The 60,948-nt window shown below is 33.6% G+C and overlaps 1 protein-coding gene and 1 pseudogene across 1 annotated transcript; both read left to right on the top strand.

Annotated features, from left to right (window-relative positions):
- The first annotated feature begins 223 nt into the window (after positions 1–223).
- Positions 224–9,375, top strand: LOC149561004 (uncharacterized). The gene is made up of 4 exons (XM_089827729.1): positions 224–371; positions 613–850; positions 1,096–1,462; positions 8,848–9,375. Exons 1-4 carry the CDS (start codon positions 224–226, stop codon positions 9,373–9,375), a joined length of 1,281 nt encoding a protein of 426 aa, XP_089683855.1.
- A 14,619-nt stretch (positions 9,376–23,994) lies between these two features.
- LOC149561003 (putative UPF0481 protein At3g02645) lies at positions 23,995–25,300 on the top strand (annotated as a pseudogene).
- Positions 25,301–60,948: the final 35,648 nt, after the last annotated feature.

The following is a 60,948-nucleotide window of genomic DNA, read 5'->3' as shown; positions in this document are numbered from 1 at the left end:
TACAAGTGAAGACTCAAGTGATTGATCTTCCCATTTTTGCACAAGCACGGAAGCTATTGGCAAAGTTGTGTAAGTCCAAATCTACACTAGCTCAATACGTCGGCTTGAATATATAGGAAGCTTTTTCAAAAATAAACTATTTTTGTCCATTCCATTTGACATTTCCAATGGCTTTTCAAACTTCCAAATCTATTGTGGTAGTAATGATGATTTGAATGTGTTAATGAGAGGGAATCGAATTTCTGAGGATGACTGTTACGGTTACCAGTTTAACGGAACTGTTGAGTATGAATTTTGTCTATTCCTAACATTTCACTTTGAGGATTTTACTGTGTCATCCAACTCTCATGAGGGCTTATTAGAGAAAATTGGTTGGCCCTAAAATTCTATGGAGGTAGATGTTCAAAATAAGGTAGGTTCACCATAGAATAGAAGGGCTAGCCCCTGCCGAGTGGTGTACTCTACTCAAATATTGTATAAGCTGTATGACATTAACGCAGGTTACTTTGTCATGTCATATATGCATATGCCTTAGGGGGATATTGTTAACAAGAAATTTGGTCTAGTGTTGAGGAGTTAATATTATAAAATAGAAATGTTGGTTGGTCCAAGATTTGCGAAGGGATGATAAGCATGTGGAAAAGAGAGAGGAAACGGTAACTATTAGAAGCCTGAAAGTGCACAAGGCTCTGCTTAAAGCCAAGTCAGAGGCATATGTTCCTCAAATGGTGTCTCTTGGACCATACCACCATAGCTCTCTAAAAGAAGATGTCATGGATTCTTACAAGCTCAACTCCGCAAGAGATACGACAAAAGACAAACCCACTCTCTTCACTACTTCCTCGATCATGTAAAGGAGATGGCCTCGGATTTTGACTTGGATTCTTACAAGCTCAACTCCGCAAGAGATACGACAAAAGACAAACCCACTCTCTTTGACTACTTCCTCGATCATGTAAAGGAGATGGCCTCGGATTTTGACCAGTTCTACAAGATTGAAATCGATGACCAAACAAAATTCGCTAGGACCATGATGATGGATGGATTCTTTCTCTACCAAGTTCTCATAAATGGGCACCGTGATCCTCATTAAAGTGAGGTAAGTCAAAGAAACAATGAAACTCATCCTATAGAAGTTTCAAGTATCAAATGTGATATTGTGAAGTTGGAAAATCAAATCCCCGTTTTCCTTCTCTTTGAAATGGATAGTACTCTACACAACAAGACACTTGGGTTTTGTCTCAACTCTCATATTCCTCATCTCTCATGCTTTCACTTGTATAATGACTTGAACATTGATTATGTAGATGAGCCCCATCTGTTAGCTTGCCTGCACAAATATGTCTCATCCTTCTTGCAGACCAATAACCAAAAAGAAGAAGAAGAGGAAGAAGATAAGCCTAATGATTGTACTGGATTTGGAAGAGCTCTTGACAATAAGATTGCAGCCGCCTTTGGTTTTGTCATGTCCCCAATTTTTGGTGACAGTTCGATTTAATTAATTTAATTAATGGTTGTCCAAGGACGACTAATTAGTTATTTTAATTAAATAAATAAATATTAAAAGATGACCTTGTATTTAATAAAGTGACTTGGAAAATATTTAATAAAGTCACTTGAGGGATAAGATCAAAAATGTTCTAGAAGTCTCTGGAGAAGATGGAGGGAAAAGAATAAATAGGCACCCCGAGGCTCCATTCGAATGAGGGCAGTTGATTATCTCTCTTTGATTTTCAGGTTGTGATTCAATCACAGGTGCATTGTGAAACCTAGGGTTTCTACAATTGTCACAGTTGGCCATTGAGAACGATAACTCTCAATTGGTACGCAATTTTGAGGGTGTGAAATATCATCTGAATTATTGCAGATTGGAGGTGACATTCAGTCATTTCATCAGGGGGCAGAATCTGTGGCTTAAGGCCAAAATTCTGGAGGATCATTTTAGTCATTTCATCGAGACGGTCATCTGTGGTTTATAGCCAAAAATTGTGAAGGATCATTCTCGAAATTGATATTCGAAGACTCAAGATATTGCAAGGGTTGAAGTTCATCATTCTTTCCAGGATCTGTTGGCAAGAGGAGCAAGGTGACTTCTTCAGCATTCTATATAGAAGGCTGCAGTGTGAACAGATCTGGGAACAAGTTACAGAGCCATCCTTCCAATAGCACTTTCATATATTGTTAGGACCGAAAACTGGGCCGAAGGCAAATTGCAAAGATCACTTAACTCGGTGGATCGAAACTTAACCGTCGGGCTCCAATCGCAAGTTTAACTCGCTCATAATAACCAGAGTTTCATGAGTATCAGCGAAGCTTTTGTCAATAACGTCGCAGGCGGGAGACTAGAGGTTTCCTTAACAAAAATTGTGAGTTGCGGGTCATTGAGCGGCTACAGTAGAGGGTCGGTACTGAGGTTTTGACATCACAGCAGGAGCATTTTCAAAAACTCGGCTACCACAGAGATTTTTGGAGCAATTGTCATAATCAGCGGATCAAAATTGCGACCCCCGTTGGAGATTACAAGCAAACCTCGAAACGCGTCTAGTTGGCATCGTGCGAGTTGTTTATTCTTTGCGGAAGGTCAAAGACGAGTTTAGGGCCTGGACGGAAGTATTAGAGACTTGTGCGAGTTCAAGCCATCACGCCAGCATTCGTCAGTAAGTAACCGCCGTCTCAGCAATACAAGCCCACTGCCTGCGACTGCGAGTTTCACGCAGGTTTCATATTTTGTTGGCGGCTTTCACATTACCTAGAGCAGTGTTCGGAGTATTTCTTAAATATTTCATGAAAGTGTGTGGAGATTAAGCTTTGGTGGGCAGAGGTAGTTGTGCTTTCTAATTCATTGTCTTCCTGTAGTGCAGTTATATTTTCTTTTGATTTCAGTTCGTACTGGGGAAAATGCACTCGGGGTAGATCTATTTGAAGGGGGGGCCGATTCATGAAATTCTTTTCATGTCTAATACGGCAGCGATTTTCCAAGTTTTTGATATATGATTCGGAAGTTAAGAAGTGCCATGATTATATTTACCTTGTCAATACAATTCAGTACATGTTTTAATCAATCACTGCTATCTATTAATTAGATTGTCTGGTAAGGGATTAATTATAAGGGTTTCACCATTCGATAGACTTAAAAAGGGGATACAAACTGTAGGACTGCGGTATCAATTAGGCAAATTTGGTATAAAATCAACAACTTTCATAATGATTTGCGGAGCCGGCAATCTCAGGTTTTATTCCTATATAGTCTGGTTCATTGTTGATTATTGGATTATGAAACATTGATTTGTTTTCTGGACACCATTGGCATTATTATCTACTGCTTGTACATCCATTATTTGAGATACTCTCCTGTGCATACTGTTTGACGAAATGTCAAACCTTTGAAGTGTTAAGTTTTGGGTGTAAAAAGTAAGCAATAACCTGTTAGGGTTATCTCAGTGGTATCAGAGCGGTTTTCTTACCATCCTGTGGGGAGAGAACCGACTTACATGAGTAATCAGCACTCGACTTCAACCAAGATGTACAGGTACAGCACAAAGTCTCCGAGGACACAATCTTAGACAAGTAATAGATGCAGTATTCAGAGTCAGAATTGTGGAAAGGAGGACTATTCAGGCATTCAGGATGAGCTCAGAAAAATCAAACATAACATGTCTGAACTGTTGGTTAAACACCACCGTATGCTTGACAGGCTGTCCGCCCCAGCTAAGGTGAATAAATCAACTGGATTTCGTTTTGACAAATCTTCTCACAAAGCGTTGACTGATACAATGAGAGATGCTACTAGGAACCTTAATGAGGAATTCGAGGAACAAGTGTGCAACCAGTCAGAGGCTTCAGTTCGGTCACAGGAAGAAGTGGTGAAGGATATTACGCTGATGGATAGCAACTGTCAACTTGACACTCAAGTTGAGACAGTTGAATACGAGTCTCCCAAGGGTGATGTCTCAGGTACTCAGGGTAGTTTGGTTCCGACAAGCAATGATTACAGTGAAGTGAGTTCAGATGATGATGAAGATGTCATTGTGCATGATGATGAGATACCTGGTGAAAATGAGCAGACATCGAGCTTTTATGATTTTGCTGACAGAGAGTACCAGGCTCAGTTAGATGCTTTGTCACATGAGGATGAAATTGATGGTACTTCACATGATTTGTCCAGCCAGCTGAGGGTAAGCAAAGATAGTATTGTGGCTTCTTTATCTCTTCATGACAGGATGCGGGAGATGTTAGAAGAGCACATCCAGATGATTCAGTTACAAGGAAGACATAAGGGAGTTCAGACAAAATCTTCTTGTTGTGACTTACATGCAATTGGTGAAGGAATGGGAATGACGAAGTTGAGCTATTTACATCTTCTATCAGACCGTGACCATCTTCTTAGCCTTACCAAAGATTATTCAGATACCTTGAGGAGGAAGGAGGAGGAAATTGTCAAGCTTTCTTGTGAGCTTGAGGACACTCGAGCAACTTTGGCATTACAGGACTGGGAGAGGCATGGAAATGAGCATGGCATGGAGCTGGGCTTAGTTTCATGTTACATACCTGACATTCAGCTCCCTGCAGCAGAAGGATCATATATGGTAGCTGATAATGTTACGAGTTCATCTTGCATTCACATCCAGGATACAAGGACAATGGCAGACAGGTATGTGAAGTTAATTGGTATTGGTCACATTACTCAGGTAAGGAGTTTGCTTGAGTTACCAGCTGCTCCTTGTTTACGAATATGGACTCAAGAATGTTTCAGCAGCGTTTGGGATTCAATTGACTGGAGAACATTTAATAGTAGCAATGTTTGTTTGAGTACTATCATGGATTTGATTAGCAGAATACACGGTGTTGTCTTTCCTTGTACCAGCAGTTTGTCCAATGTTGGTATTAGTCTTTATGCACCGTTGTTGGGTTTGGTTCATATTTCCAGTCGACCATCCTTGCTGAAAGGTGTTGAAGGTTTTTCATATTTGGAAGTATGTACGTATGAGTCCCAGGATCATTTTGGCCTTGATGACATCCGGGAGGATGAAATGGACAGTTTTGAAGACACAGCTTCTTTGACAGTTTCTTTAGGTACAGAAGAGCTTGACAGTAGTACTACAATTTTTGACAAATTGGATATTGATATGGACCTTGGAGATGATTCACGAGATATGGATGTTAATATTGAGGATACTCCTTTAAGAGCTCCAAAAGAAGATTGTTGGAGACAGTTCAGCCAGAGCCATCGTGTGGTTAGCCAGTTGAAAGTTAGTGAGCGAGACATTGCTATCGCTTGTGAGCATTTTGATATTGCTCGTCAATTGTTGGCTGTTACTGGTTGGGGTTCTTCTATGACAGATGAGTCTAGCGGTGGTTACTTTTCTTTGGCAGAGATTCATGCCTTGCGTGAAGCTGTTCGGATTTTGAAGCAAGATTATTTACGATTGGTAGCCGACCGTGATCACTTGGTTGAGTGGGGAAGTACAGCATATGAGGCACTCTTGGATCGTGAAGAGGAGGTGAGTGAGCTTTCCCAAGAGCTCATAGCGACTACTGAGGCTTTAGAGGACACACGACGGGATCTACAGAAGTCGCAGTTTCAGTTGAAGGAGGTGACCGTGGAGTTGGAGAATTTGCGGTCAAAACCAGCCCCAGACCCAGTTCATTTGACTATTGAGGTGGACGATGTTAAGTACACTTCCGCAGTTGCTACTAAGGAGCATATTGTTGAGACTGACACACATGTTTAGGGTTTGGAAGAAGTTGGTCTTAATGAGTTTGGGATACCGGTAGAGTCAAGTCTCCAGGTTGATTCTTCTCAAATAGTTGATAGTGTGGTACAGTTGAGTATGCCACCCTTACAGGAGGACCAGTTGTGGTGTAAAGGGGAGTATGTTAATGTTTCCTCTTATAATTTTTACTGCACTGAACCGTTCATGGAGTATTTGTTGGATAGTGCATGTGTTCATTTGGACCCGTATAAAGTGACAGAAGGTGTTCTCATCCATGATACTAGTGTTATTTGCAGATTGGTTGAGAAGATTATAGGGGTCCTTTCTACTATGCTACCTCACAGGGATCTTGCGGAGGGGTTTGTTGAGCAGAATGCACGGGATCCTAGCCAGCCTACAGTCACTTGGAGTCAGAAAATGGAGCCATCTGTTGATTCCCAGTTCAGTGATGATGAGCCAGCAACAAAGTTTGGAGGTTCTTACCGGCATTATACGGTAGGATACGCTCATCGTTTTCCTTTTGACATAGAGATAGAAGATTTTATTTCACGCAGATGTAGATTGGCTCCAGTTTCTTACCATCCATTAGGGGATAGATTGGCACCATCTTTTGAAAATAAAATTGGTAGTAGCAAGTTACTCAGCCTGCAGCATCGACACGCCCGGAGCAGTTTTTCAGAGATTGGATTTGATGGCAGTGTTTTAGGCACCTATGGCTGTTGTCATATCTACAGTGCAGTTGGGTGCAGGTGTCATTCTGATAGGGGCTTGAATTCCGATAGAGTTAATGTTTCAGTTGGCTTGGGTTCCGCAAAATGGTTTCTTCTACTGACATCTACAGTTGGTTTATAGATAATTTCATCAGAGTTGTCAGTTGTTTGGATGTTGAGTGCAGTTTCTCAGATACTGGTACTGATGATTTCTCCATAGGAGTATGATGAGGATTGGGATGATACACAGATTTACATTTGGGATCCAGGCAGACTGATTGGTTCATGGTTCAGCCATTGCTTGGGGACAAGCAATTTCAGGAAGGGCGGACTGTCATGTCCCCAATTTTTGGTGACAATTCGATTTAATTAATTTAATTAATGGTTGTCCAAGGACGACTAATTAGTTATTTTAATTAAATAAATAAATATTAAAAGATGACCTTGTATTTGATAAAGTGACTTGGAAAATATTTAATAAAGTCACTTGAGGGATAAGATCAAAAATGTTCTAGAAGTCTCTGGAGAAGATGGAGGGAAGAGAATAAATAGGCACCCCGGGGCTCCATTCGAATGAGGGCAGTTGATTATCTCTCTTTGATTTTCAGGTTGTGATTCAATCACAGGTGCATTGTGAAACCTAGGGTTTCTACAATTGTCACAGTTGGCCATTGAGAACGATAACTCTCAATTGGTACGCAATTTTGAGGGTGTGAAATATCATCTGAATTATTGCAGATTGGAGGTGACATTCAGTCATTTCATCAGGGGGCAGAATCTGTGGCTTAAGGCCAAAATTCTGGAGGATCATTTTAGTCATTTCATCGAGACGGTCATCTATGGTTTATAGCCAAAAATTGTGAAGGATCATTCTCGAAATTGATATTCGAAGACTCAAGATATTGCAAGGGTTGAAGTTCATCATTCTTTCCAGGATCTGTTGACAAGAGGAGCAAGGTGACTTCTTCAGCATTCTATATAGAAGGCTGCAGTGTGAACAGATCTGGGAACAAGTTACAGAGCCATCCTTCCAATAGCACTTTCATATATTATTAGGACCGAAAACTGGGCCGAAGGCAAATTGCAAAGATCACTTAACTCGGTGGATCGAAACTTAACCGTCGGGCTCCAATCGCAAGTTTAACTCGCTCATAATAACCAGAGTTTCATGAGTATCAGCGAAGCTTTTGTCAATAACGTCGCAGGCGGGAGACTAGAGGTTTCCTTAACAAAAATTGTGAGTTGCGGGTCATTGAGCGGCTACAGTAGAGGGTCGGTACTGAGGTTTTGACATCACAGCAGGAGCATTTTCAAAAACCCGGCTACCACAGAGATTTTTGGAGCAATTGTCATAATCAGCGGATCAAAATTGCGACCCCCGTTGGAGATTACAAGAAAACCCCGAAACGCGTCCAGTTGGCATCGTGCGAGTTGTTTATTCTTTGCGAAAGGTCAAAGACGAGTTTAGGGCCTGGACGGAAGTATTAGAGACTTGTGCGAGTTCAAGCCATCACGCCAGCATTCGTCAGTAAGTAACCGCCGTCTTAGCAATACAAGCCCACTGCCTACGACTGCGAGTTTCACGCGGGTTTCATATTCTGTTGGCGGCTTTCGCATTACCTAGAGCAGTGTTCGGAGTATTTCTTAAATATTTCATGAAAGTGTGTGGAGATTAAGCTTTGGTGGGCAGCGGTAGTTGTGCTTTCTAATTCATTGTCTTCCTGTAGTGCAGTTATATTTTCTTTTGATTTCAGTTCGTACTGGGGAAAATGCACTCGGGGTAGATCTATTTGAAGGGGGGGCCGATTCATGAAATTCTTTTCATGTCTGATACGGCAGCGATTTTCCAAGTTTTTGATATATGATTCGGAAGTTAAGAAGTGTCATGATTATATTTACCTTGTCAATACAATTCAGTACATGTTTTAATCAATCACTGCTATCTATTAATTAGATTGTCTGGTAAGGGATTAATTATAAGGGTTTCACCATTCGATAGACTTAAAAAGGGGATACGAACTGTAGGACTGCGGTATCAATTAGGCAGATTTGGTATAAAATCAACAACTTTCATAATGATTTGCGGAGCTGGCAATCTCAGGTTTTATTCCTATATAATCTGGTTCATTGTTGATTATTGGATTATGAAACATTGATTTGTTTTCTGGACACCATTGGCATTATTATCTACTGCTTGTACATCCATTATTTGAGATACTCTCCTGTGCATACTGTTTGACGAAATGTCAAACCTTTGAAGTGTTAAGTTTTGGGTGTAAAAAGTAAGCAATAACCTGTCAGGGTTATCTCAGGTTTCATCTTTCCTCACCCAGTTAAACAAGGCCTTGGAGACTTCGTTGATAGATATAATGCAAAAGAGCTCGCCAAGGTAGGAGTAAAGTTCAAATCATTGGCCAAGGAAGTTCAAATCATTGGCCAAGGTGTCCTGTAAATTAAAATTTGATAAGCTTTCAAATACTCTTTTCCTTCCCAAGATTGTAATATCAGAAACCTATACAGAAGTATTGATGAGGAATTTGCTGGCACTGGAATTCAACGACACCAGTCGGCCAAAGAATGTAACGCAGTACGTCGAATTGATGAGCTGCCTGATTAACACAGCAGAGGATGTTATTCTGCTGCGAAAATGCAACATCATTGATCGGCACAGCATGAGCTCAACGGATGAGTATGTGTTGAAGATGTGGGACGGGCTTGCGAAGACTCCGTTAGTTTGTGAGTTTTCGGAACAACCTCATGTCGCTAAAGCTGCAATCAGTGAAACGTTATCAAGAATTATTACAAAAGGAAAATCAGAAATTGGTGGGACATGCATGTCTGTAAACCGTTCAGATTTTAAATTAGGATGGCAGATTGGAGTTGTATTATTATTCTACACTAGTGTACGTATAGACAAATGGACTTTTTTTATTCCTATTTATGATGAATGATCAATGTATTAGAGAAAAGGAACATTAAATTGATTGAGTTTATAATGCTTATTTCTTTTCATTTAGTCAAGAGGTAACATAGTATATAGTTGTCTTTGAGTATAATTTGTTGTTGTTGCGAGGAGGTTGTTTATAATACCTTGTTTTTTCATATATAACTAGGGTTACTAAATTAATTATTCTAGTCATAATTAAAATGATGGTCAAAATGTTATATGATGGAACATCCCAACCACTCTAAAGAAAACATGTGATAATATAATAGAAACCCATGCCTAAATCCTCATTAGAGTATTAAATAGTATTTAGTTTATACAACTACAAAAAAATTTAAGAGGTTGAAGATCCCTTAGAAAGAGCTAGAGAATTAGTATACAAAAAGTAAACAAAAATGTGATAAAATGGAGAAAAAAACTAAACTTGGTTTTTCATCTCACATAGTAATATAGATGACCATCAACAAGGGGTATAAAATTATTATCTAATTAGTGTGTGCTAGTCTTGGTATCACGAGATGCAAAGAGAAATGTAGATACCAACATTGAAGGTTCTTGTACTTGTTTTTGTAGCATGTGGAGTCTATATATTTAATGGAATCATCATATTGTAGTTTATATTACTAAGATAGTCCCATGCTCTAGGATCTCTTGTATTATTGACATTATCATTTCACATGGTAATCACATACCAATCCAAGATGGTAGACCATAAAAACTCAAAACAAGGCCCCAACAACAAGAACATTAGTGGATTTATATAACAACCCCGATTTTTGCTTCATAGCTTGGGTGTCATTGTTGCTCTTGTCTATGTCTTTAGTCTTAAAAAAATATTCTTAGAGATCTTAATGGATTTTTTTCTTCTTCCCAACCTTAGGGGTTTTTGGGTATTATTCAATAGTGCTACTGTGATTGGGGTGGGGGTTGTTATGCATCATCTCCTCCTCTAGCATTGTTAAGTATTTTTAGATGTCCTTTTCTATAGTCCCATTATTTTCTTCTAGGATAATTATCACTCTTTTAAAGAGGACAATTCTTTTTAGGATGCTGACTTGGATATGATTTATACAGAAGATGTGTGGTTTGGATAGAGATTCTAGGCCCTTGTCGTCCTACATATTCCTCTGTTTTATCTTTTGTTTGACTATGCACTCTTAGTGAATAATGATAGTTGGTTGGCTCCTCTTCTTACCTTGAAAAGGGTTTAGAAGCATCTAGTTGTGTTGTATCTTTTATATAGGAGGGAGACACACTCCTTCATGCACTTCTCTCACCAATTTCAATATTTGGTTAGCGACTATTGTTGAAGGGGTGAATGCTAGTCTTAAAATAATTATTTTTTAGGATAGGAAAATTTGGCTTCTTATTGGCCAAGTGATTCTCATTTCTATGGTTAATGGTGGTGGATATAATTGAATCTTTGTTTCCTTTCCTAATCTAGTGCCTTTACATATGAATGATTTTCATTCAAATCTCAATTGAAGTTGATCAAGACAAGATAATTATGTAGTCCTATGGGTGCACCCACTATTCATATTGAGTAGAGTCTTGATATTGAGGAAGTATATGACTAGTGGGTGTTTCATTTCACGTGTAGAAGAGAGGTCATTGATTCTAGTTTGAAACATATTTAGATGATTTCGCGAACCTTGAAAATTATCTTCTCATTGTAGTTGGTTATTTAAGAAGTTATGAGTATAGGTATTTTTGCTAAAGGTTTAGGGTCCTTTCAAAATCCCTTAAAATTTCTAGGTTCCTTTCAAAAACCCTTTATATATATGCTTGGATTTGGTGACTTTGTATTCTTCTCTTTTCTAGTGTTTTTTTTGGTTTGTCTTTCACTATAACAAAGTTTAGGATCCTTTCAAAATCCTTTGTAACGTAATAATAAATAACTACCAAGTGAGGAATTTTGTTTATTTATATAGTAGATATAGATAGATACATATTTTTCATAAATAGAAAAAGAGTACATTTTTCAAAATATATTAGAGTTAAAATTTCCACCTTTATAATATTATGGAAACATAAGATTAGAAACTAGGACACAATTTCACATGGGAGTTCCATTAGGTTTCATTTTACCATAACTCTGTCAAGTATTACAATAATTGTATTGTTTATTTTCAAACAAAGGATATCAAATATTTTTATCAATTTCTCAATACATAGAAAGAAAGACCTCGATGTTCCTAGTGGTTCCTAGGAAATAAAAACCCTATATTTTGTATCACTTATTCCTCTAGAGAAGAAGAGATATATCTGAAAGCTAAGAAGAAATAATATTTAGAATTTTTCTATGGAAAATCCATCCTCTCCTAGTTCATTTTTCTTTGTATAGAAAAATGTTCATATGTCTATTGTTAACAGTGAAGCAGAGAAACCTAGTATCCAAGAGGACATTGTTGGTGAAGAGAAGGTGGCTATGGATTATGATGAATCACTTAACTATGATATCTAGATATCTCCCACTACCTCAATTGACAAATTGATGTAGAATAGTAGTCAGTTTTAGAAGCATAATGAGAAAAGGGGTTAAGGACAACTAGAATAAAAAATTATGCATTCATATGCTTAAGCTATTAATCCTGAGGAAATCAATTCCAAAATTTTAGATGAGGACCATAGGGATGTTAGTGTTGATCCATCATTTGTGGCGCTTCAAACTAAAAAAGTTATCTCCTTGTACAATTTTAGGCTTGAAAAAAGATCCTTCAATTATTTCAAGATCCCCAATTCAAGAAATACAAATCCCTATATAAACTTGAAGAGCTATAGACAAGGGAAGCTAATATATTTTTGAAGAAGAAGGATGAAGTATAGAGTAATGAAAATCTTATTGAGTTGTTGTAGTGGAAAATTGAAAGAATGGATGATGTTATTAAATGTGTCCTCTCTAGTTGCTAAATCTTAATATAAGCTACCATAGAAAGCCTAAATAGACTAATAGGGAATATTGATGTTTTGATGCTTGTATTGGACCTTGAGGATACAAATTCAATAGGAAAATCTATTGGGCCTAGAAAATGTATGCATAACAATATCTACAAGAAGCAAAAGGAAAGCCTTCTAACTCATGAGAATGAGAACCAATAAGTGGTAGATAGAATTAAAGAGATTCAACAAGAGCTGAAGAAGAATGTTATGTCTCTTATTTAGGCTCTAGTTTAGGTTCCCTTATTCCTCTAATTTTTTTCTTTGTTCTATTTATGCTTTACTTGTTGGTTGTAGTTTTGTTCTTTCTTGTTTTGTCTCTGAGCATGCAGGTCTTTGAGGAACTATTGTTTGTTGGGACCTTAATGTTTTAATATGCTTGTAAAAATTTTGAGGTTTAGGGCCCCCTATAAAAAAACATGTTTTAGCCCTTAATCGAAAACAACATTTTCCATAAGAGATAAACTTATAGAAAATTAATCTCATAATACCCAACAATTAAGATGTGGCTTTTATGTCATCAATAGAATGGAGAAATAAATGGAACATTTGTAAATATTATTTAAAAGATGGGTGTCTAATCACATATAAAATTTATGTTTATAATCAAAGATGATTCTTACAAACCAAAATATCTATTTGACACGTCATAAGAAATATACCTTTTTCTAAGAAAGAGATTGTGAGAATAAATAATGAAATAGAAAGGATATATATTACTAAATCTCAAAGTAGTTGTTCATCTGTGCCCACATGCAATATTCTACTCTATGAATATCTCACAATTAACTTGAAAGTTAAATTATTTTAGAGGAGTTCTTTTCTTGCTAGTATTGGACTCAAGTAGAGTTTACAAATTTACTTTTAAAACATAGACAATAGTACCAAATTTAGACATACTAGTGAAAACCTGGCAAACCACTTAAATTAATGCTCAAATCTAGTCCAAGATATATTCAAGAAGTTATTTACAATAGACTTTCCCCGAAAAATGATGCGTGGACTTTTGATAATCATAAAATTTGATTTATTTTTTCATTTTGGATGAAATTTTTATAGGTAGACGTGATGTAAGGGAAATGGAAAACCCATACAAACTCAAATGATCTTGATGATCGAATCTTTTTTTCATAATGAATTCAATATGTTAGAGGCATAATTAATTTTAAATCATTAATTCAATCTTATATTTCTAAGCATGACCAAGTTCCCAAACAGAGTCAACCAATGTTAAGGAGTTCTATTAGATAATTTAAATCTTTAAAAGAATACATGTAACCCATTTTCATCACACAGAAGTAAGACAACCATTCTAAAAATATAGCCATAATAGAAACATATACACACTTCAGAATGAACTACAAGAGAAACTTCTTATCTCCATCGAAATATGATATAAATGGATTATGAAATTTTTTATCACTTCTTTGCTTAACCAAAACATCAATAGAGTCTTTACCTCTCCATTTACCTCAACTCAAACCTATTATAGTAGAGTAACTAGAGTGGTTTAGACAAAATCATTATAGTTTAACCCTCTGATCTACCTCCCTCCTTAAACTCAACCATAAAAAATATTTAATAATATTCTTGGACCCTCACAAACCTTTTAGCTTCTTATGATAGTTACAAGGTATCGGTGAAATAGAAACATTTTAGAGCTATTTGCTAGTTCACAACTTGCCATTCTTGGTATTGGTGAAATAGAAACATTTCATAGTTTTGTAGGTTGTAGTTTTTTATACATGAAAAATAGTGAAATTTTATAGTTTTATAGGTTATAGGCTCACATGTTTCCACACATCTTGCAATGAAAAACCATGGTTCAATTTCAACATGGTTATTTTCAAGCCTCTACTTCTCAAGCTAATTTACCTTAAACAAAAGCTTGCATTGCTAAAGCCTCTATAGAAGTTCCCTTATATATTTTTTCTCCTCCAAAGAAGCTTCTAAGAATTATTTGTGGGTCTAGGTTGTCATACCCCCTTATCATCTCAAGCATCAACTTCCTTATTGCTTGGAAAGTCAAGAATACTTAGTCGAATCTCCTATCAAGAATGGTGACAAAGAGGCATCCTTATCTTGTGATAGTGAAGATACTTGAATAGTACATCTGAAGGATAATAGTACTCTTATCAACAGAGATAGGAGTCTCAACATCCCAAAAGAAGGTGGCAATATAAGATTAATGTGAAAAAATGAACTTATGAATTAGTTTTATGACCGAAATAGCTTTTTATACTTTAATGATAGTCCTATTATGATTATGAATAGATTATAATGTATATCAATTTTAAAAATATAATTATTTATTTCAGATTTGTCATTCATTACTCTCAAGTTTAAAAATATTATTTATAGTTTCTTTTCATTGAACGATTTAATGAAAAAAAAAAAATGATCTAAATATATTAAAAATCAAATAGCCCTAAACTATTTTTATCATTGTAAAAAGTGCATTTATTTTTAATTTATTACTTTAGAATAGTTTTCATTTCTTTTCAATCATCTACAATATTTGATTAGAGAAAAGATGAATGATAATATGAATAGTTTAAAACTGTTCTTGGTGAAAGGCTTTGCAATAAAAGAATAATATTTAATCATGACTATAGGATGGTGTTCTTTTCTTGATACTCATTCTTTGAATGTCATCCTTTGCCATTTTCTGAATAAATCTAATTGAAATCATCTCACTTTAAAACATTCCTCTCAAATCAAATATTTCATTCTATCAACTTACAAACTTATTCGCATGTCTGTGGAAGAATGAAACACTTTTAAAAACAACTTTATTCTCTCGGAGTTCAATTTCGACGATGCTTATCTAGTAGAAAATATGCACCAGATGTGACTATTTTTGCAATTTATTAATTAATTTATAAATCACATAACAGTAGTTCTATGATTTATAAATTAATTAATAAATTGCAGAAATAGTCACATCTGGTGCATATTATTTCTACTGTTTAGTCTATTAGAATCTGAAAAGATTAATAACCCAGAAAACTAGTGCAATGAGTAAATATCTAAACTATGAATGCAAATGATACAAAATCAAAATAGCATCATAGAGTTAGTCTCCAAGAGAGTAATGCAAATGCTGGAAGCAAAATAGCATTAAGAGGATGCAAAACAAGAGATGCAAATACAAGCCAGGTAGCATGCTTATATAGGCTAGGAAGAGGGAGGAGGTGTCAACACCAACCAATGAGGAGCAACCATCTATCGGACTAAAGATAGCAAAGTATCTTCCCAAGATAGCTAATGGATGCTCACATGTAGGAAGGTGACACCTCACAACCATTCACCTAATAAGACATGCTTTATTAACCTAAGCAAGATTATTAAAAAGTGTAGGAAAAACCTAGCAAAAAAGGAAAAATAAAAAACTACACTAACACCCCCCCATAAGCGAAGCTTAGGTGGATGTAGAAATGGGTCTCGGCAAGTCAAGCCTGATGAGGTACCCATGTACATAAGATTTCTCAAAAGAGAGAGAGAAAAGAAACCCCCCCCCACAAAAAAGTCAGGACTCCGAGTGAGAGGAAGAGGCCCTCCCAAAAGATGAAGCATCCCGCACCCCCAGTAAAGCTCGCAAATGAAGGAACTTGCTCTCAGTGAAGGGTTTGGTGAAGATATCAGCAACTTTCTCAGAAGTCGGACAATAGCGAAGGTCAATGACATGACCATGGATGAGCTCCCGGATGTAGTGCATGTGGACCTCTATGTGTTTGGTCCGTTGATGATGAACTGGATTCCGTGAGATCTGAATGGCACTCTGGTTGTCACAAAATATGACTGATGGCCGTCTGATCTGGATACCAAACTCAGTGAGAAGATGTTGAATCCAAATGGCCTCAGTGGTGGCATTTACAGCCCCCCGATACTCAGCCTCAGTAGAAGACAAAGCAATAGTAGACTGCTTTTTGCTCGACCAACAAACAAGACCTGACCCAAGTGAGAAGCTATACCCTAAAGTAGACTTTTGATCCTCAGAATCACTTGCCCAATCTGAATCTGTGTAGCCCACCAAATCAAGCTCAATACCTGCTGCGTAGTGAATCCCACAATTATGAGAACCCTGAATGTAGTGAAGGATCCGCTTGGCTGCTTTCCAGTGTAACTCATGGGGTTCTTGCATGAATCGAGAGACCATGCCTATAGCATAGGAGATGTCAGGTCTCGTATGAGTCAGATAAATGAGACTCCCAACAAGTTGGCGGTACAAAGTGCCATCAACAAGTGGAGAAGAACATTGAGCCTCAAGTTTGACTCCAGAAAGGAAGGGAGTTGGAGCAGGCTTACAGTTAGCCATATGAAACCTCGAGAGTAAATCTAGAGCATACTTGGATTGTGTGATGGTGATCCCAGAAGGAGACTGAAGGATCTCAATCCCGAGAAAGTAATGCAACAAGCCCAAGTCAGTCATCAAAAAACTATCTTGAAGGGCCACTTTGACAGCCTTAATGGTGGGTGAAGAACTTCCTGTGATCAGCAAGTCATCAACATACAAAACCAAAAATAGAAGTGAATCACCCTATTGCAAAATGTACACATTAGGATCAGAATGGCACCGAGTGAACCCAACTGATAGAAGGAAGGAGTCCATCTTGGCATACTAGGCCCGAGGAGCCTGTTTGAGGCCATAGAGAGACTTTCGAAGATGACACACAAGTGAAGAATCCTGAAGGAAGCCCTGTGGCTGCTCCATGTAGATCTCCTCATGAAGGTCACCATGAAGAAAAGCACTCTTCAAATCCATCTGATGTACTTCCCAATGATTAGCTGCAGCAATGGCAAGAACAATTCGAATGGAATTCATTTAGGCAAATGGCGCAAAAGTCTCAGAGTAGTCAATCCCAGGAACCTGGGAGAATCCTTTGGTGACCAAGTGAGCCTTGTGTTTGTCAACTGACCCATCTGCTGCAAATTTTGTCCGATAGATCCACTTACATCGAACAAGTTTTCTTCCTTTAGGAAGAGGGACAAGATCCCAAGTGTGGTTCCTCATCAAGGAACTATACTCTTCCTGCATAGCTGTATCCCACTCAGAAATACCAGAAGCCTCATGAAAGGACTATGGATCTGAGGCAGTAGCAATGAAGACATGTGGAGCATCTTGGAATTGTGAACGAGTTCGCCTGGTGTCTGATGGATCCCCAACCCAATCACCTACAGACTGCAAGGTTTGTCTAGCCCAAAGTGGGCAAGAAGATGGAGAATCTGGAGGGGAATCATTAACCTCTGAATGATGACTAGGAGAGGAAGGAGGTGAGTTCTCTGAATCACTTTCTGCATCAGAAGTAGAGGTAGAAGACTGTTCAGGTGAATCTGACTCATCAGAAGATCTGTCATGTATTCCAAGTGACTCTAATGTCAAGGTAGAAGTTGGAGAAGTGATAGAAAGTGAGCTTGAAGATCCCTCCTCAAACTGAACACTCCTCTCAATGAATAACTCATGTGTAGTAGGGTGAAGCAACCGATAACCCTTCACACCATCAGGATAACCTACAAATATGAAAGGTCTGCTTTGTGGATCCAAGGCCTTACGTTTCTCTGTAGGAATGTGGGCCCATGCAGGGGAGCCAAAAACTTGAAAGTGCTTAACTGATGGTTTTTGACCGCTCCAAGCTTCAAAAGGAGTAACTCCCTTCAAGGCTCGGTGAGGAACACGGTTCTGGATATAACAAGCACAATTAATGGCTTCTGCCCAATACTGTGGTGCAAGAGATCTAGAGTGAATCATACAGTTTGCCATTTCCTTCAAGGATCTATTCTTCCGTTCTGCAACACCATTTGCTGAGGATTGTATGGAACTGAATGCTGTAAATCAATCCCCTCTGAAGTGCAAAATCTTTCAAACCGATGGTTGACATACTCACCACCATTGTCTGTGCGCAAAATCTTGATGGCTTTCCCAGATTGCTTTTCTACAAAATTTTTGAAGTCTTGAAAATGATCAAATACCTTTGACTTCTGTTTGAGAAAGTACACCCATGTATATCGAGAAAGGTCATCAATGAATGTGAGGACATATCGGGCCCTGCTGAAAGAAGGATGTTGAAATGGACCAGCCAAATCACTGTGAACTAACTCTAGTATCTGTGAAGCTCTCCATGCCTTACTTTTGTCAAAATTTTCCTTAGGATGCTTACCAAGAATGCAACCTTGGCAAACACCTCCTGAGAATTGAACCGAAGGCAACCCTGTGACCATGCTCTGTTGGTTGAGCTGATGCAAATAGCGAAAGTTAAGATGGCCAAACCGCTCATGCCATAATTTATTCACATCATTAGAGTGAGTGAGCAAAATAGATGAAGGTGGATCGGGAACAAAGTGAGAAAACAGATAGAGCCGTGACTGATGATCTGCTCTCCCAACTGCAACTATAGAATCACTATGCAACTCACGTATCTCCACTGAATCAGGAGTGAACTCAACCCGCTTGCCTAAACCTGTGTGAGTGATTTGGTATATTGATAGGAGATTAGTTGATAATGAGGGTACACAAAGAACATCATGGAATGTGCCATCCCCCACATCAACAGACCTTCTCCCACACACCTCAATAGGAGTGTCATCACCCATCAAAATAGAAGGCATAGTACATGGCTCCAAGGATGCAAGTTCTTCCTTAGATGAAGCCATGTGGTGTGAAGCACCCGAATCAAGAACCCAAGTGGATGGTGAGGAAGCAACTGCAACAAGAGCTTTGCCCTTTCCTTTCCCCTTGTTGTTTTCTTTTTCCTTGTTAGTCTCTTCATTAGAACTTTTTTTGATAGACTCAGGAACACTAATATTATTCTTCTCAAGAATGTATGTCAAGTGATCAATTTGTTTCTTCAAACATTTATGTTCATCATGACTGGGTCTTTTACAATAGGCACATTTAACCTTTTCTTTCTAGGCTTATCGCCCTTGGAGGATGAGGTATCAATAGTTGCTTTTGAAGCAATTGGTATCTGATCCTTCTTTTCCTCACTATTATTTTGTTTCTCATCCTTACTATTGTTGTTACTACTTTGTCCTTTTTGTTCTTTTGTGCCTTGGTTGGTTTCTAAGGCATGTGACTTAGAGGACTTAAGAGTGCCCATCTGGATTAGCTTGTCCTGTTCTCGAGTAAGATTGACAGCAAAATCATCTAGAGATGGCATGGTGAATTGAGTACCAAGTGCACCCTTAGTAGCATAGAAGGTAGAGACAAACACAGAATATTCTGAACTTAGCTTAGAGAGAATACTGAGAATCAGTTGTTCATCTTTCTTTTCAGTTCCACATTGTTTTAACTGCAGCCTTAGTGATTTCAATTTGGTGAAGAAATCTTGGATTGTGTTGAAATTGCCTGGACTCAAACTAATTAATTCATTTTCCAACATATGACCCCTCATTGAATCTTGTGTGCCAAATAATGTTTCTAGCTTTGTCCATACTTCATTTGGTGTATCCAAAGACTCAATGTGAAATAGCAAGTTAGGAGAAACAGACAAACACAATGTTCCATATGCCTCATCACATTTGTTAAACCACTTAGGCTTGTCTTCATCTTTAGCAGGTTCAGTTTCAAGTCCCATAGTTATCCTATTTAATCCAGCTTTCCTTAAGTGAATTATCATGCGTGATTTCCACTCAAAGTAATTGTATGGAGTTAGGATGGGCATATTTGTTTGATCCATGATGAAGGAATGCAAAGAAATGCTAAAAGGAAGAGAATCCAGCCACGACAATGCCCCCCCCCCCCCCTCTTTACTCAATCAAAGAACCCGCCCGCCCCCCCCCCCCCCCCCCCCAAATAAATATTATTTGGTACTTTATTTTAGTGCATTTACAACTACCACTAGAAAGAGATACTTAGTGGTCTGATTTCAATGCATTACAAACCCTCATGAAGAGCATATGCTAAAAGTGAAACTTGGGCACAATAATCAAGAAAAAAAATAGCACCACTGGGATCTACTCAAAAAATTATGCACTTTCAAAAAAAGAATCGCCTCAATACGAGGTCGTATGAGAAAGTTATGATCCTCTGAAGTTTCCAAAACGAGAATTGTGCACAGTCACGGCTGAGAATCTACAATTTATGAAGAATTCATGCATAAAAATCAAAAACCAACTCCACTAGTGGATAGAGCACAAAAAAATAGCCAAGTTCATAACAAGAATCATCAAAATCGTAGTCCATATGAGCAAGAACGAGACATTTGAAAACTGCATTCAAATCTGCGGTTGCCAACGGAGAGGGGTATGGCTATAGCTTTGCATGCTCGATTCTGAAAAATATACAGCTTTCATGCAAAATCTAAAAGATACCCAGATCATTTTTCAAGGCTGCGAACAAAATCCAGAAAGCGTTTTTCTTGCTGATGAACAGAAGATGTTGCTATAGTGTAAATCAGACGCCTTTAACAGTAAAAAACGGCTCCAAAAATTAGAAAACGACCCCAGCAACCAAAATATGAAATGCAAATGCTGGATCAGCTTCTTAAGTCCATCAATGGTATGTTGGAACCTGCAAAACTGATTGAAAACTCCAAAGAAAAACTGTTTTTGTCAAAACTTTTCTGATTCTCAGGATCATCCAAAGATGCAAGAGAAGAGCATACTTTGTTTTACAAAAAACTACAATAAAGTTTATTTGCCCCCCCCAAATCTCTTAAATAAGGAAACTAAAATCTACTCTTGCACATAGAAAAGCTCTGATACCATGTTAGAATCTGAAAAGATTAATAACCCAGAAAACTAGTGCAATGAGTAAATATCTAAACTATGAATGGAAATGATACAAAATTAAAATAGCATCATAGAGTTAGTCTCCAAGAGAGTAATGCAAATGCTGGAAGCAAAATAGCATTAAGAGGATGCAAAACAAGAGATGCAAATACAAGCCAGGTAGCATGCTTATATAGGCTAGGAAGAGGGAAGAGGTGTCAACACCAACCAATGAGGAGCAACCATCTATCGGACTAAAGATAGCAAAGTATCTTTCCAAGATAGCTAATGGATGCTCACATGTAGGAAGGTGACACCTCACAACCATTCACCTAATAAGACATGCTTTATTAACCTAAGCGAGATTATTAAAAAGTGTAGGAAAAACCTAGCAAAAAAGGAAAAATAAAAAACTACACTAACATAGCCATGGGCTTCAATTTTTGTCAGATAGGAATTGAGTCAAAAGTCCGACCAACAATGATGTGAAGGATGTGATTGATTTGGTGTCAAAATCTAATCCAAAGAAAGTAAATTACTAGAATGGCATGATTTTACTTTGGTCACATGAAAAGCATAGACCTCCTCATTATAAAACTTGTATACTAATTTTGATCTTATTAATGGTTGAAATTCTTCCAGTGGTTTTCGTATCTAGAGCTATCTCTTACTTTGGTGGCTTTCAATGGTAGTAGTTGCAACCAAAGAGAAACAACTAATTTCTGAAGAATGGACAGTGTGTTAGAATAAATTAATTATTGCCCAAATAGTTAGCATTTTCCAGAATGTTCAATGGTCAGTGGTCAGCACAGACCACTCATTTTCCATGTGCAACCAACCATTTAGCCGTCCATTTCAACTATCCATTATAAATTTCATAGCTAACTTCTTCCTACAGTTTACTAAACATTAATAATGTATTTCTCTATAAATTAGTAGACTAGGTCTGGGATCACTAGAGCCCAGTTTGGGTTTCTCCATGGCTTTCTCTCTTGTTTGGTTTGTTTTTTGTGTTGTGCTATAATTTTTATCATGGTATCAGAGCTTATGGTAAATGATCCAAAAGTCTTGAGAGAGCAATGAGTGAAATATTGCGATTGAAAGATGTGGAGTGAAAGATTGTGATACGATTTCTAATGTCTTGTGAAGAAGGCTATTGTTATGAGAAGGCTGTTCATTACAGAGCTGGATTGAAGTTCTATACATGTTAATTTGTTGAGTGAGCTAAAAGAGGAAAAAGTGTTGCAAAGGAGATCCAAATAAATTTCCTCAAATGAGATTGTTATCATGTGTGAGAGTGAATGTTCAACCCATTGTGAAAGATGATTGACATTGTCTTTAAATGAAAGATGGTTGGTGGTGTATTTGGGCTATGATTTGTGATGTAGCCAGTTAATAAGGCAGCATATTGTGTTAAAGGATAATTCATGCTAAAGAAAGATATTGCTAGAAGGAAGAGAAAATTGAATGTGTGATATTTTTGATAATGTGTGAAATTGGAGTGGATAATCAAAGATAAAGAAGCATTTTTGATTTGAAGCAACTCAAGAGTGTTGGATTGCTATTAATGTGGGAATGTCAAGTTGTTACTCATATGTTTGTGAGATGTGGAGCAAGTTTGTGCAAGCGGGAGAGCCAAAGATTGCATACACACTTCTAATGTCAGAAGAATGAATCAAGGGAGTGCTATGAGAAAGAGAGAAGTCATGAAAAGAAGGAAGCTAAAGTTGAAGGTGAAAGTATATTTTGTTACTATTAACAGTGTTTAATTATGTATTTTTATTTGAAATATGTGTGGAGTATTAGAAGTTTGTTGTAGGAGTTTGCGTTCATTAGGAAAAGAGATGGCATGCTAGAGTTTTTTGTCATGGTGCAAAGGTCTGTGTGTGTGCTGATTGGATAAAAGTATCGGGATTGGAAGTGAAAATTTGTTTGTCTAATTGTGGAGGATATGATATTCTTGATAGTGGTTATGTAATAGAAGTTAGTTGCATTGATATCCCCCAACCAAGTGATTAAAATTAAATTAGTGATGATTTTTAATGGGCTATGTGAATGTATGGGGTGCATTATCAGTTGTGTCCGACACTCCAAAGGTTTTTAGTTTGACATATTGATGAACCATGTATGTGAAAAGGATTCCTATAGAACTGGCGAGTACAACAGCTGGATACCCATGTATCTCAGTAGATGGATTTCTTTTTATATGGACTCAATAATTAGTTTGATTTAGGTACAAAAAAAGAAAGGTCTAGAGTGATGATAGTTTCCCCGTAGTGATGATTCGTGGTCATTAGAACCAATGAGTGCCTGGTTTGTGGTAATCCAAAACCACTTGAGTGCTTGAAGTTTGTGGTGATCTTAAAACCACTTGTGTGATGTTTGAGAAGATTGTGGTGAACTTTAAACTACTTTGATATTACATCGGTTATGGGTAATCCGTACAAAACCTAGAGTGATTATGATGGGGGGAACAAGATGAGTGAAAGCATTTAATAATTGATTGTAAATGGGTACCTAACAAGGCTTAATGCCAGGACCCATCATCTCTAGATTATGGAGGGATTTCTAAAAAATAAAATATATGATAATTAATTTATGGGAGATGTTAGAATAAATTAATTATTACCCAAATAGTCAACATTTTCCAGAATGTTCAGTGGTCTGTGGTCAGCACAGACCACTCATTTCCTATATGCAGCCAACCATTCAGCCGTCCATTTCAACTGTCCATTATAAATTTCATAGCTAACTTCTTCCTATAGTCTACTAAACATTAATGATGTATTTCTCTATAAATTTATAGACTGGGCCTGTGATCACCAGAGCCCAGTCTGGGTTTCTCCATGGCTTTTCCTCTCTATGGCTTTCTCTCTTATTTGGTTTCTTTGTTGTGTTGTGCTGCAATTTTCATCACAGTGGAGGTCAAAAATTTCTTGAAGACAGAAAGAAAGACGGTAGAGTTAGTAGAACGAGTATGCGGGTGTCCAGAGCTCTGATCAATGCAAAGACAGAGGCATTCATTCCTCAGATGCTCTCTCTCGGCCCTTACCACCACCGCTCTCTGCAAGAGGAACCTATGGGGCCGTACCACACATCCCTCAACCATCTTTCTCAGATGGATATTTACAAGCTCAACTCTACAGTAGATGCTAGAAAAAACAAGTCCGTGGTAGACTTCTTCACCAAAATAATAGATAAATCGTCAGAATTTGAGCAGTTCTATGACTGGAAGATTAACGACAGAGAAAAGTTTGGGTGGATGATGACTGTGGACGCTCTCTTCCTGTATCAGTTTATCAAAAATGCGTTGCACATTCTTCAACGGGAGGAGACTATAAGACACACCAGCAGGTATGGTGAAATTTTTACCCCCACGCTCACAAGCATCAGATGTGATATTACGAAGCTCGAAAATCAGATTCCTCTTTCTCTTCTCAGAGAAATAGATAGTGATCTCAATTTCAAGACAGTTGGAGAGTTTCTCAAGACTCAAATATCTCAACTCTCTTGCTTTCTAGTACCTCGTGATGTGGAGATTACCGCCCAGGAAGAAGAAAGTCATCTACAAATACCTAGCGTTCTTGCAGATTCACAAGACAGAAGATAGGAATCCGAGTTTCTACGAGCGCTTCATGACAACTATAGACGACATGGTTGCCTTCGTCTTCGCTCTCTGCAGTCGTCACCCAGAAAAACGAGGCGACGAAGATTTCCTGGAGAAATACAATGCAAAAGAGCTCGCCAAGGCCGGAATCAAGTTCAAACCAGGCTCTGAAAAAATTAGGTTTGACAAGCATTCAGACAGTCTTTTTCTTCCAAAGATTCTGATATCACACACATACACAAAGGTAATGCTGAGGAATCTGCTGGCGCTCGAATTCAACGACACCAATCGGGCGAAACATGTGACACAGTACATTGAACTGATGGACTGCCTGATCGACACGCCAGAGGACGTTGCCCTGCTTCGAAAAAGCCATGTCATCGACAGGCACAGCATGATGATCACGGATGAGTACGTGGCGAAGATGTGGGACGGCATGGCCAAGCCTATGTTTTACGCAGAGTTTCTGGAGCATGCGCAGGAGGTGAAAGCTGGAATCAGGGAAACGCTAATCAAGAATTATTATAAGAGTAAGCTCAGAAATACGTGAGCGGAGTTTCATGTGGAACATGTTTCCAGACCGTGGAAGGCACTGGCACTGCTGACTGCGATTCTTGTAGCCAACCTCACCGCCGCATAGACATACTGTGTTTTTGCTGCTTGTCAGAAGAAATAATCCTAGTGTTGAACTCATGATGCCTTCTGGCCTCAAGTGCTGCTTAAAATTGATTTTGGTGATGTCAATGTAAAGTAGTGTTGGGAATGTTTTTGTACTGATTGTGGTACTGTCAAAACAGAGTTATGATTAGATTACATTATATGATTTAATAAGTTATGATTATGTTTTCTATTTGGTGGTTCGATTTTTACATAGAACTCTTATGGATATTTTCCCCGACAACGGCTATCCAGGCAGTTCGTTTGACTGCCCAGATGCCCGCATCCCCCGGCAACGGCTAAAGGGTAAACTATTTTGTTTACCCCAGCCGTTAGCACTAGCTTGTACCCTGCGGCATACCCTGCCCTCCCGTCAGTGAAATGTCTGACTGAGTCTAACCGTGATCTGCCCATCTGTGACCCTGCACGTCACCTCCCGCGTTTCAGAAGATCCTATGATACGTGATTGCCAACTACTTACAACTTATCTCATAAATGGTGGGCGTTGCCAACTTGGCAATTTATTTCAACGCAGATCGGATCTCTGCAATGGCTGCAAGACACACCAAAGTTTGACGCCATGAAATAAATGACACACCCACTTTCTCCAAAAATAAGCGGGAAGCTTCTACGTTTTCACAGCAAAATAAGCGGGAAGCTTAATTCAATCACAAAAACATTGATAAGTTTGTTCTTCTTCAATCTGTAACCTTCGCTTGGATCTTCTGTAATCAGCAGCTGTGACTGGCGAACCATCTGCCTCCCCACTCTTCACCAGGCAAAAGGTATGTAAGTACTCCTCTGCTGGTTAGTTTTCCTTAGATTTTCTACTTTGTTTACGTTTTTAAAGAAAAATGAATGCCGAAATCTTTTGTAATTGCGTAGGATTTCCAAAACTCTCAATCCTCAAATCTCTCACCATCGTAATAGTCTTGTCTCTCCCTGCTATTGTTTGTTTTGTCTGGTTCATTTGTGCGTGCTTAAATCAATAAACAGTGTACACACATTTAAAGGCAAGGTCCTGAGCATAGATGGCCATTTGTGAAACTATCCTCCAACAACTACAGCTATAATATCTCCATTGAGTTTTAGTATTCCCACAATGACAATAGTAATACTTTCAATGAAATGAGGTTTCTGACTGTAATGTACCTACTCTATCTTGGCTTGGAAATTTCAGAAAATCACCTTCACTTCCCCATTTTTATTACGAATTATGATATTTGATATTTGATATTTCCTTTGGGTTTACAGGATTTGATAGAGTTAATAAACATGTTACTAAATTTATGGGATAGTTGTCCTTATCAATATCGTTACTATATTTGATATGATATTTGCTTGAATAAGAAAATTTGATCATACTTCCCCCAATTTAATAGTTGCAATATGTAACCTCAATAGTTTTACAATATGTAACCTCAATAGTTTTACATATATAATTGCTACCGAATTTCTAATTGTTTCTAATTATTATTAAATTTATAGTTGTTTCTCATTACTATTAAATGTCTTATTGTTTCTGGTTAATACTAGATTTCCAATTTTTTCTAATTATTATTAAATTTCTAAGTTGAAGAAAATTTCATTTTTGTTCAACAACGAGAGTTGATTTATACTTTTCTAACTCATATAATTAATAAAGGAGAAATTAAATCATCTATATTTCTAAATTATGGCAATGTAAGAAAGGAATAAGAAGGAATATTATAAATTAGATATGGAATATTATAAATTAAATGGTAGAACAAAATTTGTGTTGATCAAGACTTTCTCTTCCATGTCAGATTTGTCAGTTAATTGATTAGAATTGGTGCATACAATTAACATTGAAGACAAGAAAAAAGAAGCTTTCAATTTATCTAAAATATAAATTTTACTTGTCCAATAATTACTATTGTGATGACACTTATTAAATGCACTCTAATTCTACCAAATACAATTACAATTCATTTTATTTGATGTTTTATATAAATATTATATTTTTGAAAGCTATATGACAATTTTTTAACTTTTCAATTTTTATATATTATTTTTCTAAAAAATTAACAGTTACAAATGGTTTTCATATTAAACATTGATGTTTATTATAAATATTATATTTTTTAAAGTTATATGACAATTTTTTAACTTTTCAATTTTTATATATTATTTTTCTAAAAAAATTAACAATTACAAATGTTTTTCATATTAAATATTGATGTTTTATATAAATATTATATTTTTAAAAGCTATATGACAATTTTTTAACTTTTCAATTTTTATATATTATTTTTCCAAAAAATTAACAATTACAAATGGTTTTCATATTAAACATTGTAAATACTTATGTTTAAAATGAAAAAAAAAAGTAAAATTATTCACTGCTATTTAGTTTTAATTATAAAATTAATTATTATTTATATTTAAATTGATAAATTTAAAAGTAATTTTATAGTCACTATAATGTATTTGTTATATATAAAATTTAAAAATTTAATAATATGAATATTAAGATATATTTTATACTAAATAATTTTAAAATAAAATTAACATTAAAGTGTTTCTAATTTAAAGAATTTGAATCTTATTTTAAAAATATAATTAAGATTACTATATACACTTAGTAATATCTACATTACAAAAATTAAGCTACCATTTTGAATATCGAGATTGTTAGGTATATTACTTATAGCTCATAATATACCTATACTTTATTCAATGTTGATTAAAATAAATTAACTCAAGCTTATAATAATTTTTTTAAATAAAAATAAAAAAAGTATTTTTCTTACACATAAACTAAATTTAAATTATATCTATTACTTTACTGAAGGCATGTACGGCCCTTGTTGTATTTGATGCAATCACCTAGTGATTAATCCTTTCAATGACAACCAATTAGATGTGAATATTGTTCTTTTTTCTATTAACTATAGAGAGATCAAAAAAATTATACAATCAAAAAGAGTCAAAACAGAGGCATAGCCTCACTCTAACACTAAAGTAGCAGGAGTACAACTAGAATAGATCATATGCAACAATAGCCCAAAGAAAGAAACAGAGCTAGTGTAGAGTATCAGAGTATGCATCCACCCATGCGGTCCAACCGAGTGGGCCCTCCATCCAAACGATAGTATTTTGCTCCTGGATCTAGGATAGCATAAAGATCTCCTCCTATTTGGTGTTATGATTCTTCTTAATAGCTTGGTCATAAAACCCTCCACCTTCAAATCTCTCACCATCGTAAAAACACAATAAGAGGGGGCCTTGAAATCCATGTTTACAAAGATTATCCCATGTACAAATCTCTCAGCATCTTCATAAAACTCAAGGTCATAAAAGTTTCAAAGTTTCCTTTTCAAAACCTTCACAAGTTACCTTCTATTTGTTTAAAATATTGTGCAAAAATAAAGAAAAACCTAAATAATTATGATATGATAGATTAGAACAAACCACCAACATTTAAATTAGATCCCAATATTGGAAAATAGATTATTTAATTTTACAAATAGGTGGGACTAATAATATCACCTTTTACCTGAACAATAAGATGATGTCATACAGGTCCAGAGCTTTCCAAGTGTGAATATTCACCCGTTGAGTAAAAGAGCTTCAAATAGAAATTTTGCATCTCAAAAACAAAAATTTGCAAAAGTACCCTTACTTCCTGCGAAAGTGGAAGATATTATTATAATTACATGGGGACAAAAAACTATTAACGTCTCTTGTTTAAAGCTAAAAAAATTAGAGGAAAAATTAAATGTCTCTTTCCTCCTCATTCAATAGGAACTTACTTTTCCTTAGATATTGATCAAATTGTTTTAGACATCATTTTAGATATTTTTATTATACAATAATTAATATATAAAAATAAGTATACTATAGTAATTTTGAATCCTAAGCTATTTAATAATACAATAGATTTTGACTATTTGCTTCGTCTGATATATAACTCAAGTTGCTGACAAGTGATCTCTGAACTTATCTATCATGAAATTCTAGCTTGATATCTGATTCAAAAACTTTAATGTAAACTAGAATGACACGTTTCAAAATTTCAAAATTGTAATCATTTTCTTTGCCATACTTATAGGTACATGACATTCTAAACATAATTCTTTTTTGAGTTTCTTATATATATATATATATATATATATATATATATATATATGCTCTACACTTTGGTATATATATTGCATATCTTGTGTTTGCTTGTTTTACTTGTTGCTTTGTTCGTTGCGAGCGAGTGTTCAAGCATAAACGAAAGGTACAATAGAGAAAAATGTGTCGCAAGGATTACTAGGTATTTTTTTGGATCTCTATAACATTTGGATTTGGAACTAAAATAAATATCTCATGTGTTTGGCTTGAGTGCTTTTACATGCTTTCATAGATTCACACTTCATTTGGTGCTTTAAAATTGGATCTAGATTTGCTTTCACGCATATATGTTTCACATAGTAATTAGGCCCTATGAACACTATTTGGGAGATCTTGAGAGACTGAGCTTCATTCGCTTGCTTTACATGCGAAGCTCCTCTTGACGATGGATCCCCTTGTAGGTAGGGAAGGATATTTGTCATTGTCTCACTATTCCACTTGGGTTTGTCTTCAACATCCATTGGTACTTTCTCTTTTGAGACTAGTGGTGTTTGTTGTTAGATTTTCCAAAAAGTTAGTGGGCTGATTTCAAATTAGTGTGTCAAAGAATCTTGTTTGTTATGTTTAGGTAAGGTGAAGAGGCTAGAGGAGTATGCTCTGTTCGCTTTTGGGCACATCAGAAACTTGGAACCCTTGAATCCAAACCAAGTCCCCATGTGATACAACTTTGTGAGTCTTCCTTGATTAGAGAGGGTTAAACCAGAGTTGACATTCCCTTTAATGGGTCAACCATGTGGATGGTACCTCAAGCGATAATAGCCATTTTTGACGTGGTAGTAGCAACCGCTATATAAATGTCCTTGTGGGGGAAATCTCCACAGGTGTAGTCTTTTGTTGGGTTGTCAGATCTCCTTAGTATCTCCAATTGATTAAATTCTCAGAATATGTCAAAACCCTGGTATGCCAGGATTGGATTTCGCCCACTCTAGATTGCAAAAGCTGCAGAGTTGACCATTACTAAGAACTTTAGTGCTACCAAATTTTCTTTTCTATGACTATGTGCGTGATTGAAAAATATTTTAAAAACATACACAGTAGTGGTTCTAGGGATTAGATTCATACTACGACACTATTTTTGTTCATGTGCAAGGTTGCTTTGTCCCTTGCCCATTGCTTGTAGACATTTTCTTGAAATCCCTGATTGTTGTTCTATGTGCCTGATTATTATTTATAAATCTTAAATTGATCTTAGTTGGTTAAAAAAAGACAATTCATCAATCATCGTTTGGACTCTATGGTAACCGTGTTTTTGTCATTCTTGAGTTGGTTTGATCATTGTGGACCTAATCTTGAGTGTTTAAAATTGTTCTTACTTTGGATCCTTGCATCATAGCTATTTTTGAGTTAGTAAGTCTTGTCTTATCTTGTCACCAACATCAAAACTTGCAAAGTTAGAGATTTCCCTAGTGGAGAAAGTTTTCTTTGGGATTCTGTGATTTCATCCTTGGATTATGGGTATTCACTTGTCTAAACATATCAATTTATCTCATATTATTACATTTTATTACAGAACATTATAACTCTTGGATAATTCCATAATTGTGAGACCAACAATGGCATATTGTGTTAACCAATCGTCAGACCTCTATTGGCACTTTATGTTAACGAAAGTGATAGAAAATTATATTATTACACCTTATTAATTGGACAAGTGATTATTCTTTCCTTTAGTGATTACTTATTGTCATTGATATCAATACAATTCTTTCCTTTAGTCATTATTCTTGCCTCTCTTGGTCATCTCAAAACTATCCCATTGAGATTACATCCCATGTTAGTTGTACTCAAGTTCCTTCAAAATTATTATAAGCTTAAAAGGGTGTGTTCCCTTCGATTAAAAAAAAATGAAAATGATGCCAAAAGTGTAAATTTATGGCACGTAGAGGAGAAAGACAACTTCTTCTACTATAAAACACCCAATAGTGGAGAAAGCATTCCATTTATTATAGGTATTCAAACACCATGGATGCGAGAGATAATGGTGAGATATTCACATAACTCTATTATAGCATTGGATTCCACTCTTTCAACAAACAAATATGCTGTGAGTATACCAATTTCAACTATATTAATATATATTAATATCCAACTATACCAATGCCAACCATATTAATATTAATGTCTAACTATTTGATCCATGCTTGTGTTGAACCTTTTTCTCTACCATCAATTGTTGGCAATGTCAACCTGGACATCCTATTCTGTAGATCCTTGTTGAAAAAATGGTTTGTTTGACTTCTTGTTGATCCATTCTTTAAGTTGTCAAACTGGATAAATGGGAGATTTTGTCTTATTTTTAGATCAATCTTCATATAAGACTCCATGTTGGCATCAAAATCTCCTTTCGCAAGCCTTAGTTCTTCACCTCCATTACTAAGGACCTGTTTGGGTATGAATGAATGAAGGTTGTTCATCCTTGTCCATCTTATTACTGCTGGCTCCTATCCTTAATAAATTCGTTGTTGCCTTCTTTAATTCTCTTTTAAGAGCGCGTTGATCTCTTTGACTTAATCACATAACATCTCTATAGGCTGGCAAAGAAACTAGGCTCTGATACCACTGAATCTTATTAAAAACTCCTATTTCATATTTGAAAGTGGAAATTCTAATTATGTTTTAAACTCAAATGACCTCATAATATTTCTCCAAGCTATGAGATAAATAGTTTTGAAAAGTAAATGGTCTAGTGTCTATGAATTTATTATTGACATCTCAGTCAAGTTTGTTTATTAGTGACACACACACTCATTCATATGGTCAATTGCTATTGTTTACTATGAATTTGTTTCCCTAATTTTTTTCATGTGTCAACTACCATGGAGAATAAGTTCATTGATGAGATTATTGTAGTATCATAATCCCTTTGGATTGTTAAAACCCTTATATCTATAGCAAAGAAAAAAATTGATATAAGGTGAAGGTGGAAAAAATGAGTTTTTTTTTTTTCAAAGAAAAACTCTCTAGGGTTTAGTGCTATAGATGAGACATAATAGGAATACAATTATATTCATACTTTTTATGTATCAACTAATTTTTTTTTATAAAGATTTATAACCATAAACTTTATCAAAACTTGACCATAATCTAGTTAATCCCTAGCCCTAGTTGAACCTCAATCATGACCCTAACCCACAAATTTTTATAGAGATATAATCCTAATTCATTATTCCATTGTTCACAATTTTTGAATATTAATGAACCTTCTCCTTTTAATCAAAATGCATCGGTATTTACTTTTAAATATGTACAGTTATTTATATTTCTTTATGATGTATAATTTAAAACTATTTAATTTAATAAATTTGAACAACTTAACTAATAAATATTATATTGAAGATAGAACTTTGAAATTTTTTAATTTGTTTGCTTATGTCAGTTGGGTTAAGTGATAGTGTTAAATTGGTCTTACGGCTATATAGTTTTATTTAGTAATATTGTTAGAAATTAATATTTTCTAACACTCTAACCCCTACCTACTCTCACCATATCTTCCTCTTTTAACCACTGTCTCTCTCTCTATCTCTCCCCCCACCCCCCCTCCCTCTAGGATATGATCCATAACCTCCCTCCCCTCTCTTGAGATACACCCGCTAATCTCTGTCTAGGTATGCCCCTATTACCTCTATACCTCATTTCTCTATAGATACACCCTCTAATATCTCCCTCTCTCCCACACACACACACACGCCTTTCCATTCTCCCTAGATATCTCCCCTAATCACCCCCCCCCCCCTCTCTCTCTCTCTCTCTCTCTCTCTCTCTCTCTCTCTCTCAGGCTACTAATTAGAATAAATGTGTTTTTCATGCATGTTTTAACAAGATAGAGGGTTACTAATTAGCCAAATATTGTACAGAATGAGTAGGGGATTGAAATGGTAATCACTCATTCGATTAGATGTCTAAGACATTCCAAAAAAAGGAAATCTTTTTTCAATGAATGATCTTGAATGGACACCTATTGGAAATGAAAATATCCAGGAGCTTGACTTATGTGCTGCTATCCCTCTTAGGAGACTTGCTCACTTTATCAAAGGAGAAGGTATATTGCAGGATGGCATAGAGACAACATTTCTACGTAAAGCTCATAGAGAGCTAGACTTGGAAAACCCTACTGACCATAGTACCATAATGTATTCAAGGTATGCTTAACATTTTCCATATAATTAAGCATGTCATATATATATATATATTTTTTAAATTTATTTATTTACCATGTTGATTAATATATTGTTTTGTACATGTCCTTAAATAGATATCATTGTGCTTTTGGGCCCAAGGATAATAGAAAAAAATCTAAAGACATTAAAAAGGTGAAAAGGATACGAAAGTTTATACAAAAAAAGGGTTGCCAAACCCACTTTCATGTTAGAGTTATGTATGGTAGACTACAGGTTGCTATTATCACATATAATGAATTTACTCATCAAGATGTTAATGGTGAATTTTGTCATGGAAAGAATGATCCTTCTAGAGATCTAAGGACTAGCTTTGCACCAAGACTATCAAATGAATGTAAATCATACATTGAGTCCTTATTAATGATGGGTGTTGGAATTGATACAATTTGTGAGCAACATTACTTAGACCATGGTCTAATAGAGATGATGAATAAGAGAGATGCTTGTTTACTAAGGAAAAAAGTATTAAATGCATGGAAAAGAGTACGCTCATTTCGATCACAAAAAATTGAGGATGATGCAAAAAGTGTTAGTTTATGGCATATAGAAGAGAAAGATTACTTCTTCTTTTACAAAACACCAAACACCATGGGAGATGTTCCATTTATTATAGGCATCCAAACACTTTGGATGAGAGAAATGATGATCAAGCATTCACATAACTCTATTATAGCAATGGATTCAACATTTTTAACAAACAAATATGGTGTAAGTATAGAAATGTTAACTTTATTTATTGATTTTATTTTTTACTCATTCATTTGTTTTATTTCAATAAATTAATTTTTTTAAGTTGAACTCATGTGCAGTACGAGTTATATACATTGCTTGTTTTTGATGAACAAGAGGCTGGTGTGCCTGTTGCATGGGCAATATCTTTGAGAAGTAGAATTGAGGATATAAATGAATGGTTAACAGTGATCTATAGACAAGGGAAATAGTTGAGAGATGATTGGCATATCAACACATTTATGACAGATGATGCTAGTGCAGAAATTGAAGCTATTAGGTTTTTATTGGCCTTAATTTACACATTTAAATCAAAATTAACTCAATTTTAGTCATGATTTATGATATAAACTACAATTTTGCATTAATTTTCTTAGAATGTTATTGATCAATTTTTGTAATGTATACAGATCATCTTTTAATTGCCAAGTGCTTTTATGTATTTGGCATGTGCATAGGGCATGGCTAAAAAATGTGTACAGGTGAGTCAATATTTAATCAGAAAATATCAAGCATCACTTATTTGAGTATGCAACTTCATATTATCTTTTCTAATATAGGTTCGCAAGCAATAGGGATGTTGGAACAAACATGTTTGATAGATTGGGCGACATAATGTATGCAATGAGTGATAATAAAAATACCACCATTCACTTAATCAAACAATTCATGGAGGAGTTCAAAGAAGCGAAAACATTCATTGATTATTTTCTAAAAACTTGGTGCCATGATGAAACCCGTATTGGTAAGTTTGTTGGTAATTTCATTTTTTTTGTATATTTGTATTTACATGATTAAATTTATTATTTTTAGTTAACAAAATGTTTTTATGTTTTCTTGTATAGCAATGTGGGTGAAAAATTTTCAAAATTTTTCGCATGCCAATCAAGAAACTAATGCATCTATAGAGTCTTATCATTTCCATATCAAGAGTCATTATTTAAGTGATTGTGCCAAAAAATGTACAAGAAGAATGGATTGGCTTATCCATACACTTCTTCATAGGATAGAGCCATTTTATAAAATAAAAGATATTTGCAGTTATCTGGATTTGTCACTAACTTTAAAAAAGAAAGATATTATAGAACTGCACTAGAGAGATCAAAAACAATACCAAATTCAGATTGCTATCCTTATGATCTCCCCAATACATACAAAATAAGAAGTCAATCCGATCCTATGAAGTGGTACATTGTTAGAAAATTTGGACCAGATTTGCACGTGTGTGATTGTCAATGGGCACAAAGAGGAAACACATGTAAGCATGTGTTGAAGATTTTAGATCTTATAAAGAGAAACCAAGCAAATGAAAATGATCAAATTGTTGGTAAGTTTCTTCTAGCATTTGACTATTATATAGATTTATTTTTGAAGTTTATGTTTTCTTTGAACTAACTAAAAATGAATTGAACTATAGAAGGTGTTACTCCATTGGTTGATCATGGTAATAATGGTGGAGAGAGTTCCTATCATGAGAATAATATCATTGGTAATGTTTATTTATCTTTCATAGTAAAAATAATTATTGATTTTTTATGATTCTTAAGCTTAATAAATTATTATTCAAAGTGCAGATGCATATAATCCGTTAGAAGATCAAGAAGTGATTGGAGTTCAAAGTGTTCAAGACCAAAGAATTGGTAACTCTCAATGCCATGAATTTTCAATTAAAATATTTATTTTTTTCATTTATTTAACTTAATTTTTATTTTTGTATAGATGGTTCGAATTCGTCAAGTCCTTCCAATGATGTGTATCAAAATGCTTTGGATTATATGAATTTATTATTCCAAAATCTACCACCTGAAGAAGATGTAAAACTCATATTTACTAAATGTTTTGAGAGATTTAAAAAAAAAAATCATGCATCTATTCTTCCCTTTCAAAGTTTACAACAATCCCTGGTACTGAGAACATGCCCATGGGACGAATACCACCATGGTTTAGTCCAACCAAACTACATAAAAAACATATTGTTCTCCAAAGACATAGTGACATTCATCAAGAATCAAATGAAAGAGCTGTAGGGCAGGAAGAGTTTCAATTCCATTCCATATCTCATAGAAAGAAAAAAAAAAAAAAAAAAAGGTGGTCTTACATCATTCAAGCATAGCCATACAAGAAGAAACAACTACTATCATTGAACATGGTTAGTACATTTATTTTAATTTGTTCTAGTAATTTTCATAATAATAATTCTTCCTCTTATTTATGTATAAAATTATTTGATTGTAGCTTTGAAGGATGTAGAGAATACATGCCAGCGTCGACTGCCCTTCTCTATTCATTTGAACCAATCAACAATAGATGAAATGCAAACTATAGATGGTAATATTTAATGATTAAATATGTTAATTCATTAATTATAATATTGTCATTCTTTGTTGCTTCTAACATCCTTTCTATACTTAATCAAATAATTAGCATATACAATTTGTGAAACTCAACCATCATCAACTATTGGTGTTATCCTCACTCAAGCATTTGAACAAAGGATTTCAGGTAATTAAGAATTTCAATATTACTAATATATTAACTAGATATTATACTTGTAAATAAAGGACTAATTTGTGTTGACTAATTAATTATACATGTCATTGCAAGTTAAGATGGTGAAAAGAATAGTGGACAACATGGGCTACCATTTTGTATCGATCTTAATCAGCTACCAGGAACAATGTAAGCAATGCAAACTAGTGAAGGTAAAATCATTATTAAATATTTTTTCTTACGATTTTCATGCATCTATTTTTAACAACCAAAGTATATGTTTATATGCAGGTTTTAATGAAATTAGCATGGGGAGTTATCATCAACACTATTACAAATATTCAATATACTTTACTAGATTTTCCAATGTTTTGATAGTTTAGAATACATTTAATACTACATGTTGAGGGGGGGGGGGAGAGAGACTTATTCAATGTGTAAGTTTAATTACTTCTCATTTTGACAATGACATTTTTGATGGAGTAGCTTGATAATTCACAATAGATCCATCATTTATATAGGTACTTTATATATAACATATAACAATGATTTTTATTACATTTATGGATGTTCTTGACCTTAACTTATTTGGGAAAAGAGAATATAATTTTGCCATCTTCTTTTACGTTTTACTATAATTTTCTTTTGTAGTTTGAATGACTATTTTACTTATAAATTCTCTATTAGAGGTTAATGAACTTGCATTTTTCGTTACCAACCTAATATTACATGGAGTCAAGAAACAAGTGATGTTATGCAACAATGTTGAAGTGATTTAATTTCTAAGTTTTCAAATGCATTTACTTGATATCTTCATTTAAAAATTTAAATGTCTTGTAAATGCTTTTCTAGTTAACTAGGACTATCTATAAATACATAGTTGTAAGTTCTCAAGTCAAGGTATTTATCTTATAGGTTAGTGGGATAACAATCAAAAGAACGCTTCAAAAGTAATTATATTTAATTCTTTTTCTAGATGGACTATTCTAGGTTAGTAGAATATTTAAGGTTCAATCTTAGTAATTCAAAAAAAATCTCTTTTTATTTCATAAAGTTGTGTAGTTTGAATCATAGTATACTTAGCTATTAATGTTTTCTTTGCAACAAAGGTCTAAATAGAGACATGATAACTTCAAATCAACTATAAATTCACTTATAGGGGTTGAAGACTACATTGGAGAAGTGTTAAATGCTAGAAATTAAAACATTAGGTCATGTTATTTCATAAATTTGTATAGTTGGAATCATAGCCTATTTAGCAAGTATTATTCTTTTTTCAACAAAAGTCTAAATGGGGAATGGATAACTTGAAATCAAAAAAATTCATGTATAGTAACTTTGAAATACAACCTTTGATTTATTAAGTTAACAAAACTTTATTACCTATAGGTTTATGTTATGTTGCAGTACCAAAGTGAATATAATATATTTTACATTTAAATATAATATAATATAAAACTTGAACCTTAATCTAATTCTTAGATTTATTTAAATATATTATAAAATTTATATTTAATATAATATAAAAAATAAACTTTAATCTAATTTTTAAATATAATATTATTTAAGTTTATAACTAAGAAAACGATTAATACTAAGAATAAGTTATAACTTAGAATAAGTTTATAAGAATAAGATTAATCACGCCTTATTTGATAAATCGTCTTCTTCTTTTTCTACTTTACAATGTTCATTTAGATAAAGCTCTAGAAATTTGGTTGTAAGAATTAATTATAAAAATATTATAAAATTGTATGTAAAAATATGTATTTTAATGTAATCCAATCTAAATATTCAAAATGTCTCTTTAGTAAATATGATTGATCTTTAATGCTTTATAATTATAAAATTGAGTATAGTTAAATGATCTCAAATTTAATATAAAAGTTTGAAAAAATATATATTATGTCAATTTAAAACTAGTTCAAAATTAAAAATTAATCTAACATTTATAAGATTAATTTCACTTTAAAAAGTTGACTTAATTTATCCTTAGTGTATAATTTTAAAAAGCTACTATACTTTCCACCACAAAAAATATTTCCCACTTTGACCAAAAATGCCTAAATATGGGGGTTCATTTCACCAATTAGCATCCAAATTGTGGGGTAGGATGTCGTTATTGTCTTTCCCTAGTGTGATGCTTGGACTACGGTGATGTGAGATCAGCAGATTAGATCATGTGCAAGGTCGTAGATGGGCAGATCACGGTCAGACTCAGTCAGACGTTTCACTGACGGGAGGGCAGGGTACACCGCAGGGTACAAGCTAGGGCTAGCGGTTGGGTTAAACAAAATAGTTTACCCTTTAGCCATTGCCGCATCCCCCCTACCGTATACCATCCGTTCTGCCATGCCCTGACAATGCAGTCCGTATATTTGCTTGTCGATGCTAATGTAGAGCGAATATTTTATTAAACAAACAAATTGTCCAGAAGCAGTACGAAATTGGCCACCTAGAATTTGTAACATGCAACACGTTATCTACTGAAGGATGTAAAAATGTTAGAGACACAAAAGCTCATGCAAGTTTGATGAAATTTAGTCTAATACAGATGAGCATTTTATCATATTATTAAGAAAAAAATTGCCCATCCCCAACCTTTATTTTTTATTAATAATAGTAATAGTAATAGTGCTAGAAAGAAAAAATCAAATGTTTTTAATAAGATCCATAGAAAACTAGGGAAAGATCAGCTAGAAAGAAAAAACAAAATGTGTTTAATAAAATTAAAACACGGCCCAGATTATATAAGAGTGAGATCGAAAACATAAACAGTAACAATTCTATTTTTATGCATACAGTTAACTTTTCTTTCTTTCTTTTCTTCTTTTTCAAATTTTTCTTTCTTTTTGCTTTTCTTTTTTAGAATGGTAAATTGTTGTGATTCAAAAATTAATTTTTTAAATTACCAAGTCACCAATTCAAATAAAATCAATTTGAAAAAAATCTTACATAAATTGTCTACAATATTTTTGAAAACATAACTAACAATAGTAGATGGTAAATTGTTTTTTTCCTTTTTAAATAGGTCAAAGACTCACAAGTTTATTTGAAAACATAGAGAAATTTTAATGTGATTCATTTAATAAATTAGTTTAATATTATTTTCATTAATAAATTTTTATTATTATTATTATTATTATTATTTGTTGAGATTAATGATTGTTATGCATTGATTCAATTGAGAAGCTCACAAGTTGTCCTTGTGTTATAGGCTCTCAATTTAACTTCTTACTATTATTTTCATTAATAGATATCATTAGAATTACAATTACAATTAATTTTAAATGTAATAATTAATTTAACTCAAAATTATTTTTATTAATGAATTATAATTAGTGTCATAATTGATGTTATCTTCTAGGTTTTGAGTTAGTGTTTACTTAGAGTTTAGTATTGAGTAAAGATTATAGTGTGTTAGGTTTTTATTAGTGTATATTTAAATAGAATTTTAATATAATAAAATTTGAGATAGAGAGTGCTATTATGTTTAGGGTCATTGTTTCGAATATAGTTCTTGAGTAAGAGCACAATTCAATGAGTCTTTAATTATAGTTACCACATTGAACTATAATAGGGTTATAATAAGACCTAGGAATGCATGTCAATTAGGGATGAGATTTGAAAAGGTTCCAAATAGTGTTACTAGGGTTGCAATGAAATTCTAATTAAGATTACAACTCATTCAATGTTTATAGTTAGCATTTGAGTTCAATCAGGGTTGGTGTTATGGCTTAATTAGTTCAAAGGTTTGTTCATGTTTGGTATTATGATTACAATTTGGGTTCAAATTAAGATTAGGGTCATGGTTAAATTAAAATATGGTCAATGCATAATTTTGGTAAGGTTTAGCCTTCATATAATTAGAGTTCAAATAGAGATTATACTCAATCAAGTTACTTTTTACATATAGTTAGGATTACAACTGAATTAGGATTAAAGTGGAATTATAATTGATTTTGATTGCTTGGTTGGGTGGCATGCAAAATTGAATTCTCAAATAAATCGATCAGAGACAAAATCCCTTCAAATTGTACTCTAAAGAGTCTTACAAGTTGTTGGTTTCATAGGTGTATCTGTATCTACAAACTTAATTCCTAATTATCCCTTATGAAATAAACTCTACAACTTTACATATCAATACCCAACCTTGGACCTCATATGATCATACGACACAAAAAATAGCCTACGTGCCACCTCACACCATGTGCAAACCTAGCCCTCAAACTAGAAATGAGGTCCTATCACTATTGTACATTGAACCTAGGCAAGTTTGGAGATGTATGCTCTTTCAATATTGCTGTCATGTTCTCCACACAATACTTTACCCCATTCACACAAATATTGTCACCACATAATATGTGTCATATTTTAATCCATAATATAGAAATATAATATCTTAAATATTATTTTATCTCACTTCAGTTTGAGTTGAAATATTTAACCATCATGACCAAGGAAGGGTGAAATTAACATCATTACCTTAGATCACTATCTTTTCCATGCATGTTCACCCTTACACCACCTTACCTCTTAACCAAGTCCACCATCCAATTCACCTACATTGCCTTGGTTAATTTATCTATCACTTAATTGTCTTATGTATAGGCACAAGTTATTGTAAATTAATCATATATTCTCAAAAGACCTAGAATTAGACACAGCCATATTTCTAAATTCCAATTTAGAATTGGAATATGCTTGAATATGTTGGCTATGAACAAAAAATATCTTAGGAGAATTATTTATACCCCCTCTCTAATTTTTTCTTCATTGTCCATTATGATCCTAAATGGTTTTTTCAAACACAAGATTAAAATACCTCTAACCCTTAAAGGACGTGGCCACCTCAACAACATACCTAGTTATTGATTAATTAAACTCACTTTATTAAATTGAGAAGGCTTACTAAATTTGTAGAGTAAAATTAGGACAAAAGGAAAATAAATGTCCTACTAGGAAAATTAAAAGCCACACTAATAAGTAGTGTCTAAAGGAATCATTGGACATGTGTTTGTGTTTGGATAATGTTCAAATTTACAAATATGCATCCTTCTTCTTGTACCTTGCATGTGCTTTTGGTGTTTCTTCTTCCCAAGGGAATCAAAAAAAAATTTTAGTATTCATGGATCACATTTGTTGCCCTTTTTTTCCCACTTATGAGAAAAAAACTCCAAGTCAAGTCTTTCACCCATAAATTTTTATCTTGTAGTTCATTTTTGGAGCTATTAATAGAGTCCAACATTGTCATTAGAATTACCTTTTTTCTCTAGTCTTCCTACTACCTTATTTAAGTAACTCTTATCCCAAGTGTTATGCCTAAGTCTATGTCAAGTTGAATTTAACTTCAAATTCAACAATCATTGGGACCCAATGCGATAAATAGAACTTTAAAATAAGAAAGAAGATAAACACATATGAAACTTCCAATATATCTTTGAGAGTTTTATAAAGAGGAAAGAACATGCCAATCAATGAAAGAGGGTCAAAACAGAAAGGCTAAAATAATGTAATTAGAGAAAAAGAAGATATGGATTTGGGTTCAAAAACCATCATTAGAAACTGAAGGCCAAATTAGAATATTTGAAATAAATGAAACAACATTTCCTCAAAGATAATGAAAAGGAAAGAGTGGAGATGATAGGGATTTCTAGAATGTGTATTGAAATCCAAAGATATAGATGAAACTAAAGTAAAAGAGGATATGAGCCAAAGTGGTATCACTATTCAAAAGTTCCACTTTCTATGATCATTTCTAACATTATTCAAAAAAGACAATTTTTTTAATCAAGAAGGTTGATGTATTCTCATCACTAAAAATTAGATTGATTGTTAAAACCTTAAAAGATTGGCACTAATGATTTTGCAAAAGGAAATTCAATGGGTTTTTAACATATTTTAAATGCACATTTTTAAAAATTTGATGGAGAGAAAAGCTTGGAATGATAGTGAAAGTAGGGTGTCAAGTATTTATATCCACAATTGTTCAAAGACTAAAATTTAACAAATTAATGTGTCTTGCATGCAAGACAAGTTTTGATTCAAATTCTAGAATTTGTGAAAGAGGGTTTGTAAATAATCCATGGGTAAGAACTTTTCTCTTAGCTTTTTCTCCATCTTGATCCATGTCTTAATCTTCTCCTTATAATTTCTAACTCGTTCCTTTTGGAGGTAACCCCATCATATCATTGCATGTCCTTTTAGTTGTGTACATGCAAACTTCATCTTCTTTTCTTTTTTAATAGGCTTCAATTCAAAAAAATTCCCTTTCTCATTCAGCCAGTCTATTAGTTCTGGCTTGAGACTACTAGCATAGTCTGTAATGTCAATCCTTCTTTCTAAAGCCCTAAGAACTCTATCTTCATAGCTCATTTCTCCCATTATTTCATCTACATTTTTTCCCTCTTCATCATATTCATTTCCTCTTTGTATTCCTTAATTATCTAGTCGCTCATTAGGTTGTTCAATCTCCCTCTACATATCTAGTACAAATCTTTGCATCAATATGATGCCTCCTCTTCCTCTTCCTCTGCCTCTCCCAACCATTTTACCACTCTGATACCAAATGATGTAACCCAATCTTGTCAACAAATAATTATGAAATTGACACAAGACAAATGTTTCAGAATACCATAACTCTTCATTAAAACTTTCACAACTCTGGTCTACCTCTATAATCAAAACGAACATCTACTTATTACAATTTCAAAAATTATCATATTTGGGAGATTTTTGGGAAAAATGGATTTTTCCATTTTTGGTACTTTTTAAAACTCATCTTATGAATCCTGATAAGACAACTTTTTATGCTAAATACAGATTGATAAGACAACTTGCATTATAAAATAATAGGACACATGAGTGATCCTAATAGATCTATGTAAATCTTATGTCATAGTCCTTACTTGATTATAAGTATAGAATTATTTAACAAGTTAGGACTTAACTGATGCAAGGGCATCTAGGGGTCAAGGCTATTGACTTAGATGTGGGTTTTAGTCGAGATTTACTTTCAGGGGTCATAACTTTTGACTTAGATGTGGATTTTTGCTAAAATTTCATACACACTTGCATTATAAGGAGTTATTTGGATTAAGCTCAATAGGTGGCCATTTTGACATTTTTCTGGGAGCTTGAAATCTCATCTTGACCTCCAAATTTGGCTTTTCATGTTTTTTACAATTTTTTTAGAAAGTTGTTTTTGTAATCATTTCAAAATCATGTTTTTTTATTTTGTTGGTTAGTTGGTGTTTCGTCTTGCCTTAGTTGTGGGCTTTTCTTGGGAAAAATCACAATTCATAAGACGAGTTTGAGGCTAGGTTTGCACATGGTGTGAGGTCACACCTAGGCTATTTTTTGTGTCATATGATTATATGAGATCCAAGGTTGGGTATTGATATGTAAAGTTGTAGAGTTTATTTCATAAGCAATAATTAGGAATTAAGTTTGTAGATTCAGATATACCTATGAGACTAACAACTTGTAAGAATCTTTAGAGTACAATTTAAAGGGATTTTCTCACTTTTTAAAGTTTGTATAAATATTAATAAATAAATTAGGATAAATTTGACCTCTTATAAATCTATAATGACATGTAAAATTATTAACATCGTGCCCATCTCTAATATCTTCATGCCATTTAGCTAGAAAAGGATAGAGAAGACTTAAGTGCAAGAAATTGTCCATCATATTAAAATAGATGGGTTTATATAGTTACAACAAAATAAAAATTGACAAGTCAAATTGGATGTAAAACATTTATTAGTATAAGTCATACATCTCTAATATTATCATGTTGTTGAATTGAAAATGAGGCCTAACTAGAAACAATTTAATCACATCAAAAAAAAATCATATTACTATACAAAGAATACAATCTACTTCTAATATATTTGAGAATAACATGTATTACTAATTGTTAAATATTTAAGTTGAATCACACTCATTTCTAATATTTTCATATCCTTCATCTAAAAATGAATTATGATAGAAAATATCCATCTTAAAATCAATTATTTATTAATTTAAATTATAATATGACTACTAAAAAAATTATTAGTATGAAATTTTTCTTCTCAATTGAATTGTGTATGTTTTCTTAACATCATTAATGTTTGGGATTACACTCTCTTCTTCTTGAGAAATAAGAAATGAGATTTCATAATGATATATGATCTATGTCTATGTGATAATTAATCAAAACTTTACCCTCATTATTTTCATATTGATCATTCAACTGAATTTGAAATTTAGCATAAAAAATGGTGGAAAAAGACTTCAATACAAAAAGTATCCATCAAATTAAAATAGCTCAAGAAAAACCATTTCACTGGTGAAGGCAGTATTGTTACGAATTGAATCATTATGTGAATGGGACCTTCTCTTCTTACATCTGGTCCTCTCTAGGACACTGAAGGCAATTATTACTAATGCTTTTTAATCTAATTATTATTATCATTACTAATGCTTTTAAATTCTGATTAATTATTTTTGGATTCTTCTAGTCTTCATTGTTCATTCATTTCAAGAGATTTAATAAGCGTGTTTTGTGTTTATCATTTTGTACTCTACCTGCTAATCTTTCCCTAGTTTTCTGTGGATCTTATTAACAACATTTTATTTTTTCTTTCTAGCATTATTATTATTATTAAATAAAGGTTGGGGATAGGCTTCTTTTCTTAATAATATGATAAGATGCTCATCTGTATTAGATTGAATTTCATCAAACTTGCATGAGTTTTTGTGTCTTTAACATTTTTATGTCCTTTAGCAAGTAACGTGTTGCATGTTACAAATTCTAGGTGGCCAATTTCGTACTTCTTCCAAAAAAATTGTTTGTTTAATAAAAATATTTGCTCTATAGTTTTAAGTTTAATGTTAGCATCGACAAGTGGATTTTTGGATTGCATCATCAAGGCATGGCAAAATGAATGGTATATGGTAGGGGGGATGCAGGCATCTGGGTAGTTGAACGAACTGCCTGGATAGCTATTGCCATTTTACTTGGCCAATTTTGTACAGCCATAGAGTGCTCTGAGCTATGGTCAATGGAAAAGTATTCCTCATTTTCCTCCCATTCGTAGAGTAACAATCACTGAGGACTCAAACCTAGTCGTTGAACTATAAACTAGTAGTATTGTTATAATTAATTTTAATACTTCTAATAAAACATTTCGTATTCTATTTCCATTCTTACTATTTTCTATGATTTAAATAATTAAATGTTGTTTGAAGTGTAAAATGATCTAGGCAAGATTCATCTTTTTCAATATAACTACATATGGATTATTTTACATTTTAAAGTATCTATCAAAGGTGACAAAAAGTTGAATATATAGGCCTAAACTTTCAACTCCTATACTTTTTTGTTTAAAAAGTTCAATTTTTTTAACACGTCTCTTATACATTTTGTTAAGGACTAACATAAAATTAAAAAGGGTTACAACAAATATACACTATTTCAATTTTTATTAGGTTGGTCTTATAATTAGATGATTCCTCTCTCTCTCTCTCTCTCTCTCTCTCTCTCTCTCTCTCTGTATATATATATATATATATATATATATATATATATATATATATATATATATAAACAAATATTGAATCCACTAGATCCTTTCAACTTTTAACTTTTGATCTTTATTTACAAAATTTAAATATTTATATGATGATTATTTTCATTAAATAAAATTATCATCACCTATTTAATCATCTCCTCAAATAAAATTATACTTCTGATTTATTTTCTACCTTCCCTTGTCACTATTTAAGCTTTACATTAGTCTAATGAAAAAATGACATTAAAAATAAGTAAAATAATCAATTTTCTTCTAAAAATATTTAAGAAATTAGGAGCTTCTATTTTTATGAGGATATTGTAAATAATCCATAGAAAAACATTTTTTGTTACTATGAGTCCACACACTTCTTAGAAAATAGAGCTTAAGCCCCCCTCATGGAACTCTTCCTTCGCTATTAAGAACCCCACATTTTTTATTTTTTCTCCTTGAATTTAGTGGTGATATTATTCAAATATACTACACATTCCCTTCATTCATCTATGACCATTATGTTAGTGAAATGGATACTACATATTCCTACATTCGTTCTCGTGTTTCATGTATGTGTTTGACCCACATCCACTACAATGAATACCCATTCCCTACATTCTCCAACTTTTCTTTCTTGTTCCCATGCTTAACCCACATTTACTTCATTCCCATTTTCATGCATCTACACTTCTGCATCAGAATAGTTTGCATTCCCTTTAATCTCCTACTACAACGTAACTTATATGAGAATCACATAAATATAATTGAGTACTACAAATTCCCTTCCTAGTAGTTATGAAAATTTATTTATATAATAATATCCCAAATTGAATAGGTGTAAATTATCCCCTATCATTACTTAAACACTTTAGATTTCTCCTTTAATTTTAGTTGGAAAAAAGTTTGGTTGATGTTTGTTAAATTAATTTTTTTTAGTTCACACATATTTTATTTATATGGAATATAGCTTTCTAAATTTTATTTTACATTATATATTTCATTATATAAATATAGTTTCTTTTTTCTTATAATTTTATTATCGACATATTTGCTTAGAACATCTTAAGCACTTTGGTTGTTGTTACTTAAAAGGAATTTTATTTGTAGTCATAGTTTTTAAAACTTCTATCATCCTAATTATTTTGATAAAAAACCAAAAATGAAAATATATTTCCTATCTCATAATAATAGTTCCATCATAATAACATTTGGCTAAATTTTTTAATTTTATGATTATTTTGGTTTAAAATCAAGATTTTTCAGATTTTAGTTTTTTCTATAAAAATAACTTCTTTCCTATATGAAATGCACCTTCAACATAGCTCCTTATTAATTACATGGATTTTTCCTATCCCATCATAATATTTGCATCGTATTGATATTTGGCTAAAATTTAAGATTTTAAGATTATTTTGGTGGACAATGAAGATTTTCAAATTTAGTTTGTTTTGATCAAAATTTCTTATTTCCTATAAGAAATACAACCTCACCATAACTTCTTATTAAACATTTTAAAATTTTTTTTAACACTATTTAATTTTAATGGGGCACTAGGGGAAATGATCAAGTAGCTACCTAGGCTAACTTCATTGAGCTACAGTTTCTAATTCATATGTCAAAATTTATTAATTTTTTTGGTGAACCTTGTGTTGGAATATATAGTCCACTGATGGGGTGGGGGGTGTGTGGGGGGTGGGTTCAGGGGTGGGGTGGGGTGGTGAATCAATTATCAAACTATTATCACAATCATAAACCTTAAACAAATTTAACCATATGATTAATATAAACTAAAAATTACAACAAGATATTCAACACACAATTAACACAAAATATGTTAACTAGGGAAACCCTTCATCAGAGGGAAAAACCTAGTGGGGATGGTACCCATAAGATGATGTACTAATATAAATATTCCTTGTTAGAGGATATACCCTATTAGGAGTCTATTATAATATTCAGTACATATGAGTCCTTGTTAGGAGATTCCAACCCTATTACGAGTTGTATCAACCCTGTTAGGAGTTGTGGAAGATAGCTAGACCCACTGCCCAAACAGCTTCAAGGTTAAGACAAATGAACCCACTATCCAAGTGATCTCTAAATTATTCCTTGTAGAATAATAAAAATAAAATGTACTTCCTTCCTCTTTCTATGTCCTATCAACCAAACTATTGCTCATTTAGATCTTGTAACGAGATCTCACAATTTGCATCCAATAATCTCTTGGATCACTTACTCGCATTCAATAAGCACTTTTCTCCTTTTCACACTTCACAACACATACAACAAATAGATACGCTTGACAAACAAGGAAAATAACTTTCCTTTATACCATATCTTCATAATATTTCCTTGAGTCGACCTTGAGGCTTTGCCAATTAATTATAATAAGATAATTAATTAATTATAATTACAATAGAACTTTCAGCTCATAATCTATACAAAACTTCACATGTGTGATACCAAGGCTTGTTGACTCACTGATGTCACCACATGATTGTCCTCTATCACTCTGTGACTTCACGCTTCTTCATTACATCTTAGATGTAAGATAGCAATTAATAATTAGAACACTATTATCTAGTACTTTTTTTCCATACTACTCTTAGTAAATCATGTACAAATGTTGTACGCCATTGACTTAGACTCTACACAGTTAACCACAACATCAAGAGATAGTGTAGAATATGTCCTTAACTGCACATCACTAGACAATCAAATCATTGTCTATACTAGTAAGATCTCTTACTATTGTTCTTCTAGTCTTTATAGAAACACTGCTATGTTGACCTCAATGATAAACACAATCATGAATGCAACATTTCAATAGTCTCCAATTCTTAGGATACTCCCCCAATGCAGTATCATCAAAATTCATGCTAACATTCTCCCCCTTAGGCATTGATGGCAACATATATGAAAAATATCTAAGTTCCAAGAATATCAACCAGTACTCTATTGTTGCACCATTGCTATTGTTCTCATCTTCTCAAATCCTCTTCATCAATTTGAAATTCTCTAGATTCTAGAACTAGCATAATTTGTTGACACATTAAAAAAAATCAACAAAACAATTGCATATCCTCCTTTTGGATAGATATCAATTGTTCACTTCACACTAAAAACTTCAGAATACATTAGATGCACATTAGGTACATACTCTTGCTTCCTTACATGAATCTTTCTAAATCTCCCTAAAGAGATTTCTCTCCCTCATACATACTTATGAGTTCTTCTCCCCCATTTCTTAAGAGGTTTTTTTCATGCAAATTATCGGCCATTGACATCAATATCAAAGGCCTCGAACAAATAGAATATACCAATTGTTATATGTACTTCTTCAACTCTTCAATCAGTTGAAGCATCCAAAGACACTTTTCAATACCAATTACCAAATATTAAGAGTCCTTGGTGATTTAGTACACAACAGATACTCCCCCATGTAGGAAGCATCAGCATTTAGTCCAATCAAATAATAGTATTTTATACCACTAGACTAATGCATTCTCTACACCATCTACTTAGAAGTAGGCAGGGGCATAACCCCAAGAATACCTCTTAAGCACTCAAAAGTATATTTACGCAAAGCCTTCTTAAAGATATTTTCAATATGATCTTTAGTTCTTACATACTGCAGTCTGATCTCCTTTTTTGCTACCTTCTCTCTCAAAACATGATACTTGGTAGATATATTCTTTGTCTTAGAATGAAGTATAGGATTCTTAGATATTCTCATTGTACTTGTGTTATCATAGTAAATGATAAAGTGTTCTGTAAAATTAATCCCAATATCCTTCAACATCTTCTTTAGTTCCACCAAGAGACCAAATTCTTGCAACAAGTTTTGGTATTCTACCAAAATAACTTCTTACAAATTCATCTTCCATCATATTATCATCTTGAAATGCACATATCCAATTCTATAATCTCATTCTTTTTGTATGTTTATCACCTTCAAAAGTATCTTCTGATGCTTTCCAAATTTCATGAGATGTTTGAAGTGAGTTTACCTGATTGTATTCATTCTCTGAAAGAGTTGATATTAGGGCTTCTCTAGCTCTCATGATACACATGAATAGATCTCTCTCAACTTCACTACATTCCTCAAACTTTTCTTCTTCCATTATTTTCTTCTCACTCTTTGTCAAGATCCAATAACCTATACCCAAGCACAATCGATGGGTCTTCATCTTCTCCTTCTAGCTGTCATAAATGGCCCCATCAAATCTAGGACTATCCTTTCTGAATAGATTCACCATTGATCTCCCAAATCTATTAAGCTAATCCTTCAAGGATGTGATGCTCTGATATATAATCCACTAATATAAGTGAGAGGGTGGCGGGTGAATTAGTTATCCAACTATTATCACAATCATCAACCTTAAACAAGCTCAACCATATGAGTAATATAAATTAAAACCACAACAACTCTACTCATTTTCCTACTTCGCAACTTATGAAACAAATAGATGCACTTTACAAACAAGGAAAAGAACTTTCCTTTATACCATATCTTTATAATAATTCCTTGAGTCATCCTTTTGGCTTTCCCAATTTATTATAATTAATTAATTATAATTAAAATAGCACTGTCATCTCACATTCTTTACAAAACTTCACACATGTGATACCATAGCTTGCACTCCCATTGACCTCACTACACAACTATCCTTTATCACTGTGTGACTTCATAATTCTTCATTACATCTTAGATGTAAGATATCAATTAAACATCACAACATTGTTCTTAAGTACTCTATTTCTATACTACTCTTAGTACATCAAGTACAACTATCATATGCCATCGACTTAGACTCTGCACACTTAACCATGCCATTGTGACATAGTCTGGAAAATATCCTTAACTATGCATCACCATACAAACAAACCATTATCCATACCAGTAAGATCTCTAAGTGCTATGTTGACATCAATGGAAAACACAATCATGAATGCAACATGGCAATACTCTCTAATGCTTAGGATACTCGCCCAATGTAGTATCATCAAAATTCATGCTAACAATTTCCCCCTTTGGATATGATGGAAACATAGTTGGAAACCATCTAAGTTCCAAGAATACCAAAATGTACTTTATTTTTGTTACTCTTGTCCTCATCTTCTCAAATCCTCTTCATCAATATGAAATCCTCTAAATTCTAGAACTAGCCTAAATTGTGCACATACTAAAAAATTCTCAATGCAATAGGTACATATCCTCCTTCTGAATAGACATCAATTGTTCACTCCACAGTAAAAAATTCACAATACATCAGATGCACATCAGGTGCATACTCCTGCTTCCTTACATGAATCTTTTTATATCTCCCTAAAGACATTTATGTCCCTCACATTTTAAATCTTCCTAAAGAGATATCTCTCCCTCATACATACTTATGAGTTCTTCTCCCCCATTTCTTAGGAGGTGTTTTTCATGCAAATTCTCCCCAACTCACATCAATGTCAAAGGCCCCAAACAAATACAATATACCAATATTTATATAAAAATTGTTAGATACACTTCTTCAACTCTTCAATCAACTCAAGTGTCCAAGGACATTGTTAATATCAATTACCAAATACCAAGAGTCCTTAGTGGTAGAGTACACAAAAAATACTCCCCCATATAGGAAGAATCAACATTCACTCCAACCAAAAAATAGTGCTCTATACCACTGGACTAATGCACTCTTTGCATCATCTACTTAGAAGTAGGCAAGGGCATAACCCCAAGCATACCTCTCAAGTACTCAAAAGTATCTTTAGGAAAAGGCTTTGTAAAGATATATGTAATCTAAGCTTTAGTACTTACATACTCCAATCTAATCTTCTTTTATGTTGCCTTCTCTCTCAAAACATGATACTTGATAGATATATGATTCATCTTAGAATATATAGTCCATTGATAGAACTAAGATGGGGTGGTGAGGTGGGGGGGTGGGGTGGGTTGGATCAGTTATCCAACCATTATCATAATCATCAATCTTAAACAAACTTAACCATATGAGTAAAATAAATTGAAACCATAATAAGATTCTCATACACAATTAACACTAGATATGTTAACTAGGGAAACCCTTAATCAGATGGAAAACCTTGGTGCAGATGGACCCACAAGATGATGTACTAATATAAATATTCCTTGTTAGAAAATAGACCCTGTTAGGAGTCTGTTACAACATTTAGTACATGTGAATCCTAGTTAAAAGACTTTTAATCTTGTTAGGAGATTCCAAACCTATTAGGAGTTGTGGAACATAGCTAGACCCACCTCCCAAAAAACTTTGAGGTTAAGACCATTGAACCCAATGTCCAAATGATCACTTTATTTTTCCTTGCAAAATAATAAAACTGAAATGGACTTCCTTCCTTTGTCTCTATCCTATCAACCAAACTTTTGCTTCTTCAGATCTTGTAACCAAATCTCTCAATTCACATCCAATAATCCTTTGGATTGCTTACTCTCATTCACTAAGCACTCTACTCCTTTTTGCACTTCACAACACATACAAACAATATATACACTATACAAACAATGAAAATAACTTTCCTTTATACCGTATCTTCATAATAATTCCTTGAGTTAGCCTTGAGGCTTTCCCAATTAGTTGCAATAAGATAAATAATTAATTACAATTACAATAGCTCTATCTGCTCACAGTCTATACAAAACTTAACACTTCTGATAATAGAGCTTGTACACTCACTGAAATCACCACATAACTACCCTCTATCACTATGTGACTATACAATTCTTCATTATATTTGAGATGTAAGATAGCAATCAAACATCAGGATACTATTCTCCAGTACTTTGTTTCTATACTGCTCTTAGTAAATTAGGTACAACTATTGCACAACATTGACTTGGACTCTACACACTTAACCACATAATCAAGACATAGTCTGAAACATGTCCTTAATTGTGCATCACTAGACAATCAAAGCATTGTCTGTACTAGTAAGGTCTCTGACTACTATTCTTCTAGTCTTTACAAAAACATTTCTATGTTGACATCAATGACAATCACAATCATGAATGCAACATGTCAATGCTCTCTAATCATTAGGATACTCCCCCAATGTAGTATCATTAGCATTCATGCTAACAATCTCCCCTTTTGGCATTGATGGAGACATAGATGAAAATATCAAAGTTTCAAGAGTACCAAACTATACTCTGTTATTGCTACTACTATTCTCATCTTCTCAAATCCTTTTCATCAATATGAAATCCTTTGGATTCTAGAACTAGCATTAGTTATTCACATGCTATAAAAACATCAACACAATAGCTATGTATCCTTCTTCTGGATAGACATCAATTGTTCACTTCACACTAAAATATTCACAATCCATTAGATGCATATAAAGTGCATACACCTACTTCCTTACACAAATCTTTCTAAATCTCCCTAAAGAGATTTCTCTCCCTCATATTCTAAATCTCCATAAAGATATTTCTTTCCCTCATACATAATTATGAGTTCTTCTCCCCCATTTCTTAGGAGGTTTTTCATGAAAATTCTCCCTCATTGACATCAATGTTAAAGGCCTCAAACAAATACAATATACCAATTGTTATATGTATTATCATCTCAAGTGTCCAAAGGCACTATTCAATACCAATTACCAAATACCAAGAGTCCTCAGTGACTTAGTATGCAACAGATACTCCCCCATACAGGAAGCATCAACATTTAGTCCAATTAAACAATAGTTCTTTCTACTACCAGACTGATGCACTCTCTACATCATCTACTCAGAAGTAGGCAAGGGTATAACCCCAAGCATACCTCTTAGGTACTCAAAAGTATCTTTAGGAAAAGGCTTCATAAAGATATATGTAGTTTGATCTTTAGTACTTACATACTCTAATCTGATCTCCTTTTCTACTACCTTCTCTCTCAAAACATGATACTTGATAGATATATGCTTCATCTCATAATGCAATATAAAATTCTTAGACATACTCATTGTACTTGTGATATCATAGTAAATGGTAATAGGTTTTGCAAACTCAATCCCAATATCCATCAACATCTACTTCATCCACATAACTTCGTCATCTTCTTTAGTTCCACCATGAGACCTAATTCTTGTTATAATTTATGATATTCTACCAAGATAAGTTCTTACAAATTCATCTTCCATCATCTTAGCATCTTGAAATGCACATATCTAATTTTGTAGTCTCATTCTTTTTGTATGTTTATCACCTTCAAAAGTATCTTCTAATAATTTCCAAATTTCATGAGATGTTTGAAGTGACTTTACCTAATTGTATTCATTCTTTGGAAGAGATGATGGTAGGGATTCTCTAGCTCTCATGTTACACATCAATAGATCTCTCTATCTACTTCACTACATTCTTCAAACTTTTCTTCATCCACAATCATCTGATCAGTCTTTGTCAAGATCCAATTAGCTGGACCCATGCACAATAGATGAGTCTTCATCTTCTCCTTCCAAATTTCATAGTTGGCCCCACCAAATCTAGGACTATCCTTTCTGAATAGGTTTTCCATCAATTTTCCAAATTTGTTTACCTTATCCTTCAAAGACATGATGCTTTGATACCAATTGTTATAATATATAGTCCACTGATATAACTGGGGGGGGGGGGGGGGGGCAGGGGGGGGGGGAACTATTATCACAATCATCAACCTTAAAAAACTTAACCATATGAGTAATATAAATTGAAACTATAACAAGATACTCATACACAATTAACACTATATATGTTAACTAGGGAAACCCTGGATCAGAGGGAAAAGCTCAGTGGGGATGGTACCCACAAGATGATGTACTAATATAAATATTTCTTGTTAGAGGATAAACCCTATTAGGAGTTTGTTACAACATTGAATACATATTAGTCCTTGTTAGGAGACCTTGAATCCTTGTTACGAGATTCCAACCCTATTAGGAGTTGTGGAAGCCAACTGGACCCACTACCCAAATAGCTTTGATGTTAAGACCAATGTATCCATTGTCCAAATGATCTCTATATTATTCCTTGTAGAATAATAACACTAAAATGTACTTCATTCCTCTTTCTCTATCTTGTCAACCAGGCTTTCACTCCTTCAAATGTTCTAACTAGATCTCACAATTTGCATCAAATAATCGTTTGGATTGCTTACTCACATTTAATAAGAACTCTTCTCCTTTTTGAACTTCACAACACATACAACAAATAGATACACTTTACAAACAAGGAAAACAACTTCCCTTTATACCATATCTTCATAATAATTCCTTGAGTCAGCTTTGAGGCTTTCCCAATTATTTATAATAATATAATTAGTTAATTACAATTACAATAGCACTATCGGCTCATAGTTTATAGTAAACTTCACACATGTGATACCAAGGCTTGTGCACTCGCTGACATCACCACATGACTGTCCTTTGTCACTATGTGACTTCACACTTCTTCATTACATCTCAAATTAAAGATAGTAATCAAACATCAGAACAATGTTCTCTAGTACTCTATTTCTATATTGCTCTTAGTAAATTAGGTACAACTATTGTATACCATCTACTAAGACTCTACGCACTTAACCATGTCATCAAGACATAATCTAGAATATGTCTTTAACTACACATCACCGGACAATCAAACCATTGTCCATACCAATAAGATCTTTGACTGTTGTTCTTCTAGTCTTTATAGAAACACTGATATGTTGACAACAATGAAAAACATAGTCATGAATGTAACAGCTCAATACCCTCTAATGCTTAGGATACTCCCCCAATGTAGTATTATCAGCATTCATGCTAACACCTTGATAGATGAGTGAAGAGATTAAAGCTAATGTTTTGGCTTTCTTGCATATACAAAACTCTTTTTAGAACTCATCTACTGTGAGGTGGTCTAAAAGTTCCATTTTAAAATGTTCACCCAATATCTGCCACTAAGACCTCCCAATAGCCATTATAGTAACTTTTGTACAAATGGACCAATCAAAAATCAAGAAAACTTAAAAATGAAAATCACTAAATGCCTATTAGTGTTCAAGGTTTTTCTTTTTGGCATGTTTGTGGGCAAGTATAGGGGTTTTTGTGGGAGGTAATTAGGGAGGGAGGGGGGGGGAGAGGAGCTAATAGTTAACATAGCAACATTGCGTACATAGGCAACAACCAGCTCATATCCCCTAGTTAGTTTTACTCCTACTTGGTTAGAAAAAAATTTGGTTATGGTAGCCATTACTTTGATCTAGTATATATGCTACATTTTAATTGTCACATTAATAATAATTGTTCATGTATTCTTTATATCTAAAATGGATAATTAATGTGCTATATTAGTGTGGCAAGTTTCACTAAAATTATCCACATCAACAGAACAACAAATATATCCGTAAAGATACGTTTCAATAATGTGACCACGTTAGTACAATAACAAAGACAACCTACAAGAATAGGTTTCAATTCAATAATGTGATTGAGAGGAGTCAACAAAGATGGTCAATGTTGATCCAACCATTTATAAAATACTTATAACATGAATTTATATTTTAAAACTATATTTATATTAATCTAATTTTTTCAATATATATATATATATATATATATATATATGTATGTATGTATGTATGTATGTATGTATGTATGTATGTATGTATGTATGTATGTATGTATGTATGTATGTATGTATGTATGTATGTATGTATGTATGTATGTATGTATGTATGTATGTATGTATGTATGTATGTATGTATGTATGTATGTATAATTATAATACAATATAACTTTCAATTTTAAAAATAGATGTAAAATAAGAAAATTTCAAAGTTAAGTTTAAGCATATAAAATAAAATATATAATATACATAAATCAAATAAATTTAAATAATTTTTAAAAATATTAAATTTAAATTTCTATTTTATCAAATATATAAATATAAATATAAATTAACATTCAATTACAAATATAGCTGCCAATACAAATGTTCATGTAAGTAATCAATACTTTGGTTTTTTTTTGTCATTTAAATTGCTAATATACTATCTTGTATATATGTAATATTGTATATATATTCCATACCGTATCAGAAAGTATTAAACAAATCAAATTTAAATTCCAGCAAATTTTCTTCTAGCACTCCCTGACAAACGTCACTCCCATTTTTCTCTTATATTTACTTCTAACCATTTCGTTTCTACCATTGAATCATAAAAACCAAAGGGAGATGCTGCAAGAGTCATTTTTCAAACAATTCCAATGTTTTCTTTTCTTAATCATGTTTTCCTCTATTACTGAGATAAAAATAATATTTAGGATAAATTAGAAAATAATGTTGATTTGAATCCACAAGAGTGTCTCATATTCTAAAAACAAAATTGCAGGATTCTTTCATTTTTCTAGAATTATGATTGATTTGTGTACTTAGCTTCTTTTGGTAAAGAATTTGTCATGCATCCACAAGTTACAGTAATACTTATCGAGACTCATTGTAGTCATGAATAGGCTAACGGCTATAGAGAAAAAATCATGGAGATTTAAAAATTATGAATTGAGATTGAAATGGTTGAAAAATGGAAGTACAGATACATTAGATAAACTACATTACCAGTAGTAATTGATGATTGGCCAACAAATACACGTCTATGAGAGTTCTAAAAAATATACGGTGTTCCAGATATGGAGCTCCATCTCCGAGCTTCCTAAAAAAACAGTCAAATAAAATGAATCTGTGTAAAATCCCTCACTCTGTGCCAGTTTGTGATATTCAAAATGTGTTAGGGATTTAAATATATTGTGCCTTAATTGGTAACCATCATACTCGAGTGACCTATCCAACACTTCCTTCTTTACAAGAAGACAATTATGTGAAACCTTTTCCAACGTTATTTTCTTGTTTTGGGGCATCCGAAAACACCAGAATATCAGAACAATCTGGTGACAAGTCTACCCGAAATAATCCTATCAGCTTAAAAAAATACATTTCTCTGATAGGACAAAAATTCATCAATAATTTAATTGGATAAAGGGAAAGTAACTTGATGCAAAGTGCCAAAACTTTGAGGAAGCCAACAAGTTGAAGTTAGGGAGACCTATGTATGTTAATAATCATATTACTTTTAGAAAGGTTTCTAGGTGGTATGCCTCACACTTTTGTCTACTATTATGGCAATAAGCATTCTGCATAGTCATTTCACTTGCTATTAAAATATCATGTATATTTTGCATTTTTTTTAACATCAATATAATTTGTTCCCTTTTATTTTCCATCTTGTTATTAGTTATTTACTATCATAATAATATGATATTAGTTCCTTCATTAAGGTTGAAGACTAATTTTTTTAATAATCTTTTGGAGCATTAGTTCCCTCCTTGGAAGCGGACTATTCGTTGATAATCTTGGAAGAATTTTCGAAATAGTTCGACATCATATATGTAAATTGCTTTATCCCTATTCATTGGTGCTATTTTATCCAGTGAGCTTTTCTTTTATTAGTAGAAACATTAAGGAAAATGTTTAGGGCATGTATATTACTTTTTGTGCAATTGTACTCTATACACAACAAGAGGGTTGTGGCATAATTTGGAATAGTTGGTGTGTAGCATACAACTTTCATAAAAAATACTATTTTATCATTTACAATCAGTCTTCTATAATATGTGTATTCTATTATTTTAAAAACTTACAAATGTTTTAACATACCTATCAAGGAGCAAAATATAGAAGAGTTAAAATTCATCTACCAGGTAGGAAAGTGTTTCTTATATGATTTTGGTTGTGAGAGATATAGAGGTGAAACCCTTGGCATCATAGTCATATGGAACTTAAATTTCCAAGTTTTGATGGGGAGAAATGTATGCATTGAGGAAGTAGTCAGATGCCTTAATGGGCACCAGTTGTAATTATGATGTCAAGATAGTAGATTGTGATTTCTACAAGATTTCCCCAATTTTTCTTTATCCACATGAGATTTTCTTGATAAAGGTGTCCATTTTTTCATATACATTTAGTAGATCTCTTCAACTATCTATTTTGTTTGTATAAAAAATGAGCACATCTTAGATATAAAACTATTGCACAATAGTTGCCATATCATTCATGAGCTTAAGGTTTTTCATGCAAGGTAGTAACTAAAATGTTTAATAATGTTTTTTCATTTATACTAATTTGATTTTCTTTCTTTCATTCAATGGATTTGAATAATTTCCACTTTTGATTTACGCATAGTAGAATTTGGATTCATCCAATGGAACAATGAACCAATGAGTATGAGATGGTTTAAGTAATTTATGCAATGAGTTTGAGGAGTTTATAGTGTCATGCAACTCTCACGAGGGCTTATCAAAGAACATTGGTTGGCCCTAAAATTCTATAGAGGCATGTGCTCGAAATAAGGTAGGTTCACCATAGAATAGAAGGGAAAGCCCCTACAAAGTGGTATAATATACTCATATTTGAGGATTCGATAAGCTATATGATATTAAAATAAGTTACTTTGTCATGTCATAAACATATATTCCTTAGTGGGATATAGTTAGCAAGCACTTTGGTCTTGTGTTGAGGAGCTAATATTATAAGATAGAAATATTGGAAGGTCCCTAATTTGTGAAGGGGTGATATTGAATTTTAGGACTACATCTCCCTCCTAATGGTAGAGGAAAAAAAAGGGAGTGTTGATGGGTTGGAAAAGGAGGGTGCACACTTTTATCTTGTCATAAAAACACTCCAAAATAAAGCAATGAAATAAAAAATAGTACAATGAAGTTGTTGGTTATCTATTCCAAGACAAAGTTAACTAAAAAATTCAGATTTACATCAGAAAAAAAAATACACATTCCCTTCTAGTATAATCATCTATGAATGAGACAAAGTACATAGAATTAGATATTGAAAGAACAATAGCTAGACCAAAAATATTTGAATAAATATAACCCAAAACCATTGAATAATTGTGAGAATTATAATTAAAACAAAATATGAATTTATTTGTGATAAAGAAGGCAAGGGAAAGGCCCTAAACTCAAAAAACACAAAATAAATACAAACTGGTAGTATTACCCTAGACCATTACAACTAAGTAGTGGGCTAGAAAATCATAAACCAACATAGTAACCAAAACATTCAACCAACATTTATACATAATAACAAAGTACTTGATCAAATGAACTATACTAGAGACTTTTAGAGTATAAGAAGAATAAAAATTGTCGAAGATAAATAAAAAGTTTAAACTATCATGCCCAAAATTAGGTAAAAAAGACACCATTTTTTTAAAATGATAAAAACTATGTTTAAACAAAAAGTACAATTAAAGTTACAACAAGATGAAAAAAAAGTGGTGATGATTTCAAGTCTCAAGTTTACTTGGATTAGATTACTAGAGTTTCTAGGTTATAGTTTAAACATTGATTAGTGTAAGGGTAGTGAGGTGCGGTTAAATCACATGAATGGGTTAACTCTCAAGATCCGTTTACTAGAACATACTTAACTATATTGATTTATGTAGAATTTTAAAAAAATTAGTCACAAATACATTAGGTTTACATAATTTCATGTAATCATTACAAAAAACTAGATCAATTCCCTAGATGCCTAG

Source organism: Cupressus sempervirens, chromosome 4, assembly GCF_028749045.1.
Source record: "Cupressus sempervirens isolate cs-2001-9-10 chromosome 4, ASM2874904v1, whole genome shotgun sequence".
NCBI classification, from domain to species: domain Eukaryota; kingdom Viridiplantae; phylum Streptophyta; class Pinopsida; order Cupressales; family Cupressaceae; genus Cupressus; species Cupressus sempervirens.
The sequence above is the reverse complement of the archived record's forward strand: the minus strand, read 5'-3'. Positions and strand labels throughout refer to the sequence as shown.

Coding starts and splice junctions, on each gene's coding strand:
- LOC149561004 (XM_089827729.1), top strand. CDS start 224: ATGAGAGGGAATCGAATTTCTGAGGATGACTGTTACGGTTACCAGTTT. Junction 372..612: donor GGGCTTATTAGAGAAAATTG/GTTGGCCCTAAA, acceptor GGTTGGTCCAAG/ATTTGCGAAGGGATGATAAG. Junction 851..1,095: donor TTCACTACTTCCTCGATCAT/GTAAAGGAGATG, acceptor TCCTCATTAAAG/TGAGGTAAGTCAAAGAAACA.